The sequence below is a fragment of the Budorcas taxicolor genome, chromosome 20 (genome assembly GCF_023091745.1).
Source record: "Budorcas taxicolor isolate Tak-1 chromosome 20, Takin1.1, whole genome shotgun sequence".
Taxonomy (NCBI): Eukaryota; Metazoa; Chordata; class Mammalia; order Artiodactyla; family Bovidae; genus Budorcas; species Budorcas taxicolor.
In genome coordinates this window covers 74,406,217-74,475,847 of record NC_068929.1, presented here as the reverse complement: position 1 = coordinate 74,475,847, position 69,631 = coordinate 74,406,217, and the positions used below count along the sequence as shown (strand labels likewise).

At 54.2% G+C, this 69,631-nt stretch overlaps 2 protein-coding genes across 2 annotated transcripts in view; one reads left to right on the top strand and one right to left on the bottom strand.

Annotated features, from left to right (window-relative positions):
- The first annotated feature begins 20,050 nt into the window (after nt 1–20,050).
- On the top strand, nt 20,051–58,121 carry CEP72 (centrosomal protein 72). The gene is made up of 12 exons (XM_052659292.1): nt 20,051–20,129; nt 26,435–26,562; nt 27,405–27,597; nt 30,026–30,134; nt 38,844–39,022; nt 40,339–40,503; nt 46,028–46,368; nt 48,158–48,296; nt 48,756–48,952; nt 55,756–55,882; nt 56,566–56,677; nt 57,947–58,121. The coding sequence occupies exons 1-12, from the start codon at nt 20,051–20,053 to the stop codon at nt 58,119–58,121; spliced, it is 1,944 nt and encodes a 647-aa protein (XP_052515252.1).
- A 3,824-nt stretch (nt 58,122–61,945) lies between these two features.
- TPPP (tubulin polymerization promoting protein) overlaps nt 61,946–69,631 on the bottom strand; it is a 19,965-nt gene continuing 12,279 nt past the window's right edge. Inside the window, exons 3-4 of the mRNA XM_052659147.1 lie at nt 65,423–65,576; nt 61,946–65,312 (exon numbers count right to left, since the gene is read on the bottom strand). Coding sequence (XP_052515107.1) covers nt 65,118–65,312; nt 65,423–65,576 — 349 coding nt within the window. The 3' untranslated portion in view covers nt 61,946–65,117. The remainder of the gene's footprint in view (nt 65,313–65,422; nt 65,577–69,631) is intronic.

Here is a 69,631-nt window from a genome sequence, read left to right as displayed (position 1 = left end):
TCCTAAAGTCACTGAGACTTGTTTCGTGGCCTAGCATGTGGCCTACACTGGAGAGTGCTCCCTGCGCAGCTGAAGAGGAAGTGTCTTCTGCTGCTTCTGGGTGGGATGCGCAGTAAAGAATCACGTGAGTCCACCTCATCTAACGCGCCGTTTGATGCCAGTGGCTCCTTACTGGCTTTCTGGGAGATCTGTCCATTGGTGTGAGTGGGGTGCTGGAGTTCCCCACTATTACTGTGTTACTGCTGATGCCCCTTTGACAGCTGTTAGCACTTGCCTCGAGTATTGAGGTGCTCCTGTGTGGGGTGTGCATACATTTACAACGTTATGTCGTCTCTTGGATTGATCCCTTGATCATACGTAGAGTCCTTTGTCTCTGGTGACAGTCTTTGTCCTCAAGTCTATTTAGCCTGACATGAGTATTGCAACTCCAGCTTTCTATTGATTTCTTTTTTTTTCTATTGATTTCTATTTGCATGGAATGTATTTTTCCATCCCCTCAATTTTAGTTTGTGTGTCTTTAGCTCTGAAGTGAGTCTCTTGTAGATAGTATACATATGAGTCTTGTCTTTATATCCATTCAGCTAGTCTAAATGGAGCGTTTAGTCTATTTACATTTAAAGTAAGTATTGATAGGTATGTACTTATTGCCATTTAAAAAAAAATTTTTTATGTGGACCATTTTAAAAATCTTGATTGAATTTGTTACCATATTGCTTCTGTTTTATGCTTTGGTTTTTTGGCCACAAGGTATATGGGATCTTTAGCTCCCCGGCCAGGGGTCAAACGCACACCCCCTCATTGGGAGGCAAAGTCCTAAACACTGGCGCACCAGAGAAGTCCCCTTACTGCCGTTTGCTAGTTGTTTGGGGACAGTTTTGAAGGTCGTTCTCATTCCTTTCATTCTCTTTTTCGCTCTTCCCTTGTGATTTGATGACTAGCTTTAGTGTTACGTTTGGAGTCCTTTCTCTTTTTTGTGCACCGATTATAAATTTTTGGTTGGCAGCTATTATGAAGTTTTTACATAGCAATCTGTATTTACACGTGATTATTTTAAGTTGCTTTTAACTTAATCTCTTAAGCTCAATGCATTTTAACAACTCTACAATTTCTTCCCTCCTTCATGATTACTCTTTTGACATTATATTTTGTATCTTTTTGTTTTGTGGTAGCTCTTACTTACTTATTTTAGATGATTTGACTACTTTTGTCTTTTAACCTTCCTGGTAACTAGTAGGAATGTTTAGTATATGTGGTTGGTTTCCTGTCTTTCCTGTATATTTGCCTTTTTCCAGTGAGATTTTCCCTGAGCACTGGGGCTCAGCTCTCAGCAATACCCACAGGAGTGGCCACAGACCCAGAGCTCTTCCAAGATGGAAGGTGGAGGTCTGTGTTGTTCTGGGCACCCCCTCAGGACCTCAGTTACTGTACCAGAGCCTGGGGGCCCACCTCACTGTTCATGGCTCAGAGGTTCCCACCTTCAGAAGAGAGATATTGTTCCATGCCACCTGGGCCTGCAGGAAGCATCTCCAGAAGCTCAGGCTGAGCCTGCTGGCCCAGGCCCTTTGACAGCTAATCCTTAGGACACTGTGATCGATATCCTTGTTTTGCAGTCATGCCACTGCTTTGCTTAGTCATAAATGATGCAACTGGGAACATGTTGTTTTTTTTTCTCCAAAGAAAGACAACTGCCAAGTCATGGTTCCTTCTTGAAGGGAGCAGCATCCAGGGCTCAAACCTCTGAGCTCCACGTCTCCACCCAAAGTGTCTGCAGGGAAGTTAGCTGCTGTCCCGCGACTAGCTGCCCCAAGGCTTCAGCAGCGGGGAAGAACCAGCACTCTGCTGCTCTGGCTCCCGGGAGAAGGTCTGGGGTCGGCCGGCTGCTCCGAATCAGGGGGTCTCAGGGGAGCTGCACTCCCACCCGGGGGCTCATTGTGGGGTGGCGGATGCCCACCCAAGCTCACGCACATGGGTTGGCAGGAGGCATCGGTTTCGCCCCAGAGGCTGCCGGGGCAACACCCAGAGCCAGAGCCCCATGAGACAGCTCCCAGGTAGGAACACGGCCCAGCCCACAGTGACAGCCCTTCACACCTGCCGTTTCCCCTGGCCTCCCTGGTGTGTGAGGGAGGCGACACACAAGGGGGGAAGCAGGGAGGATCGTGAAGCTGGGAGGATCGCGGGCTCCACGGAGTGGCCACAGCACGGGAGCACAGTGAGGCGGATTTCCTTTATTTTAAATGAACATTTGTCGGCTGCCTGGCACGTCTCTAATGTTGTGCCGTGTTTTGTAGCAAAAGATCATACATCTGACAAGAACTGAACAGTCACACTGTTTAATTTTCATGTTTTTCTGCAGAATGAATTGGCCTTGCAGAGAGATGCAGAAACTGCCCCAGATACAAAGGCATAATTAGCTGGTGATAGAGATGATTTCCATTTCTATTCTACTCCACACAATTTCTAAGAGAAAAGCACAACTTGTGCATTGAGGAAGAATCTGAAAAGAAAATTCTTGGAAGATAAATGCTTTCTAATGAATGAATAATCACAGACACAATATTTTCCATAAACTATAGCTGAAGTTACTGGTCCACAGTGAAAGTAAGAGAAAAGTAGGGGATCTCAGCATGTGAAGGCACAGTTTGGAATAATCAAGAAAGAAAGCTGATTCAGGGGCACAAGAGATGACCAAACAGAAATACAGCAGCCAGGGTAGAAGAGAGACGGCATCAGGGTCTCTTGCAACCAGAGAGAAGGCCTTAGGTATAATTAGAGGGTTTCCCTTGACATCTGAAAGGTACAATTTTCTTATTAAGAATATTCACTGTCAATGATGTATTCTAATGAAATTTCAGTATCTATTTGAAAATATAATTACCTTTTTAGTCAATGATAATGAGTCATATACCTTGTATATCAGTGAATGAGGGCACAGGCAGGAAGCAGAACCTCAATTATTTGAAGATATTCAGTTCAGTAGCTCAGTCATGTCCAACTCTTTGTGACCCCATGGACTATAGCGCGCCAGGCCTCCCTGTCCATCACCAACTCCTGGAGTCCACCCAAACCCATGTCCACTGAGTCGGTGATGCCATCCAATCATCTCATCCTCTGTCGTCCCCTTCTCCCGCCTTTAATCTTTCCCAGCATCAGGGTCTTTTCCAATGAATCAGGTGGCCAAAATATTGGAGTTTCAACTTCAGCATCAATCTTTCCAATGAATATTCAGGACTGATTTCCTTTAGGATGGACTGGTTGGATCTCCTTGCAGTCCAAGGGACTCTCAAGTCTTCTCCAACACCACCTTTCAAAAGCACCAATTCTTCAGGCTTCAGTTTTCTTTATAGTCCAGCTCTCACACTAGAGGTGCAGATTTTCTTCCAAAATTCCCCACTGTCACATTTACACAGGGAGTTGAATGGAAAGTGTTGTTAACTGGATATGATGTTTATCAGGTAGCTGAAGGGTATCTTTTATCTTTTAAAGTTTGTTTGGCTGCACTGGGTCTTAGCTGTGGCGTGTGGGATCTAATTCCCCAACCAGGGATCAAACCCCAGCCCCTGCATGGGGAGCTCAAGGTCTTAGCCCCTGGACCACTAGGGAATTCCCTGAAGGGTATCTTGTATCAACAGGTAGAAACTTCCAAAAGCAGCTACCATGTTTGTGGGGGAGGGGGAGGGGGAAGATCGGAATTATTAAAATTTTAAATTATTACAATTATTAAAATTTTTAAGCTCAGACTTCTAAGAGGGGCACCTGGTGTCAGGACTGGCCTCTCAGGGCTCAAGGGAGACACCCTGTGTCAGGCACGTCTCAGCGTTTCCCACGAAGACATGAAACTGATCCCACGCTCTTCATTGACAAGACCGCGTTTTCCAGACTGCTTTGCAGCACCTTTGCTGTTCTCCCACACTCTTGCTTTCTTTTATCTTTAGTATGAAAACAGTTGTATTTTAACTCCATTCTTGAATAACATCTTTACTGGATACAATATTCTAGGTTGGGAGTTATTTTTTCTTTCTTAGAGCACTAAAGACGTGATTCCCTTGCCCTTGGCTTTCATTATTTTTAAAATCAATTAATTTTTATTTCTGACTGTGCTGAGTCCTCATTGCTTTGCGTGGGCTTCCGTAGCTCCAGGGGTCAGTGACTCACCTTCCTTGCGGTGTGAGAGCCCCTCGTTGTGGTGGCTTCTCCTGGTGCGGAACACGGGTTCCAGGCCTGCAGGTCTCAGGAGCTGCGGCACGCAGGCTCTGTGGTTGCAGCTCATGGGCTCAGCTGCTCCACAGCGTGTGGGATCCTCCTGGGTCAGGGCTCAAGCCCATGTCCCCTGCACTGGCTGGCAGACCCTTGTCCGCTGGGCCGCCAGGGAGGTCCCTGGCTTTCATTACTTCGGTCGAGAAGTTAGACGTCTATCCAAGTGTCACTCCTTTTTTTTGTCTGTATCTTTTAATCAATTGTTAATTACTGCATTTGTCGTCGGCTGCACTGGTCTTTATTGCTGCACGTGGGCTTTCTCTGGCTGCAGGGAGTGGGGCTACTCTCTCTTGCCGCAGGCGTCTCATTGCAGTGGCGTCTCTTGCTACAGGGTGCAGGCTCCAGAGCATGCACGCCTCAGTAACTGAGGCTTGCAGGCGCTAGAGAAGGTGCTCAGTACTTGCGGCTCACGGGCTTGGTTGCCCCGCAGCATGTGGGATCCTCCCGGACCAGGAATCTAACCCAGGTCCCCTGCGTGGCTGGTGGATTCCTAACCACTGAACCACTAAAGTGAACTTACTTTGCCCTCCAGCTGCTTTTATGATTTTCCTTTTTATTTTCTGCAGTTTTACTACAACGTGCCTAAGCTGTGGCTTCTTAAAATATTTATAAATTTTTGGGGGGAGCTGTGTTACGCAGCTTGCAAGGTCTTAGAGCCCTGACCAGGAATTGAACCCAGGATCCTGCTAGTGGAAGCACAGAGTCCTAACCAGTGGGAACCATGAAGGAACTCCTGGTTTCATTTCTAATTCATTTTGTTTGGAGTTCTTTGGAATTTCTGAACACGTAGATTGGTGTCTTTGCCCACTTTTGGAAACATCTCAAATGCCATCTCCTTCCATGTGGATTCTCCCTCTTTTCTTGCGCAGCTCTAACCACGCACAGGTCAGACACCTCACTGGGACGGGCCCCCTCCTCTCTGCCCTCCTCTCTTTTCCTGACTTCACTCTGGACCATTTCTTCTGAACCGTCTTTCACGTCACTGAATTGCCCTTTCGTTCTTGCTGATCTTCTGTTAAACTTATTTTCTGTGGGTTCTTAATTTTTGGTTATTGTAGTAAAGTTCTAGAATTTCTATTTGGCTCTTGCTCAGATCTGCTGTGTCATCTTTCGATAGTTTCCAATCTTCTGTTGACATTTCATTCTTACATCTGTCTTCCTGAGTACAGTGAGTGCCACTATCTAAAGACTGCTTTTTTGGCTCCAAAATCACTGAGGATGCTGACTGCAGCCATGAGATTAAAAGACGCTTGCTCCTTGGAAGAAAAGCTACGACAAACCCAGACTAAAAAGCAGAGACATCACTTTGCTGACAAAGGCCCGTCTAGTCAAGGCTATGGTTTTTCCAGTGGTCATGTATGGATGTGAGAGTTGGACCATAAAGAAGGCTAAGTGCTGAAGAGATGATGCTTTCAAACTGTGTTGTTGGAGAAGACTCATGAGAGTCCCTTGGACTGCAAGGAGATCCAACCAGTCAATCCTAAAGGAAATCAGTCCTGAATATTCATTGGAAGGACTGATGCTGAAGCTGAAACTCCAATACATGGGCCACATGATGCGAGGAGAACAGGGAATTGGTGCCATTACCTTGTAATCACATTTAAATAAACTGTAAAAATATTGACTCACTATGCTGCACACCTGAGGCTAATATAATATTGGCATCAGCTATGCTTCAATAAATCATTACAAAATAAAGGGGGAAGAAAGAAAACAAACCTATGGTTACCGAAGAGGAAAGGAGGAGGGATAAATCAGGAGTCTGGGATTGATGTTTTCACACTCAGTTCAGTTCAGTTAGTTCAGTTGCATCTAACTCTTTGAGACCCCATGGACTGCAGCACGCCAGCTTCCCTTGTCCTTTACCATCTCCTGGAACTTGCTCAAACTCACGTACATTGAGTTGGTGACACCATCCAACCATCTCGTCCTCTGTTGTCCCCTTCTCCTCCTGCTTTCAATCTTTCCCAGCGTCAGGTCTTTCCCAGTGAACTGGCTCTTCTCATCGGATGGCTGACGCTGTAAAGAACAACATTGCATAGGAACCTGGAACGTTAGGTCCATGAATCAAGATAAATTGGAAGTGGTCCAACAAGAGATGGCAAGAGTGAACATTTTAGGAAAGAGCGAACTAAATGGATGGGAATGGGAGAATTTAACTCAGATGACCATTATATCTGCTACTGTGGGCAAGAATCCCTTCGAAGAAATGGAGTAGCCCTCATGGTCAACAAAAGAGTCCAAAATTCAGTAGTTGGGTGCAATCTCACCAATGGCAGAAGGATCTCAGTTCGTTTCCAAGACATGACTGTTCAACATCACAGTAATCCAAGTCTGTGCCCCAACCACTAATGCCGAAGAAGCTGAAGCTGAACGGTTCTATGAAGACTACAAGACCTTCTAGAACTAACACCAAAAAAGATGTCCTTTTCATCACAGGGGACTGGAATGCAAAAGCAGGAAGTCAAGAGATGTGCACACGACCGTATATAAAATAGATGAACAGCGAGGTCCTACTGTGTAGCACGGGGGACTACACTAAATATTGTATAATAACCTAGATGGGAAAGAGTCTGAAAAAGAATATAGATGTGTATGTACATAAAACTAAGTCACTGGGCCACACACCTGGAACCACCACCACATTGTAAATCAATTCTACTTCAAAAAAAAAACCTACGGCAAACCCAAAGGGCCATCTAGTCAGAGTTGTGTGTTCATCATCAAAATGAGGGAAGGAAGGTGGCGGAGGGGGGCAGGCTCAGCACATGGCTCTTCCTCATCACTCCTGCACATGTTCCTGGTCCTAGAGTCCATTTGCGGGCAGCGACAGGGCCATTGGAGGATTTTTATTTAACTGGTGTTTGTCTGATAGAACCTCTTCCCTTATAACCCGCCTACACCATTCTATCTTAAGTTGCGGGTGGCTTGTAGACGTGTCTCTAAGACACGACTGTTATGAGCGGCAACTCTAATGTGACAGTGGAGTTCAGTGGGTGCCGATGCAACACGCGTGACAAGCACAGCACGCAGGGTGAGGGAGGGATGGACGAGCTTCCTACGTCCCCCTGGAATGGTGAGACTCCAACTCTGCTAGACGGATAAGTCGAGTGTGTATATAGTAATCCCTGTGCAAACTGGGTTTCGTGAAAAAACCAACAGGCAGATCAAAATGAAATACTGAAAAATACTCCAGTAATCCAAGAGAAGACAGGAAATGGGGGAGACGAGGTGGCGACGAATAGAGAACACGTATTAAGACAGTTGCTCTAAATTCAGTTTATCAACAATTAGAATGAGGGCAAATGACCTAAGAATCCAATGAAGACAGAAACGGTCAGCCTGGATACAGGCAACAAGAGCTCTCCGCAGCCATCTACAGACCCCGCCGCGATATGAAGACACAGACATTGCAATTAAAAAGATAGAAAAGACACTGAGCAAACACCAACTTAAAAACCTGAGGCTGCATAGTAAACCTCAGAGCCAAGAAGATCACGTGATGACAAGATAACCGTCACCAGGACGCGGCAGTCCTGAACGCTGCAGGTCCCAGGGGCCCACGAATAGACTCGAGAGGGGTGGCGGCCCCACCGCCACGCGCGGGGCTCCACCTGCCAGTCTCCCCCAGCCGCGGCCGGCACGGCTGCGTGGGGCCGGAGCGGCCGGAGCCACGCCACCTTCCCACATCCTGGAGCTGCGGGCCCAAGATCCCGGGGCTGGCAGGGCTGGCCCCAGCCAGAGTCCTCTCCAAGGCGGACGGAGTCACCGTCCTGCTGCGTCCCCACGTGACCTTCCTCTGTGCTTGTGGGGGAGAGAGGCAGAGAGGGAGACAGAGACACAGAGACAGAGACACAGAGAGAGACAGAGACATGGAGAGACAGACAGAGACACAGAGAGACAGAGGCAGAGAGAGACAGAGACACGGGGAGACAGAGACAGACAATGACAGAGACAGAGAGACACAGAGAGAGAGACAGAGAGAGACCTGACATCTCCCCCTCTGGTCCTGTGGCTTACAGACCTATCTTCATGACCTCATGTAACCTTAATTACCACCTAGCAATCCCCTCTCCAAATACAGAAACACTGGAGGTTAGGGCTTCAAAATACATTTGGGGGAAGCACAGCTCTGTCCACAACAACTACTCTCTCAGTAATTGACAAAACAGTTGGCAGAAAATTTCGAGGTTATATAAGAACCCACCCGGGCCATGAACCAGCTGGATGTAATCGACACTTATTGAACACACCAAACAAGGCCAAGACATGCATTCTCTTTAAGCACCAATGGAACATTCACCACCATAGACATTTCTTTGGTCATAAAACACACTTTGTTGCTGTTGCGTCCAGCTCTTTGTGACCCCATGGACTGCAGCACACCAGGCCTCTCTGTCCCTCACCACCTCTTAAATTTTGCCCAAGTCGGTGTCCTTTGCATCAGTGATGCCATCCAGCCGTCTCATCCTCTGATGCCCTCTTCTCCTTCTGCCTTCAGAACACACTTAATAAGCTTAAAAACAAAATCCTCAAAGGAATTAATGAAGAAATCAATAACCGACAAACATCTTGAAAATTCCCTGAGTATGTGGAAATTAAACAACATGCCTCTACATTAATCTACATGCCAGGGAAGATATTTCAGCAAAACTGGAAATTATTTGAACCGAGTGAAAATAAAGATGCAATATATCAAAACTAAAGAGTGTTTAGAGGGACATTTATAGAAATAACTGCTTGTATTAGAAGCATTTAACCAGAAGGAATAAAAGAAGTATTAAAGACAGAAGAAAATTAGAAATTAACAATGTTAAGCTTCCACCAAGAAATTAGAAAATGAAGACCAAGTTAAACTGAAAGCAAGCAGAAGGAAAGACATAATAAAGATAAGAGGAATCAATGAAATTGAAAGCAGAAAGGTAGTTCAGAAAAAAATCATTGGAGCTAAAAGCTGGTTCTCTGAAAATATCAATAAGACTGACAAACCTTTAACCAAACGGATGAGAGAGGGAGACAGGGGACACAAAGTAAGTGGAGAGCAGGCGCCTGGTGACCCCACAGATGTTAAGGCATCGTATGGACCATTGAGAGCTGCTCCAGTGCGTACGCTTGGCAAATCAGAGGCAACAGACCAATTACTTGAAACAGATTACCAAAACTCATCCAAGAAGAAATAAACAGCTCAAATAATCCTTCTTGTAGTAAAATAGTTGAATTCGTATTGAAAAACCTAAAAACGAAAATTCCAGATACAGACGGTTCCATTAGTGACTTTTACAAATATTTAAAGAAGAAACAACCAACCCTACACAATCTCCCCCAGAAGACAGAAGACCAATTCTTCCTGTCTGACGTTCCGAGGCCAGCATTGCCCTGACAGCTAAAACTAGGCAAGTGACAGCCGAAAAAGGAAACTGCATGGAATACACGTCGTAAACCGAGATGCCAAAGTGCCCGGCAGTAGATCAGAAGGCCAGACGAAACAAGATGTAAGAGTGACGATGAGCTGCGACTAAGGGGGGTTAGGGCTGGACAAACACTCGAAACTCAGCCGGTATAATCCACCATATTTAGCAGATAAAGAAGGAAAACCATGTGATCATTTCAGATGATGCAAAAAAAAGATAAAATGTAAGATCCATCCATGACAAAAGTCTCAGCAGACCAGGAACAGAAGGGAGTTCCCTGAACCTGATGAACGCCGTCTGCTTAAAAATGTGCACCTAACACCACACTCAGTGCCTAAACACTGAACACTTTCTTCCCAAAATCTGGGTTAAGGGAAGTGCGTCTGCTCTCACCACCCCGTCCAACATCGTGCTGGAAACCCCAGCGCAAAGAAGATAAAGGCACAAAGACTGTCAGATTGGAAAAGAAGGAAGAAAGCCATATCTGTTGGTTCAGTTCAGTTCAGTTCAGTTCAGTTCAGTCGCTCAGCCGTGTCCAGCTCTTTGTGACCCCATGAACCGCAGCACGCCAGGCCTCCCTGTCCATCACCAACTCCCGGAGTCCACTCAGACTCACATCCGTCAAGTCAGTGATGCCATCCATCCATCTCATCCTCAGTCGTCCCCTTCTCCTCCTGCCCCTAATCCCTCCCAGCATCAGAGTCTTTTCCAATGAGTCAACTCTTCGCATGAGGTGGCCAAAGTACTGGAGTTTCAGCTTCAGCATCAGTCATTCCAATGAACACCCAGGACTGATTTCCTTTAGAATGGACTGGTTGGATCTCCTTGCAGTCCAAGGGACTCTCAAGAGTCTTCCCCAACACCACAGTTCAAAAGCATCAATTCTTCAGTGCTCAGAAATGGCAACCCACTCCAGTGTTCTTGCCTGAAGAACTTCATGGACAGAGGAATCTGGCGGGCTGCACTCCACGGGGTCGCAAAGAGTCGGACCCAACTGGGCGACCTAGCAGACAGCACACATGTTTAACGAAGCGCGACAGGGCTTGCAGGCTGAAAGAGACAATCAGCTGATGAAAGAAATCAAAGAAGGCACAAAGTGTGTGTGGCCTGGAAGACTCGGTAAGGTAAAGGGGCAGTTCTCCCCGAATCGATCTATGTATTTCACGCAATTCCAATAAAAATCTCAGCAAATGTTTCTAGATAAAGTGTTAGTCATTCAGTCATGTCCAGCTCTTCACGCCCCCACAGGCTGTAGACCACCAGGCTCCTCTGTCCGTGGAACTGTTCAGGCAAGGATACTGGAGTGGGTGCTGGCACCCTCCTCCAGAGGAGTTTCCTAACCCAACAAGGGGATGGCTTCTCTTGCATCTCCTGCTTTGGCAGGCAGATTATTTACCACTGTGCCACCCGGGAAGCAGGTATCCAACAGACAATCAGACAACCCTGTTGATAAAGGTGAAAGACTTTATCAGACACTTCACTAAAGAATTTTAGATGGCATGCTGCTGCTGCTGCCAAGCCGCTTCAGTCGTGTCCAACTCTGTGCGACCCCATAGACGGCCTCCCACCAGGCTCCCCCGTCCCTGGGATTCTCCAGGCAAGAACACTGGAGTGGGTTGCCATTTCCTTCTCCAATGCATGAAAGTGAAAAGTGAAAGTGAAGTCACTCAGTCATGTCCGACTCTGCGACCCCATGGACTGTAGCCTACCAGGCTCCTCCCTCCATGGGATTTTCCAAGCAAGAGTACTGGAGTGGGGTGCCATTGCCTTCTCCGTTTAGATGGCAAATAAGCACATAAAAAGATGTTCAACATTGTTAGTGAGGGTGGTAGTGGTGGTGTGAAGTCTCTCAGTCGTGTCCGACTCTTTGCGACCCCATGGACTGCAGCCTACCAGGCTCCTCCCTCCATGGGATTCTCCAGGCAAAAGTACTGGAGTCGGGTGCCATTTCCTTCTCCAGGGGATCTTCCCAACCCAGGGATCGAACCCGAGTCTCCCGCGTTCCAGGCAGACGCTTTACCCTCTGAGCCAGCAGGGAAGCCCTGTGATTCATGAGGGAAGTGCGAATGGAAGCCACGGCGTTTGTCTGTGCGCTTCTGCGCGCATCATAAAAAATATAAAATAAAATCACAACGTGACGCTGCTCTGCATTAATTAGAACAGCACAAGAGGAAACAGGAAAGGACGGACCACCGCAGCACCCCCAGGATGCACTGCCGACGAGGACGCAGAGCGACGGGGCCGACCGCGCTGCTGGCGCGGGCGCGCACAGCACAGCCGCCCTGGCAGAGGGCGCTTGCAACGCTGTCTTTTAAAGTTCAACATTCTTTTGCCATATGATTCGGCTATGTCATCCCTAGACATTCACCCTGGAGAAACGAAAACCTGGACTTAGAGTTCACAGTGGACTCTAACCCTGACTCTTTTTAGTAATTTTACCCACAATCAGAACCTGGAAACGGCTTCAGGTCTCTCAACAGGGGAGCGGATGTCTGTGGATGAAGTGCCAGGGAGCAGTTAGAAGGAGCAGACTGAACCCATGACAGCGCGGGCGACTCCAAACACATGCTGCTGAGTGAAGACGGCGGTCTCGGAAGGTAGACTCACATGGCCTTCCGGGAAAGACCAAACAGAAGGGGAAACAGATGACTGGTTTCCAGGGGTTTGGGCTGGAGGAAGGGTTTGACTACAAAAGGGAAGCTCAAAGGAAGTTTTCGGGTGATGGAGCGGTCTCGTTTCCGCATCAAGGCGACCGCGACTGGCTTTTCTCTGCCCTGTGCCCCCGCGCAGGGAATCACAGCTGACCTCGCTGTCAGCTCAGACACCCACAAGGAAAGCTGGACCTGGCCCAGCGCCACGTCTCTCTCCTGCCCCTTCGAGGCCCTTTGAGTCCTCTTGGCATTTTCCCTGCAGGGAGATGTCAGCAAATCAAAGCTTACTTTTTCACTTCCTTGAAGCTGGTGAGAATTCAGGTGTGTGTCTGTGGGACGTGACCGGGCCCCACCCTGTGAGGAGCAGGTGCCTCCTGGGACTTCAAAGGTCCCAGAGGAAAGGGGCTGCAATCAGGTGAGTCAGCCCATTGTTCACTATCTCAAAAATCAATGGAGTCCAAAGGAAAACTCTTTATTTAATGAGCCAAAATATGGAGCTAATTGGTTTTTGAAGGGATATTGCTTCCTGCTCCCTGAGACTGAAAAGAGCCCTTTGAACGAACCCATTAACAGAGACTGCGTTCTGAAAACGGTTACTTGAGGTTAAGTAAGTACAGAAAGGGGCTTCCCAGGTGGAAGATCCCCCGGAGGAGGAAATGGCAACCCACTCCAGTGTCCTTGCCTGGGAAATCCCGGGGACGCCTGGCTGGCTGCAGTCCACAGGGTCACAAAGAGTCGGACATGACTGGGAGCGCACACAAGCGCAGAGGACAGGTGACACCTCAGCCTTTCCCTTCGGGTCCCGAGGAAGATGCACACCTCAGGCGATGTGGTTCCAGGGGGACGTACCCCAGGAAGCCTGTGGCTGGGCCCTCTGTGGCAGGCTGGCCATGTGGCCGCCCCTCCCTTCTGGTGCCCAGGGTCTCATGGGGGGTGGTCTCCGTCACTGCTGGAGAGTGGAGCTCAAGTGAGTGCTGAGCGATGCCCCTCACCCCGGGGGTCCTGTGGCTGTCGGTTGAGATTCCATGGCTAGCAAAGCCCCTCTCCAGACACCTGCCTGGGCCTCCGGGTCCCTCCAGGTGCCCCTGAGACGTGAGAGGGTGCAGAACCCCAGGGAGCCTCTTTGCAGAGGCTCACGTGTAGGGTCACGGTACCCGCGTGGACAGGTACCCGTGTCACAGGGCCATGCCCGCCTGCACAGGGCCTCGGGGAAGGGCCTCCCCGCCTCCCCCAGCTCCTGGGGGCTCCAGACACCCCTGGGGCCGTGGCTGCTTTGCGCCCACTCTGCATCCATCCGCATGCGGTCCTCGGCGTGTGCGTGTCTGCGTTTGCTCTCCTCTTACCAGGACACCTGCGACGGTCCCCGGGCCCTCCCAGGAAACCCAGGAGAAAATCCCCCCAAGACCCTGAGGTTACTCTCATCTTCTGACACACAGGCAACACTCAGGAGCGCCAGAGGCTTCACATGGATTCTTTGGGGGGAAAGGGGCATTTTTCAGTTTCACAAAACACACTATCCAGGAAACTGTAAGCTTCCCAGGCAAAGATTTCCCTCCACATCTGTCTGCTTCTCTGGAAGCCTCATCATGGGCTATTCATTCCAACTGTTGATCATTATGAGTGGCAAAGGGCAGCAGGCATGGCTTCAGAATTCACACTCACTCTGTAGCTGGGAAACCAGTCAGCTAAGTTTCAGGTGCTGTTTGTACTTCGCCCTGATCTGCTCCACCATCACCGAGAAGCTTGGGCTGGGCCGGGCTGGACCCACACTCAGAGCCACACCGGGCCCCTGAGAAGAGGGAGTGGCAGGTCGACCGGGTCCGCCTCCTCCTCCCTGACTGAGCCTGGGGGCCTCTCACTCCCCACTCCTCTGCTAGGAGCGCCCACCCCCAGCCCCTCCCCTTCCTCCTCGGGGACCACGTCTTGTCTCCCCCAGGTGGAAAGGGAGCCCTCCTTTGGCACAGTCGCCTCTACACGCCTGCCTTGCAGCTGCGTGTGCTCTGAACACGCTTGCCTGCGTGGTCTAGTCTGCACACTCATGTTTCATCTCCCACCTCGACAGACCCCAGGATCAGGTGGGAAAGCCTTCAGCTGCAGCACAGGTCACTCCACATTAGTCTCTTCTCACTGAGCCAGGAGGCTGGAGGGCAGTGACTGGTGTTGGTTTGGAGCACAGGCTGGGCACCTCTGTGATATCAATTTCTTTCCTCCTTCATTGCACCAAGATGGCTGCTGCAGCTCCAGGCATCACAACTGTGTCAAGGCAAAAAGAGAAGGTCCTGGCATACGTCACCTATACGTATTCCTTTTTCCAGAAAATCAAAACTTTACCCCCAAGTGCCACTGCAGCCTCCTGCTTAGTTCTTATCAGTCAGAAGTGGCCAGCCACAGCTGTAAGAGACGCAGAGAGGGTCTTCACCCCCTGCATTGTAAACAGACAAGGTTGAAGAGGGCTAGGAGACACTGCTCCCCTGGAGAACCTTGTTAATTTTTTTTCTAGAGATGACAAGACTGGGTTTGGAGAGCAGCTTGCCCAAGCTACATAGGCCAGAAAGCCAGCCCAGGGCACCCCTGCCTGGTCATAGGCTGGCTCCCCCATGCCCCACAACAGGCCCCTCCTCCAGCTGTACTGTTAAGCCTGAGTGCCTGGCTCTCAGCCCTGCAGCCCTCTCCACTGCCCACTGTGAAGGAGAGGTAACCAATGGCCCTCAAAAACATGGCAGCGCCTGGCCCCCTGCTGGGCGCTCACCAGGCTCTGCCACCCGAGGGCTCCACGCCCGGTGGGAACCAGCGCTTCCAGGGCAGGCAGGGCAATGCTGGAATCTTCAGGGTCTGCACAGGCAGGTTCTCGGGGAGGAGTGAAGGCGGCTGACCGAGGCTGGTGGTGCGGGAGCAGGCCTGTGAGGCTTGCCGACCCCAGGTCATACTCTGCCTGGTCCAGAGGGCCCTTCACTGGAGCCTCAGAGGTGGGGAGAACGCTGCAGGGCTCCAGAGAGGACAGAGGGGCCCTGGCCCTCGTGTCTCGGCTGAGGTCTGCCCTCATCCCTGTGTCTCCCCCGGTGGGATGAGCAGGAGTGTGTGGCAGGGAGGGGTGGGCAGGGCAGCTCCCACCTGGAAGAGGCTAGGTACACCCAGTCCCGCTTCTCTTGGTGAGAGGCCTGAGGGGCTGTCCAGATGGAGCCATGGTCTGCCTGTGGGGCGGCCGCTGCTCGCGCCTATGTGCCCATGCAGAAATTCACGCCCAGTTGTCCTGTCTCCATGCTTTCAGAAAGAGCTGGAAGTTTTGATTTTCCTGAGAAGTCTCAGGCTTTTGTAAGGCCTTACAAATAGCTGAGAAAAGAAGAGAAGCAAAAGGCAAAGGAGAAAAGGAAAGATATACCTATTTGAATGCAGAGTTCCAAAGAATAGCAAGGAGAGATAAGAAAGCCTTTCTCAGTGATCAAAGTGAAGAAATAGGAAAACAGCAGAATGGGAAAGACTAGAGATCTCTTCAAGAAAATCATAGATACCAACTGAACATTTCATGCAAAGATGGGCACAATAAAGGACAGAAATGGTCTGGACCTAAAGCAGAAGATATTAAGCAGAGATGGCAAGAATACACAGAAGAACTGTACAAAAAAGGTCTTCACGACCCAGATAATCATGATGGTGTGATCACTCACCTAGAGCCAGACAACCTGGAATGTGAAGTCAACTGGGCCTTAGGAACCATTACTTACAAACAAAACTAGTGGAGGTGATGGAATTCCAGCTGAGCTATTTCAAATCCTAAAAGAAGATGCTGTGAAAGTGCTGCACTCAATATGCCAGCAAATTTGGAAAACTCAGCAGTGACCACAGGACTGGAAAAGGTCAGTTTTCATTCCAATCCCAAAGAAAGGCAATGCTAAAGAATGCTCAAACTACCGCACAATTGCACTCATTTCACATGCTAGCAAAGTAATGCTCAAAATTCTCCAAGCTAGGCTTCAGCAGTATATGAACAGAAAACTTCCAGATGTACAAGCTGGATTTAGAAAAGGACGAAGAACCAGAGATCAAATTGTCAACTTCTGGTCATAGAAAAAGCAAGAGAATTCCAGAAAACCATCTACTTCTGCTTTATTGATTATGCCAAAGCCTTTGACTTTGTGGATCACAACCAACTGTGGACAATTGTTAAAGAGATGGGAATACCAGACCACTTTACCTGCCTCCTGAGAAATCTGTATGTGGGTAAAGAAGCAACAGTTAGAACTGGATATGGAACAACAGCCTGGTTACAAATTGGGAAAGGAGTATGTCAAGGCTGTATATTGTCACTCTGCTTATTTAACTTATATGCAGAGTACATCATGAGAAATGCTGGACTGGATGAAGCACAAGCTGGAATCAAGATTGCTGGGAGAAATATCAATAACCTCAGATATGCAGATAGCACCACCCTTATGGCAGAAAATGAAGAGGAACTAAAGAGCCTCTTGATGAAAGTGAAAGAGGAGAGTGAAAAAGTTGGCTTAAAATTCAACATTCAGAAAACTAAGATCATGGTATCTGGTCCCATCACTTTATGACAAATAGATGGGGAAACAATGGAAACAGGGACAGAGTTTATTTTCTTGGGCTCCAAAATCACTGCAGATGGTGACTGCAGCCATGAAACTAAAAGACACTTGCTCCTTGGAAGAAAAACTATGACCGACCTAGACAGCATATTCAAAAGCAGAGACATTACTTTGCCGACAAAGGTCTGTATAGTCAAGGCTATGGTTTTTCCAGTGGTCATACATGGACATGGTTCTTTGAACCACAAAGAAAGTTGAGCACTGAAGAGTTGATGCTTTTGAACTGTGGTGTTGGAGAAGACTCTTGAGAGTCCCTTGGGCTGCAAGGAGATCCAACCAGTCCATCCTAAAGGAAAACAGTCCTGAATATTCATTGGAAGGACTGATGCTAAAGCTGAAACTCCAATACTTGGGCCATCTGATGACTCATTGGAAAAGACCCTGATTCTGGGAAAGATTGAAGGCAGGAGGAGAAAGGGATGACAGAGGATGAGATGGTTGGATGGCATCACTGACTCAGTGGACATGAGTTTGAGTAAACTCCGGGAGCTGATGATGAACAGGGAGGTCTGGCGTGCTGCAGTCTGTGGGGTCAGAGTCGGACACGACTGAGCGGCTGAACGGAACTCAGGCTTTTAGGTGTCAGGAACTGTAGGGAGAAGCTGGCTTCAGCTACCCCCTCACCTAGCATAGGTGGGCACAGAGGCGGCTCAGGAGCCCTGGGGACGGTCCACCCAGGTCAGCAGAACAGGGGGCTCTTGGGGCTGTGACTCTGTGGGCAGGGCAGGGTCTCTTGCTGGACAAAGTCAGGAAGGAGCCCTGCCTTGTGAGCCGAGCTGCATGGCCAAGTGTCCAGGAGAGAGGTCTGGCTGCCAGCCAGCCAAGCGGAGCCCAGCCCACTTTGGGGATTCTAGCTGGCTGTCCTTACATCAGATCCCCCGATAGCTCCTGAGGCCCGTGGGTTGCTTGCATCTTCACTGGAGTCTCAGTTGGATATAAGCGTTCACACGCACGTGTGAACACAGACTCCGTTCTGTGCTCAGCTGAGGTAGTCATGACAGTAAGATGTTTACATGAGTCCCTGCCCACTCTCACTCCCGTTCACCTTCCAAACAGCTGCAGGCCTCATCACGCCCCATCGTATGCCACACTTTGGATACAGGCCAGTTGGCAAAATGATGCATTCACACATATTGGATTTGACACTGTGTATAAAAACCACTGGGAAAGGGCTCTTTCTTTCAACATTTATGAACGAATGAGCACAAGAACCAGTGGGCAGCTGTCCTTGACCAGATCCTGTCGCCTGACGGGTGAGGCCCCAGAGCCCTGGCCGCTGGGCGATGCCTCACACGTGACCGGGGGTTCCCTGCCGTCTGGCAGGGGAATGGCCGCCTGAGTTGGAGCTCGGGCTGCCTGAGGCGTTCAGTGGAGTGGAGGTGGGGTTGTGTGTCTCCGTGCCTCCCGTGTGTAGGGCCTGGTGCAGAAGCACCCCTGGGCTGAGCTCAAGTCTGATTCTTGGTCCAGGTGCCCCCAGCCGGCTGGTGTTTCCTCGGGGGTGGAGTGACCGTGCTGGCGTCCACCCCAGGGCAGAGAGACACTGATACAACAGGTCACGGTTCCCAGGGCCCACGGCCAGGCCACAGGTGCTCACCCTGCCTCCTCCCGCCCCCCACCGCCCAGCCAAGGCCAGATAAAGGGCAGGAAAAGTGCAAGGCGTCCCAGGCCGCCAACGCCCTGCAGGACCCCTCTCACTGCCCAGCGCGTGACTGCTATGGGCTCATCCTCAGGTCCCCATCTCTGTGGCCAGCTTCTCCCTGGGATGGACTGACCCTGCGGGCTGGGGCTCAAGGCTAAGGGCCCTGGAAGCCTCCCTGGAATGTTCTAGAAATCTGTAGAGGACTCAGGATTGGGCTGCCCGACCTGAAGTGACTGGCATCAGGAGGAAGCAGTGGTGTTTGGAGTGTGGGTCGTGCCCTGACTGACAAGCTGCTTTTCGGGGGGAGGCAATCAGTGACAGAAGCCTTTTGTTTGCCCATGTTTACTTCTGAAAGCCCGGATATTTGCTGTTTCTAGCGTCCTTGCTGCACCAGCTCCACTCAGGTAGCCGCAGCTGGTGACCACATGCCCTCGGCTGTGCCAGAGTCTCTCCATGGTCTTGTGGGAAGCAGGACACTGGGCAGCAACGAAGTATCACTGAGTGTTTGCTGGTCTCCATAGATGACTTGACACAGGGTGCCCAGCAGGTGTGAAGCCCCGCCCTGCTCAGGAGAGATTCTGGTACCCTGCAGGGGACCCGCACCCCAGCCTCCCGAGCGCAGCCCCTGTCTACACCCTGCCCTACACTCTGTCTACACCTCTGCTGCGCTCTGCCATACTGCCCCACACCAGTGGCTAAACCTGCCCCTACAATCTTTTCTACACTCCCGGTGCCACCACCCAGGCTGTGACAGGCCAGGAAAGGCTGCCAACAAGCCAGGCTAATCTGCGCTGAGTGGCTGCAGGGGCGCCCCAGGCACCAGGAGACCTGGGCAAGGGAAGCCCCAGGACGCAGGCTGCCTGGGGCAGAGTCAGACAGACGGGAATGCAGGCCTTCCCTGGAGGCGGTCCACAAAAGGCCCAAGGAGCCCGACACACCGTGACCCCCGGGGTTCAGACTCCAGGCTTGTCACCTGGAAACGGCGGACGTGGGCAGAGCCGGACCCGCCGTGGCGGGCGGGAGAGCCCCGAGACCCCACGTAAGCCGCCGCAACCCCGGGCAGAACCCGCGGGCCTGCAGCCCAGGATGCAGACCAATCTGGGGGTGGGTAGGTGCGCCAGCTGGGGCAGGTGCCCTGGTGAGGCGAGGTCCCCAAGTGGGGCGGGAACTCAGGTATGCCCTGGGGTGGGCCCCAACCCTAACCCCGCCTCGAGGCTGCCTCGGCCAGACCCACATCCACGCGCCCTACGGGCCTTGGCTCCGCCCACCCGCCCTCTGCCCCGCCCCTTCATTCAGCCCCCCGCCCTACAAGCCTTGGTCACGCCCACTTCGCCCTCGACCCCGCCCGTTCCCTCCAGCCCCGCCCCTGTCCCGCCCCTGTCCCGCCCCTGTCCCGCCCCTTGGCACCGCCCCCGGCACCGCCCCGCCCCGCGGCCCGTCGCGGCCCCGGCGCGCAGGCGCGGGCGCAGGTGCGCGCCGTTTGAAAGTATGGCGCCGGGCGGGCGGCTGGTGCTGTGTGAGGAGAAGGTCCGGGAGAAGAGCGGCCTGGCGCCTCGCTGCGACCTGGGTGCGCGCCGGGCGGCGGGCGGCGGGGGGCGCTGGTGGAGGGCGCGGGCTTCCCGCTGCGGTGGCGGAGGACCGGTCAGGCCAGAGGTCGAAAGAGACCGCTCGGCTCCGAGCCGCCCCGGGCCCGAGGGGCGGGGGAGAGGGCTGGGCTGGGGGGCGCGGGCCGGGGGCGCGGGGAGCGCGAAGAGGGGCCCCCGAGGAGCGGCCGGGCGGAGGCCTTGAGGGGCGGCCGGGCGGAGGCCTTGAGGGGCGGCCGGGCGGAGGCCTTGAGGAGCGGCCCGGGCGGAGGCCTTGAGGGGCGGCCGGGCGGAGGCCTTGAGGGGCGGCCGGGCGGAGGCCTTGAGGGGCGGCCGGGCGGGCTGGGGCCCGGGCGGGCTGCGGTCCCGGGCGGAGGCCCCCGAGCAGCGGTCCCGGGCGGGCTGCGGGCCCGGGCGGAGGCCCCCGAGCAGCGGGGGCCGCCCGGCCCTCGCGCCGTCCTAGGGGAGCTCCTCCGGGGCGCGTCTGCGGAGCCTTTGCGGCGGTGTTTTTTGCGTTAACTGGTAAGATGGCTCGGGTTTTCTTTCACCCGTTGGTCAGCTGGATTAGGTTGGTTTTCTGCGAAAGCTTGAAGCACCTTCGTTTCTCCTGCGGTAAGCCTCGTTCGCCCCTCCCAGGCCGAGGATCTCTGGACTCGTGTTGAAGACGGATGTTGGGCGCTAGTTTTTTATTTATTTTGTCTGGTTTTGATATCAAGGTAATACCGAGCTCATGACATCGTGGGTAAAGTGCCTTGTCGGTTTTCTAGAAGAGATTCTGTAAAATTGGTGCCAGTTCTGTTTTGCTTGATAGAACTTTCCAACGAAACCTTATGCGCCTGAAAATTTCTGTATTTGAAGCTTTTAAATTACAGATACGATGTCTGCAGTTGTTATAGAACTGTTCATATTATCGACTTCATCTTAAGTGAATTGTGGTTGTGTGGGGTTTTGCAAAACTGATTTCATCCAACATGTTAAATTTATGTGTATAGAGTTTGTGGTATTTCCTTATTAGCTTGTTCATGTCTGTGTGGTCTGTAGTGATACCCTTATTCCATTCCTGATATTGGTCATTTCTGTCTTCTCTTTTTTGGTCTTTCTTGAGGTTTATGGATTTTGTTACACTTGTCAGTCAGCCAGCTTTTGGGCTTTCTCACAGGTTTTTTGGTTTTGCATTCATTGACTCTGTATTATTTTCTTCTTCCTGCTGCTTTGCATTTGTTTTGCTTTTTGTTGATTCTTGAGATGAAAATTTAGATTTCTGATTTGAGACTTTCATTTCAGTGCTGTGAGTTTCCCTGTGGGCGCAACTTTAGCTGCATCCAAAAGTTTCGTTGCATTTTCATTTAGTTCACTGCGTTTTTTGCATTTCCCTTGACTTTCTCTTAGACTTATGGATTGTTCAGAAATGTGTTTTTTCATTTTTGTGTGACTGGAGGTTTTCCTAGTTTGTTTGGTATTTTTTCTTTCTGTTATTGATTCTGATGTGATTCCATTATGGTGAGAAAACATACTCTGTATGATCTTGTTTTAAATTTGTGGAGGTTAGTTTTATGGCCCAGGATCTGGCCTATATGTACCAAGTGCAGCTGGAAGGAATGTGTACTCTGTCACTGGCTGGAGTGTTGTATAAACATCAGTTTGGTTCTGTTGACTTACGTTGCTCGGTTCTTTTTCATCCTTGCTGATTTTCAGTCCAGTGAGGCTCTTAATTACCAGGAGATAGGTATTGAGACCCCTAACTGTAATTGTGGATTTGTCCGTTTCTCTTTCCACTTGATGTGTCTTGAAACTGCTATTTGGTGCATACATATTTAGGATTTTTATGTCTTCATATTGGAGTGACCTTTGTAGCATATGTGATGTTCTTCCGTGTTCCTGACAATTTTCTACAGTGAGACATCTACTTTATCTAATATTCAATTCAGTTCAGTCGCTCAGTCGTGTCCAACTCTTTGCGACCCCTTGAATCACAGCACGCCAGGCCTCCCTGTCCATCACCAACTCCCGGAATTCACTCAAACTCATGTCCGTTGAGTCGGTGATGCCATCCAGCCATCTCGTCCTCTGTCGTCCCCTTCTCCTCCTGCCCCCAATCCCTCCCAGCATCAGAGTCTTTTCCAGTGAGTCAGCTCTTCCCATGAGGTGGCCACAGTGCTGCATAGCAGGGAGATTCTTCACTGACTGAACTAACAGGGGAGCCGGGATGTAAATCAGTGTATGATAGAAACTATAGACAGTCTCTAACCTACTCTGCTAACCTCTGTCTTTTACTGTGAAAATGTTAGTTGCTCAGTTGTATCCGACTCTTTGTGACCCCATGGACTGTAGTCTGCTAGTCTCCTCTGTCCATGGAATTCTCCAGGCACGAATGCTGGAGTGGGCAGCCATTCCCTTCTCCAGGGGGTCTTCCCGACCCAGGGATCGGACCCTGCATTGGTTCCTCATCTCCTGCATTGCAGGCAGGTTCTTCACCACGTGAGTCATCAGGGAAGCTCCCCTTTGATGGTATGTCTAGACCATTTCTTAATGTTCATATGGCTTATGTGTGCCGCTCATTATTCCTCTGTTTATTCCCTTTTTTTTTTTCTTTCGTTTCCTGGTTCCTTCCTTTCTGTGTTTCCTCTTCCTTCCTTTTCCTCAGTCGTGTCCGACTCTCTGCGACCCCATGGACTCTACGGTCCATGGAATTTACAGGCCAGAATGCTGGAGTGGCAGCCTTCTCCTTCTCCAGGGGACCTTCCCAACCCAGGGATCGAACCCGAGTCTGTGCATTGCCGGCAGACTCTTCACCAGGTGGGCCACAAGGGGAGCCCCTCCCTCCCTCCCTTGAGCACTCTTTTATCGTTTCGTTTTATTTACCTGTTATATTTCTGAGCGTGTCTCTCCAGATACCTTTTTAGTCATTGCTCTAGCACGTATATTGCAGTAAGCGTGGCTGTGTGATCTAACACAGCTTCCTGTGTGGACGGTTCGCCGTGTCAGGGAAGATAGAAGCGTCGCCGCTAGTCCCCGCTGCTGCGCCGCCGTCTACTTGCTCGCTTGTGTGCGGCCCTGAGGCCCAGTGGGCGGCAGCACGCCAGGCTCCCCTGTCTTTCATTGTCTCCTGGAGTTTGCTAGAAGTCAGGCCCATGGAGCCCACGATGCCATCCAACCCTCTCATCCTCTCCTGTCCTCTCCTCCTCCTGCCTTCAGTCTTTCCCAGCACTGGGGTCTTTTCCAGTGAGGCAGCTGTTCGCATCAGGTGGCCAAAGTATTGGGCGCTTTAGCATCGGTCTTTCCGATGAATATCTGGAGTTGATTTCCTTTAGGATGGACTGGTTGGATCTCCTTGCGTCCGCGGGACTCTCAGGAGTCTCCTCCCGCACCACTGTGTAAAAGCGTCAGTTCTTTGGTGCTCAGCCTTCTTTATGGTTCAACTCTCACACCTCTACGTGACTACTAGAAAAAACCATAGCTGACTATATGAACCTTTGTCAGCAAAGTGATGTCTTTGCTTTTTAATACGCTGTCTTAAGTTTGTCATAGCTTTTCCTCCAAGGAGCAAGTGTCTTTTAATTTCATGGCTACAGTCACCGTCCTCAGTGATTTTGGAGCCCAAGAAAATAAAGTCTCTTCACTGTTTGCATTTTTTCCCCATCTACTTACTGTGAAGTGATGGGACTGGATGCCATGATCTTCGTTTTTTGAATGTTGAGTTTTAAACCAGCTGTTTCACTCTCCTCTTTCACGTTCATCAAGAGGCTCTTTAGTTCCTCTTCACTTTGTTCCATTAGGGCGGTGTCATCTGCGTGAAAGTGAAGTCGCTCAGTCATGTCCTACTCTTTGCAACCCCATGGACTGTAGCCCACCAGGCTTCCTCTGTCCATGGGATTCTCCAGGCAAGAATACTGGAGTGGGTGGCCATTTTCTTCTCCAGGGGATCTTCCCAACCTAGCGATCAAACCCGGGTCTCCTGCCTCACAGGCAGATGCTTTTCCCTCTGAGCCACCAGGGAATGCAGCCACCCTATATGATATATGCAGATATCATCTGCATATCTAAGGTTATGGGTATTTCTTCTGGCAATCTTGATTCCAGCTTGTGCTTCATCCAGCCCAGCATTTCACATGATGTACTCGGCAAGTGTACCACCATTTCGGTTTCATTATCCTCCCACTGTATGATTTGTCTAGATATTTCATCTGCATACCTGAGAACCACAGTAATGATGAGTTTGTTTTCTTTTTACAGTCATCTGACGGTTTAAATAGCTTAGGAGGAAGCAGTACCCACATGTTTACCTGTTTCATTTTTCTTTCTTCATGCCTGATGTCCCAGGTTTCCTTCTTTTATCTTTCCTTAATGTTTAAAGATCTTTCTTAAGTAGTTATCTTCCGGCAGGTGTGCTGGTGAAAAGTTCTTTTAATGTTTCTTCATTTAAGAATATCTGTATTTCACCTTCAGTCATAAAGACTGTTATTGGAGAATATAGATTTCTAGGATGAAAGTTCTTTTTTTCAGCAATTGGAAACTGTGAGAGCATTTCCTTTAGGCCACCATGGTTTCTGAAGAGTAACTCCCGACCATGACAGTTGTTTCTCCCTCTGGGTGATGCCTTTCTCTCTGGTTGCTCTCGGGATTCTTTCATTGCCGTTAGTGTTTTTGATTCTGATATGTTAGCTTTTGCCTTTATTCTGCTTGGTATTTTTTCAACTTCTTGAATGTGTAGGTTTTTGTTTTTTTGCCAAATTTGGAAAGTTTTCAGCTGTTAAACTTTTTTTTTTTTAAGCCATGCTGTTTTTCTCTTCTTGAAACTCTTAATTGGAACTCCATGGGTTCCCAAGGACATGAATGTTAGATTGCTTTCTCTTTCTCTATAGGACCTGGAAGCTCTGTTCATTTTTCAGTCTGTTTTCTCTCTTGGTCAGATAGGACAGTTTTGTTTATCTTTGCATTTACTCTCTTTGAGTTTTTTCCTGTCGTCTCCATTCTGTTACTAAGCTGCTCCCCTGGTGTTTGTTTCTCTCAGTTATTGTATTTTTCAATTCTCAAATTTCTGTTTCTTTATATCTTCTGTTTTTTTGCCAAGAATCCCTACTTTCTCATTTTTTAAAGCATGTTCATAATTGCTTATTGAACTATTTTTGTATCAGTTGCTTTAAAATCCTTGTTAGAAAATTCTGGTTTCTCTCATCTCATCTCATTATTGGTGTCTATTGTTTTCTCTCATTCAGGTTGAGATTTTCCTAGTTCTTCATCATTTTTGATTGATCATTTTGATTGGGATTCTGCTTCCTGTTTAAATCTTGTTACTCGCTTCTGTCACTGCCTGGGTGCTGCCTTGTTGCTGAGGCAGTGGCCAGGCCCCTGCCATACACATCTACAGCTGGCTCATTACAGACAGCCCAGGACAGCAGTCAGGTCCACTCTCACGGCCCCAGTGCTGGCCACTGTGCAAGGCCAGGGGTACGAGGTCCATGATTTTCCCTTGGCATTGGGTGGGAGTGGGGCTGGGGTTGTCAGGAGTCTGTCCTGCAAGGCCATCACTGTCCGTCTTTGACAGTGGACAGCAGGCTTACCCATCTCTCCTGGTAGATGACCGTGGGCGTTTCTGGGTGGCCGGCTTCTCTTGCATTCAGATTGGGATGTATAGGAGACAACAAAACCAACCCTCGGTGCTTGACCGTTTTTTTTAGGTCCCTAGACGGTTGGCCTTCTGCCCCCACCCTTCAGTTGCCAGGCACTTGCTTCCCATGTTGTTGTCCAGGGTTTTTTTAATGGGAGGAATAGGGTGAAATGTGTCTGCTCTGTCTTGTCTGAAACTGGAAGCCCAAAAACCAGTTTTGTGTTTAATCAAAATGTGTTTTAAAACAAAAGTTCCCAGGAAAATATTTGGTGTATCCAAACACAGTGTCTGTTTCATTCAGTTCAGTTCAGTCGCTCAGTTGCGTCCGACTCTTTGAGACCCCGTGAATCGCAGCCCGCCAGGCCTCCCTGTCCACCACCAGCTCCAAATGCCACTGCTTTTGTCGTGACATTTGTCTTATGAGTGCTTGCTAGGTGTGTCCCAGAGAAGTGTGTGGTGCCCCCCAAGTGCCGCTGGCCCTCACCCGAAATGGCGTGCCCTCAGGTCAGCCCCTGAGAGGGTTTCAGATGTGATCCCTGCTTGGAGGCTTAGAGGCAGTGGGCTGGCAGCCCCCTTAGGAGGGCTTCCTGGTGAGTGGGTTTTGGAGGGAAAATACATTACTGTAATAATTTATTTTCAGTAAGATAATAAAGTTAAAATCTCTTAATTTTCTATTCTTAGCTGAACTTCGGTCATTATCTATTCCGGGAACTTACCAAGAAAAGATTACTCACCTGGGAAATTCTTTGATGAATTTAACAGGTCTAAAATCTCTCGATCTCTCACGAAACTCCTTGGTTAGTCTAGAGGTAAGTTTTAGGTTTGTTTCTTACAAGAAAATTTATTACTATAATAGCAGTGGCAAGTACATTTATGGTAAGAAAAAAAAGCAATCTGCTTTATGACTGCTTCTAAAGTTGTAAACGGTACACGTAAAGGGACTGTACGTGCAGTGCCCCTTCTCCTGTGTTTGCTGTGAGCTGGGTTTCTCATGCATCACATTGTATTCCGACTAAAACATGAAATCACCGCGCTCTGATGAAGATGGCTATGTCTGTAAAGGAAAAAGGGCCCGAAAGATGAGCGTGTGTGTGCCCGTCTTCATCCTGCATCAGCTGTCCTCTGCATCTACGCTGCACTTCTCATCCGTGTGTGTCTGACTGTTAGCGACCTTGGGCCCTTGAATGGCTCGCGTGCCTGACGCGGCAGGCGATGGTGATGGAGAGGACGCAAGAAGTCACCAGGCGATGGCGAGTGGGAACTGCCGGGGCCTGCGGTGGCGAAAAAGGGAGGCAGGACGTCCTTGCCTGGAGTACGAGTCTGTCAGCGCCCCTGACCGGGTTGGGAGCCCTGCCCCTCGCATTAGCGTCTGGTGCAAGGTCTGGTCCAGGCTGCACTCAGTCCTCACCTGTGAAGCGGCGGCAGCGGCGGTTCTGCTGATGCGGCTGGGTGTGAAAGCGTGGCGTTTGATGCGTCGCTCAGCTGGCGCGCGAGGCCCCGCAGGGATTGACCCGCTCTGCCGCCTCACGGCCCGGGTGCAGCGCTCGCGATGGGGCTCACCTTGGCCCTGCTGCCTGTTGATGGGGAGGGGGGCGTGTGTGCGGGGTGCATGCGTGTCAGCGCCCGTCTCACCGCACGTCTGTCCCGGCAGGGCATCGAGTGCCTGACGGCGCTGGAGAGCCTCAACCTCTACTACAACCGCATCTCCTCGCTGGCGGAGGTCTTCCGGCTCCGCTCCCTGGCGGGGCTCTCGGAGGTGGACCTGCGGCTGAACCCCGTGGCGAAGAGCGAGTCTGACTTCCGCCTCTTCGTGGTGCGCATGCTCCCGGGTCTCCAGCAGCTGGGTAGGCCGGCCGCGCTCCAGCTTCGCTCGGCGCTCCGCTCGTGCTCTTGGGGCGATCGCGCTGCTGGCCTTTCTGGAGAGGGGAGCTGGTTTCCTCCTCTCACAGGAAAGCCGCCTGGGAAGGTGGCACGGAGCCACTTCCTGAGGCCACGAGTGCCTGCCGGGCTGGCCAGGGTGCAGGTGTGGGCTGGCTTGGCTCTCCAGCTGCTCTCAAGCTCTGCTGTCTATTTCCTCACACGGCCTCCTGGGCGTTGTCCCAGGCTCAGCCGGACGGCTGGATTCAGCCTGGCTTTGCCTGCGCCTGGGGCATAGGAACAAGAGGTTACTGTGCTGCACAGGCCCTGGGCGACAGCGTGAGAGAGTGGGAGGGCCTCGTGGGAGGGCCTCTTGGCAGGTGCAGCTGCCACTGTGGCCCGGGAAGAACCGAATCTCTCAGGCTTGCAGAACGAGCTACCAGGGTGCCAACCAGCCATGCCTGGTCAGAGCGCTGTGCTCAGGGAGGCCGGAGCCCTCACCCGCTATCCCGGCGCTCGGGAGCTGCTGTGCTGTGAGCACTGTGGCCCAGGCACCGCTGGCCGACCCCGGCCCGCCCCACGTCCCGCTTCAGAGGAGGGCGCTGCAGCGGGAGCCGAGGGTGTGCCAGCCGGAGGCCCTGGGGAAGGAGGGCCTCGGGTCTCGGACCTGGTCCTCCTGTGGAAGTGCCGCTTGAGGGCAGTTAGGACTGTCTGATTGGAGGGTGGTGGTCCTTCTGTGCCCCCAGTGATCAGCGCGTGTTCTCCACTCAGAGGGCCTTTGACTGCTTGGGGAGGCTGGAGGGATTCCAGGGTGTCTCCACCTCCCAGGTGCTGAGATAATGAAATGAGACCCAGATGGCAGCGCTTGTCAGGTAGACGCTGGGCAGTGGGCAGACCGTGGCTTCTGCCCGTCCAGTGTCCGCAGGACCTGCAGACACTCCGGCTCTGCCCCCTCAGCTGCACGGAGCGAATCTCACAGGCACCCTGGCTCTGCTGCCCTGGCTCACCTCCTTGTCCCCAGGCTGGTGGCGCTGGCTCTAGGGAGCCTGGCTGCGTGGTTAGGCCACTTTGGCCTGGGCCTGGGCCACTGACCCCCAGAGGCGCACTGTTTGTTCAGACCTACTTAGGGTTTAAACGTTATGTTGGTTTTTAGATATTTGGGAGGATTAAACGCTTGTGTCCTTAGCTGATTGTGTAAGCATTATGTAAACTATTGAAGCATTACAATCCTTCTTGAAGGTTGTGCAGCCTTCAGTCTTAAATGATGAGTTTCTACTTGTGATGAAAGTTCTAGATCCGGCTTACAGAGCTGTTCCAGTCTGAACGGCACTCAGATGAGAAAGGAGAGTCGCTGGAGCCCGTGCTCCGGGAACCCTGGAGCTCTTGGAAGGCCCGCTCTCCCACCAGGCGCCGTGGGAGCTCCGCGGGAGTAACCCAAGCGCTCTGGCCGGGAGCAGAGGAGGCCCTCGCCGGGCCTGGGGGCCACTGCTGTGCAGAGAGGGTGTGTTCTGGGTGAGAGGGGTTTGCACTGGTCTTAGCCACATGGAGCTTGAGTTCAGCGAGGGGCATGGTGCTGACTCAGTGAAGTTCAGGCTGAGCAAGTAGAGTTGTGAGTTGTTGGCATGAAGGCCACGTCCAGGCCGTGAGAGCGCAGAGCTCAGGAGGCCTCAGACTGGCCTGTGCCGGACGGAGTCCCCAAGGGGATGGAGGGGGCTCCCGGGGGCACCCCGCATGGGGCCGGGGCTGCCATGCAGAGTCCACACCTTGGTCCTTGTTTCTCACTGGGACGTGCGCCTCTGGGCGCTGTGGGCTCAGCTTCCTGAGCAATTCTGGGGCGGTCCCGACAAGTTCCTGAGGGCCGGCCTCCAGCGTTTGGGAGGGCAGCCTCCCTCGGGTACTCGCGAGGAGGTGTGGCTGTGGACGCGGGAGGTCTTCTTGGGTCCAGGGCGCATGCGGAAACGGTTAAGCTTGGCTCTGTCTCCTGTTCCAGTCCCCGGGATCCGAGGAGGTGAGCCCTGGGTGCCAGCACGTGGCCTGGGCCTGTTCTCTCCAGTGTGTTGGGCTCCTCGCCCGTGGACACTTGCTAGGGGTGCTCACTTGCTAGGGGTGGTTTGGGGCCCTTGCCCAGCATCCAGGATATGTGTCAAGAGGAGGCGAGAAGGGCGTGCCTGCGTGGGAACTTGGTGTGTGTTTCCCTTCCCGTCTGAGGCTCAACCCGGGCGTGAGCTGCCGCCCCCGGGGTCGCGCTCAGCATCTGCAGGCTCCTGTCGTGGGTCGGCCCTCGGGGGAGGGGAGGGCCGCAGAGCAGGGCAGCGGCCCTGGTCAAGTGCGTGTGAGGCCGGGTGGGCGGCGGGCGCGCCCTGGAGGGGCCTGGCGCCTGCCTCCTGCTCCTTGCCCCTGCTGTCTTCTCTGCAGATGACCGGCCCGTGAGGGAGACTGAGCGGAGAGCGTCCCAGCTGCTCTTTGGTTCGGAGGGCTCACTGGACTCAAAGCAGAGCTTCCCATCTGTTTTCCGAGAAGAGAGGTATGAACGGGAAAGTGAGAGTGAAAGTCGCTCAGTCTCGCCCAGCTCTGTGACCCCGTGCGCTGTGCAGTGCCGTTCTGCAGGCGAGAGAGCAGGAGCGGGTGGCCTTGCCCTTTTCCAGGGCATCTTCCTGACCCGGGTCTCCCGCATTGCCGGGGAATTCCTTACCAGCTGAGCTATCAGGGAAGCCCATGAACAGAAGTGGTGTTTGAGCATCTTGAGGAGTGTTCATTGTTGATAGAAGAATGCCAACCTCTGTATTAGCCGGAGATGCAAACTCTGCCTGCGGATTGCCCCTGAGAGGCCGGGCCTGCGGGGGCGTGGTGGGGCTGGGAGAGACGCCCCCACCAGCTGGCGATCGCGGACACTTGGGACAGACTCTCTTCCTGTCGATCACAGTGTCTGTAGGTTACTTTTCAGTGTTAGGTTGGCCAAAATGTTTGTTTGAGTTTTCCTGTAAGATGGTAAGAACTTTCTGGCCAACCCAATACTGGAAACGTTGTTAAGGTAATTGACGTCGGATCGGTAGCAGGAAAGGCCTGTGGCGAGAAGCCGCGGTCCGCCTCCCAGCTCCCGCCCACTCCTCAGGCAGCCGCTGGCCCTTCTCCAGCGGTTGCCGCTTCCAGATTCTGTTTGTTCCTTCCTGGCCTCGGCCGGTGCAGACACTGCTGTTTGTGGATGGGAGCGCTCTGACAGGCCTGGCAGCTCTGGGGCCGCCTCTCGCACCCCGGCGGTGCCAGCTCTCGGGCCCCGCGCCCTCTGGTGCCCCCCTTCCTTTCTCTGCTCTGCGGGCAGGGCTCACACTCACTGTGCCAGGCTGTGGGAGCCTGTGCCGCCTGTGCCTGGCTTCTCAGCGCCTCCCAGCGCCTGCCGTCTGCACTTTTATGTCTGACTTGAGGTTGTCGGGGTGGTAGCACGTGTGTTCTGAAAGCAGAGTCTTCATGTGTTTGGTTGATTCTAAAGGTGTAAGTCAGTCAGTGGTGTTCACCCAGCTTGTAATGTGTGAGGTTCTATACTCCTTCTTAGACGGCGTTTTGTTCTGTCGGAAGCTTTCAGTAGTTCTCTCTCTCTTGCATCACACACCTTCATCTGTAAGTCTCTCTAACATAGAGGTCAGCTGGCTCTTTTTGTAAAGGGCTGGAGAGAATGTTTTCAGCTCCGTGGGCTGTATGATCTGTGCTTTAACTTCTGAACCCTGACTTTGCAGATGAAAGCAACTATAGACAACGCGTAAACTAATGGCTGTGCTCCAGTAAAACTTTGTTTACAGCACAGGCAGTGGGTTGGATTTGACCTGTGGGCCATACTTTGCCAACTTGTGTTCTAACATCTTAAGATCAGTTCCAAATTCCGGGAATCTCTTCTTCCCTCAGCTGCCTCGCTTGGAGTTCCCCTCCCCTCACATCCCTATTTCAAACCCGGCTAACTGACCCTGCAGGATGGTCTGAGTATTGTGTGCCCCGGATTTTCATGTTGGGGTCCCAACCCCAACTCAGTGGCTCCAGGGGACAGGGCCTATTGGAGGCGGTGAGGTTCTGCGGGTGGAGCCCTCGCGATGAAGTCGGTGCCTCCTGCAAAAGAGACCCCGCGGAGCTCTCGAGCCCCGACCACACCCACGGGCGTTTGCCGGTCGCCCAGTGTCGGTCCTGCGACTTTGCCCCCCTTTACGTTGCGTTGCCAGTTACTCTCCATACGACTCTCAGAATTACTCTGTCGGGATCCACGAAAGACCTTGCTGGAATTTTGATTGAGATTGTGTTGAATTACAGATGAGAAGGAACTGACATCTTAATACTATTGAGTCTTCGTATCCATGGACGTGGAATGTCCATGTATTTAGGTCTCTGACTTCATTTATCAGAGGTTTGCAGTTTTCCTGCTTTGATGCTGTCCATATTTTGTTAGACTGATGCTTTAGTATGTTGGTCTTTTGAGGCTAATTTGGGCTTTTTAATTTAAATTCCAGTTGTTCATTGCTGAGAATATATAAAAGCATTTGATTTGTATGCAGCTGATAGTGACAAAGTACCACAAACAGGGTGGCTTAAAATAACAGAAATTTACTGCCTTACAGTTCTTAGGCTGGAAGTCTGAAGTCAAGGTGCTGTCAGCCCTGCTTCCTCCTGGAGGCTCTGAGAGGGAGTCCATTCCGTGGCTCCAGCTTCCACGGCTTGCTGCCCGTCTCCAGCGTTCCCTCCAGCCCTTCTCTCCGCGGCTGCCTTCTCCCTGCGTCTTCTCACAGAGCTCCCCATTGTGCCGTCTGTCCTGTGTCCAGCTTTCCCCGTTCTTAAGGATATCAGTCACATTGGTGAGGGCCCCCCATAATTTCCTCATTTTAACTCTATTACCCCTGTAAAGACTCTTACTTCCAAATAAGGTTGTGCTCTGAGGTGTGGGGTGTTGGGACTTCAGCATCCCTTTTTAGGGGATGTATGCCGTTAATTTCCTTTTCTCGTCTTACTGCCTTGGGTGGGACATCCAGTATGGTGTGAAGGCCGTGGGCAGCGGGGCTGTGCCTGAGGTGCTCCTGGTCTTGGCGGGATGGCAGCGGGTCTCTTGCACCAGGGCTGCTGCCACCTGCGGGCTTCCGTTGGTGTTCTTTATCAAGCGGAGCAGGTTCCCATCGATGCCCAGGTTACTGACCGTTTTATCATGGATGGGTATTAGACTTTGTCAAATACTTTTTCTGTATTTACTGATATTGTCATGTGACTCTTCTTCTTGAGCCTGTTGAGGTGAGGGGTCACGCTGACTTTTTTCCAAGTTTGAACCAGCTATGCATACCTGGGATAAACCCCACTCGGCTGTGGTGTTGACTTGTCGTCACACCTTGCTGGCCTCAAGTTGCTGGTGTTTGTTGGGGGTCTTCTGCATCCGTGTTCGTGGGAGGTGAAGGGCCTGTCGTTTCCTTGCATTGTCTTTGCCGGTTCTGGCATCACGGTAATGCTGGCCTCATAGAACAGGTTAGGGTGCATTCCCTCTGTTTCCTCTCTGTCTTACAGAAAATCGGTATAATTTCTTCCTTGAATGTTGGTAGGATTTACCAGTGAACCTGTCTGGACCTGGTATTTTAGAAGGCTGTCAATCATTGATTCAAGCTCTGTCATCTGTACAAGTCTGTTCTTGGCGCCCACTTGTCCTGGTGTGGGTTTTGGAAGATGGTGCGTTTCCAGGAGCGGTCCGTTTCATCCGGGCTACCCCGTCTGCGGGCAGAGTGTCCTGGCGCCCTCTGCTAGCCTCTTGCTCTCCGTGGGCTCTCTAGTGCTGCTGCTGCTCTTAACTCCTGTGTTAGGCACGTGTCTTTTTGTTCCTAGTTAACCTGTTATAGAGGTTTTCCCATTTTATTTATCTTTTTAAATTTAGAACTAGCTTTTGGATTTGCTGATTTTCTTTTTTCCCTGTTTCCAACTTCACTGATTTTTGCTCTAAATTTTACTATTACTTTTGTCTCTCCTGCTTTGGCCCTAACTTACTTTCTTAGTTCCCTAAGGTGGAAGCTTCGGTTATTGGTTCTGGGTTGTACTGCGTCTACTGTGCATTCAATATTATGTATCTCCTTGCACACATTGCTTTCACTGCGTCCCACACATTTCGGTGAGGTGTATATTCTTTTTAATTTAGTTGAAAATATTTTTATTTTGAAGTACTTTAGTTCAGAATACTTTTGAGGTTTCTTTGACTCATGTTATTTGGGAATATGTTGTTTAATCTTCCTTTTTTTGAGATTTTCCAGTTATCTTTCTGTTACTTATTTTATTACAAGTTTAATTCCATTGTGCCCTGAGAACGAGCCTCGTGTGACCTGTTTCCTCTCTAGCGTGTAGAGGCGTGTTTTGTGGCCCAGGACGGATCTGTGCTGGGGAGTGTTCCCTGTGACTGTGGGATGAGCATCCTGCTGTCTGGACAAGGTGAACGCCGGCTCCTCCAGGTGGTGGTGTTGAGCCCCACTGTGTCCTTGGTGACTGCCTGCGGGATCTGCCCCTTTCCGACGCGGGGGAGGTGGATCCGTCCTCCTGAGCTCCTCAGCGTCTGTGCTGGGGAACCTGGTGCTGTCTCACTGGCGCAAGCCCGTCCAGTGCTGCTGCCGCTTCCTGCAGAGCTGCGCTGAGTCCTTACCCCTCTCTATCCCAGGCTGCTCTCACTGCCCAAAGTCAGCTCTGTCTGAAAGTGATGTAGCTACTTCCACTTTGTTCTGACTGGTGTTAGCAGTCTGTTTTCCTTTCTCTGTCCATTTACTTTTAAACCTGTGCATCTTTATATTTGAAGGGGGTTTCTGTAGGTAACATGTAGTCCGCCTTGTGTTTTGATCCGCGCTGACCGTCTCTGCCCTGCACGTGGTGTGTTTAGACCCTGCTGTCTGAAGTGATTCTTGATGCAGCTGGGTTGACAGCTGCTGTGTTCGCTGTTTCTGTCTGATGCCCTTGTTCTTACTTTGTCTTCTGACCTTCCCTTCCTTTTGTGGTTTTACGTGATCATCCAGTGATTCCATTTTCCCCCTCAGCACATCAGTTATGGGCAGGTTTTCACTTCGCTGGTCGCCCTGAGCACACAGGACAGGCAGACCTCGTTTTCTGTGCTTTGCTTTATTGTGCTTTGCAGATTCTGTGTTTTCATAGATTGAAGGTTTGCGTTAACCTCGAATCAGGCAAGTCTGTCGTGCCATTTTCCCAGTGACGTTTGTTCTCCGTTCACTTCATGTCTCTGTGTCACATTTTGGTAATTCTTGCAGTATTTCAAACTTTTTCAGCTTTTTATATTATGGTGATCTGTGATCCCGTTGCTGCCATGACTTGCAAAAGCCTCAGATGATGGTTAGCACTTTTTAGCACACTTAGCACTTTTCACTCTGGCCTGGAAACTCCCATGGACGAAGGAGCCTGGTGGGCTGCAGTCCATGGGGCCGCTAAGAGTCGGACACGACTGAGCAACTTCACTTTCACTTTTCACTTTCATGCATTGGAGAAGGAAATGGCAACCCACACCAGTGTTCTTGCCTGGAGAATCCCAGGGACGGAGGAGCCTGGTGGACTGCCATCTATGGGGTCGCACAGAATTGGACACAACTGAAGCGACTTAGCAGCAGCAGCAGCACATTTTAAAATTGCAGTGTATACATTGTTTTTTAACATAATATTGTTGCTCACTCAATAGACTGAGTGCAGTGTAAACAGTAAGAAAGCTAAGGTCATGGCATCTGGTCCCGTCACTTCATGGCAGATAGAAGGGGGAAAAGTGGGAGCAGTGACAGATTGTTCTTACCTTGGACTCCATGGAATTAAAAGACGCTCGCTCCTTGGAAGAAAAGCTATGACGAGACACCACTTTGCTGACAGAGGTCCACGTAATCAGAGCTGTGGTTTTTCCAGGAGTCACGTATGGATGTGAGAGTTGGACCGTAAAGAAGGCTGAATGCCGAAGAACTGATGCTGTTGAATGGCGGTGCAGAAGACTCTTGTGAATCCCTTGGACTACAGGGAAATCAAATCAGTCATTCCTAAAGGAAATCAATCCTGAATATTGATTGGAAGGACTGATGCTGAAGCTGAAGCTCCAATAAATACTTTGGCCACCTGATGCGAAGAACCGACTCACTGGAAAAGATCCTGATGCTGGGAAAGACTGAAGGCAGGAGGAGAAGGGGGCGGCAGAGGATGAGATGGTTGGATGGCATCATGGACTCAATGAAGGTGATTTTGAGCAAACACCAGGAGATGATGAAGGACAGAGGAGCCTGGCATGCTGAGGTCCATGGGGTCACATAGAGCCAGACGCAACTTAGCAGCTGAACAACAATAATGTACATAAAGAGTTTCTCCGTCTGACTTGTTTCAAAATTTTCTTCTTTGTCTTTTCTCCAGTTGAACATGTTCCTTGCTTTAATTTTCCCAGCATTTATTCTGCCACTGTTCTCAGAGCTTCCTGTCTCTGTGATTTGGTGTCTGACATTTACTTGAGGATTCTTGGTCATCTTCAAATACACCTTCAGTCCCCCTCTCTCCTGCCGTTAGTCTCATGTGTGAATGTTATGCCTTTTGGTGTTGGCCCACGATTCTAGGTATTCTGTTCTGGTTTTTCTTTTTTTTCCAGTCTTTTTTAAGCTTCGCTTTTCAGTTTTAGAGTTTCTATTGCTCTGTTATCAAGTCCAGAGAGTCTTTCCTCAGCCACATCCAGTTTACTGTTGAGCGCATTAGAGGCACTTTTCATCTGTTGCAGTGTCTCCAGCTAGCATTTCTGTTAGGGTCTTCCTTGGAATTTCCCCATCTCTGCTTGCATTTCCCGTCCATTCTTGCACGTTGTCTCTTTTTTCCATTAGATCCTGTAGCATTATTACTCACAGTTGTCTAAAATCAGAGCCTGATTTCATCCAGCGTTTCTGAACCTGGTTCTAGTGCTTTCTCTTCTCAATGTTGTTATGGCTATTTGGAGCTCCATGGGATTCCAGAGGCATTTTAGGGTGGTTTTTCTATTTCTGGGGAAAATATCACTGGGATTTTGATAGGATTGCACTGATTTTGTAGATTTCTTTGGGCAATGAATGTTCTAACAGTGTTGAATCTTCCAGCCCATGCGCATGTGGTGTGTTTCCACTTACTGTGGAAAATTCTGAGAGAGATGGGAATACCAGACCACCTGACCTGCCTCTTGAGAAATCTGTATGCAGGCCAGGAAGCAACAGTTAGAACTGGACATGGAACAACAGACTGGTTCCAAATAGGAAAAGGTGTACGTCAAGGCTGTATATTGTCACCCTCCTTATTTAACTTCTATGCAGAGTACATCATGAGAAACGCTGGGCTGGAAGAAGCACAAGCTGGAGTCAAGATTGCCGGGAGAAATATCAATCACCTCAGATATGCAGATGACACCACCCTTATGGCAGAAAGTGAAGAGGAACTAAAAAGCCTCTTGATGAAAGTGAAAGTGGAGAGTGAAAAAGTTGGCTTAAAGCTCAACATTCAGAAAACGAAGATCATGGCATCTGGTCCCATCACTTCATGGGAAATAGATGGGGAAACAGTGGAAACAGTGTCAGACTTTATTTTTTGGGCTCCAAAATCACTGCAGATGGTGACTGCAGCCATGAAATTAAAAGACACTTACTCCTTGGAAGAAAAGTTATGAGCAACCTAGATAGTATATTCAAAAGCAGAGACATTACTTTGCCGACTAAGGTCCATCTAGTCAAGGCTATGGTTTTTCCAGTGGTCATGTATGGATGTGAGAGTTGGACTGTGAAGAAGGCTGAGCGCCGAAGAATTGATGGTTTTGAACTGTGGTGTTAGAGAAGACTCTTGAGAGTCCCTTGGACTGCAAAGAGATCCAACCAGTCCATTCTAAAGGAGATCAACCCTGGGATTTCTTTGGAAGGAATGATGCTGAAGCTGAAACTCCAGTACTATGGCCACCTCATGCGAAGAGCTGACTCATTGGAAAAGACTCTGATGCTGGGAGGGATTGGGGGCAGGAGGAGAAGGGGACGACAAAGGATGAGATGGCTGGATGACATCACTGACTCGATGGACATGAGTCTGAGTGAACTCCGGGAGATGGTGATGGACAGGGAGGCCTGGCGTGCTGCGATTCATGGGGTCGCAAAGAGTCGGACACGACTGAGCGACTGGACTGAGCTGATGTTGTCTTTACTTTGTTTCAGCAATGTTCCGCAGTCTGTGTGTGTGCTCAGTCATGTCCATCGCTTTGCGACCCCGTGGACTGTAGCCCACCAGGCCCCTCTGTCGACAGGATTCTCCAGGCAAGAATCCTGGGGTGGGTTGCCATTTCCTCCCCCAGGGGATCTTTCCAGCCCAGGCATCAAACCCGTGTCTTCTGCATCAGCAAATGGATTCTCTACCACTGAGCCAGCTGGGGAGCGTGTTTTCAGTTGGCCAGCCTTGGTTATCTCGAGACTAAGTTATCACAGAGTTTAGATGATCTGACACGATGGCCTTATTATCCAGATGTGCCAGTGGAGGCCCGAACAGGCTGCATGCGCCCACCAGCAGGTGTCTGTGGCAGCCCTTGAAGGAGGACCCAGTCCCCTTCTTTCTGCAGGGGCCTGGAAGACTCTCAGCTCCAGAAAATAGAGTGTCAGTTACTTCTCTAGGTGTGATCAGGGACATAAAGCCAGTACTCGTAGTGTGTGACTGAGTTCTGTTTTGAAGAGTGATTCTTAAGCTGCCTTTGTTAGAAATTAGGTCCCTGTGAATGTTTGCCTTTGTGTGGAGGGACCTCCTATTCTACAGCTTCACATTTCAGTTGCTAGAGAGAGACAGATATTCACTTAATGTGAGAGTCGACATTGGAACACTGTGTTCTTGAACTCTCTTGTGGTTTGGTTGTTTGGTTGGTCCATATGGATCTTAGCTTCCTTGACCAGGGATAGAATTCGTGCCCCCTGAATTGGAAGCATGGGGTCTTAACCACTGGACTGCCAGGCAAGTCCCTCCTTGAATTTTGCTGGTCATGTATACCACAGTGCTAGGAGATCCTCACACGGGGGGCTTCCTGGAACTGCCACCCTTTTATGAAGCCAGGTGTGGTGACCAGTCATCCTGGCCGAGTTCGCTCCGCTTTCCCTGTGGCAGAAGGCCCCGCTGCTCCTCCTCAGAGACCTTGAGACAGGGTCAGCGGTGTGGCGGCTGTGTCCCGGGGTCTGCACGCGCTGGCTGCGAGTGGGGGCACCAGAGCCAGGTTTGCTTGTCTTTGTAGACCTCATCACTCCAGAGTCAAGGGCACTGACCCCTCCGCCAAGAAGTGCTTGGTCATGGACGCGGATGACGAGGCGGTCCTGAGCCTCATTGCCGAGTGCGAGTGGGACCTGAGCAACCCTCCTGGGGGCATGAGTTCCAGCCAGAAGGAGTCAGAGGCCAGCCTCCAGAGCTCCCAAGGTAGGCTGCTCCTCGCCGAGAGGATGGGCGCACAGCCCGGCTGGGAGGCTGACGTCTGCTGCCTCAGGATTCACGCTGCCTTTTTAAGAGAACTTGCCTTTAAATGTAGACTCTTCAGGAAGTCCTGTGCCTGTAATATCCGTAATTTGATCGTGGAGTTCCAGGAGGAGTCGGTATATTTAGGTGGAGGTAGTCACACTGCGAGTCTCTAACCTCAGGTCCCTCTCAGGTCAGCTGCAGGGGTAGTGAAGACGTGAGGTGTCCTGTGCTGGAGGGGCTGAGTCCCCGCCGCCGGCCTCGAGGGGGCTCCCCTCTGGCTCCGGCTGCATGTGAGTGAGGGGGTGACACCTGATGAGCGCGGGCATGTGAGCTCCTTCACGCCCATGCTGGCTTTTCCGCCAGGACGTGTGTGTGAGCTTCAGCTGCTTTGCTGCGGCTTCTCTCGTGGGTCCCAGGAGCTTTTCGTGAAGTCACAGCGTCTGGGTCTTCCTGCTGCAACAGTGCCCTGCCTCCGCCTCCCCGCCACCTCCTGAGCCCGTCGGGCCCTCCAGGGTGGCGCCCGTCCTGAGCGTGTGGCGGTGTCTACCGAGGGCTTTAGTTCGCGTATCCTGGAGATGAGTCCCAGCAGCCTGCTCGTGCGCTCATGTCATCTTCTGAGCCGTTTCTGCTCCCGCTGCCCACCTCCATTCCTTTCTTGGTGTTGACGCCCCGGACTCCATTATGCTGGTGGAACACAGCCTGTCTCCAATTTCTGCCCTCCCTGTGGCTTGCCTTTCATTTTCTCAGCCGCGCTTCCAGGAGCGGGTCTGTCTGAGTGAGGCCGCTCCTCCCTGTTCCCCTTCCTGGTTGTGCTTTCCAGTGTGCTGGCCGTGCTTGCGGGCGCTTCTCCCATGGACCTGTCCACCTCCTGGGGACCTGCACTTGGGTCTGAGAGCTGCTCTCTTGAGTGAATTTCTGGCTGTGGTGTGAGGTGGTGGCTCAGGTTGTCCGTCTGTCCCAACGTGTATCCAGCTGTACCAGTGCCATTTATTGCAAAGACAACCTTGCAAGGTTGTCCATTCAGTGGCTGGAGTCTCTGGATCCGCTGACCGTTGTGTCTGTCCCGACTCATTGGCTGGATGTGGGGCGGGGTCCCCTCGCCTGGGCTGCTGTGGGCAGTGGCGCCCGCATGTTCCTTACAGGGTGGCCAGTGCTGTGGTACCAGCTTTTTTTTCCTGTTTACCCCACATAGGAGTGTGCTTGACAGGTATGCTACACTGTCAGAACCGGAAGTGTAAGTTTTAGTGGAATAAACTTTTTAAATGTTTTTAACACAGCAGAGTCGCGGCACCGACTGAGCTCTCAGGCAGCCCAGCACCAGTGCGGAGACTCGCTGTGGAAGGGCCCTGAGCGGCGCAGGAGCGGCTCCAGGGCGGGCTGCGTGGAGCCGAGGCTGCAGGACCAGCGCTGCGGCGAGCTCCCCCCACAGCTCTTCACCCCAGGTGACCCCTGGTGTGCTGTGCTCGTCTTCTCCCAACTGTGTGTGTGTGTGACCCTGAGGTGTGTTCAGGGAAGACGCTCCTTTACAAAGGGAAGCTGACAAAAAGACATGACCCCAGAAGATGAGCCCTGCAGGTTGGAAGGTGTCTAGCATGCTACGAGGAAGGGTGGGGGGCAATTCCTAGTAGCCCCACAAAGAATGAAGCAGCTGGGCAAAATGGGAAGCAGCACTCAGGTGTGGATGTGTCTGGTCGTGAAAGTAAAGTCCGATGCTGTAAAGAACAGTATTGCATTGCAACCTTGAATGTTCGGTCCATGAATCAAGGTAGATTGGATGCGGTCAGCAGGAAATGGCAAGATTGAACGGTAGCACCTTAGGAATCAGTGAGCTAAAATGGGTGGGAATGGGAAATTCAATTCAGATGGCCAGCTTACCTATTACTGCGGGCAAGCATCCCTTAGAAGAAATGGAGGAGCCCTCAGTCAACAAAAGAATTAAAAATGCAGCACTTAGGTGTGGTCTCAAAAATGACGGAATGATCTCTGTTCATTTCCAAGGCCAACCATTCAGTATCATAGTAATCCAAGTCTATGCCCCAACCACTAATGTCAGAGAAGCTGCAGTTGAAAGGTTCTGTGGTGACCTACAAGACCTTCTAGAACTAACACTGAAAAAAGACATCCTTTTCCTCACGAGGGATTGGAATGCAAAGTAGGAAGTCAAGAGATACCTGGAGTAACAAGCAAGTTTGGCCTTGGAGTACAAAATGAAGCAGGGGAAGGGCGAACAGTTATGTCAAGAGAACATGCTGGTCATAGTGAACACCCTTTTCCAGTAATCCAGGAGGTTAACTCTACCCAAAGGAGAAGCCCCAGCAAGATGGTAGAAGGGATGAAGTCACGTTTAGAATCAAACCCCATCCCCAGCAGGGATGCTCGGAGGGCTCACACCTTGTGCACACCAGGACCCAGAGCCCCCCACAGAGGCTGAGACAGAACTGTGTCTGAGTGTCTCCTGAGGAGGCGCGGGTCAGCAGTGGGCTGCTGCAGGGCCAGGGCCTGGGTGCAGCAGGCCTGGGTGTGGCACAAGCCCTCTTGGAGGCGGTCACCATGAACCCCACCACAGAGCTGCCAGGACTCACACAGGACGGGGAAAACAGTCTTGGAGGGCACAAACAACCTTGTGCACCAGGACCCAGGAGAAAGGAGCAGTGACCCCACAGGAGACTGACCCAGACTTGCCCGTGAGTGTCTGGGAGTCTCCAGCAGAGGCGTGGGTCGGCAGTGCCCTGCTGCAGGGTTGGAGGCACTGAGTGTGGCAGTGTGTGCGTGGGAGGAGATTGCCATTATCTCCACTACTGCCACTGTAGGTTCAGCTCGGTGCAGGCGCTCAGCTGTGTCCGACTCTGCGACCCCACGAGTCGCAGCACGCCAGGCCTCCCTGTCCCGGAGTTCACCCAAACTCACGTCCATCAAGTCGGTGATGCCATCCAGCCATCTCATCCTCTGTCGTCCCTTTCTCCTCCTGCCTCCAATCCCTCCCAGCATCAGGGTCTTTTCCAATGAGTCAACTCTTCGCATGAGGTGGCCAAAGTACTGGAGTTTCAGCTTCAACCTCAGTCCTTCCAATGAACACCCAGGACTGGTCTCCTTTAGGATGGACTGGTTGGATCTCCTTGCAGTCCAAGGGACTCGCAAGAGTCTTCTCCAACACCACAGTTCAAAAGCACCAATTCTTCAGCACTCAGCTTTCTTCACAGTCCAACTCTCACATCCATACATGACGACAGGAAAAACAATAGCCTTGACTAGACGGACCTTTGTTGGCAAAGTAATATCTCTGCTTTTGAATATGCTATCTAGGTTGGTCATAACTTTCCTTCCAAGGAGTAAGTGTCTTTTAATTTCATGGCTGCAATCACCCTCTGCAGTGATTATGGAGCCCAAAAAAATAAAGTCTGACACTGTTTGCACTGTTTCCCATGAAGTGATGGGACCAGATACCATGATCTTAGGTTTCTGAATGTTGAGCTTTAAGCCAACTTTTTCACTCTCCACTTTCACTTTCATCAAGAGGCTTTTTAGTTCCTCTTCACTTTCTGCCATAAGGGTGGTGTCATCTGCATATCTGAGGTTATTGATATTTCTCCTGGCAATCTTGATTCCAGCTTGTGCTTCTTCCAGTCCAGCGTTTCTCATGATGTACTCTGCATAGAAGTTAAATAAGGAGGGTGACAATATACAGCCTTGATGCACTCCTTTTCCTATTTGGAACCAGTCTGTTGTTCCATGTCCAGTTCTAACTGTTGCTTCCTGACCTGCATATAGATTTCTCAAGAGGCAGGTTAGGTGGTCTGGTATTCCCATCTCTTTCAGAATTTTCCACAGTTTATTGTGATCCACACAGTCAAAGGTTTTGGCATAGTCAATGAAGCAGAAATGATGATTTTCTGGAATTCTCTTGCTTTTTCCAAGATCCAGCAGATGTTGGCAACTTGATCTCTGGTTCCTCTGCCTTTTCTAAAGCCAGCTTAACATCTGGAAGTTCACACACGGTTCACGTATTGCTGAAGTCTGGCTTGGAGAATTTTGAGCATTACTTTACTAGCGTGTGAGATGAGTGCAATTGTGCGGTAGTTTGAGCATTCTTTGGCGTTGCTTTTCTTTGGGATTGGAATGAAAACTGACCTTTTCCAGTCCTGTGGCCACTGCTGAGTTTTCCAAATTTGCTGGCATATTGAGTGCAGCACTTTCACAGCATCATCTTTCAGGATTTGAAATAGCTCAACTGGAATTCCATCACGTCCGCTAGCTTTGTTCGTAATGATGCTTTCTAAGGCCCACTTGACTTCACATTCCAGGATGTCTGGCTCTAGGTGAGTGATCACACCATCATGATTATCTGTGTCGTGAAGATCTTTTTTCTACAGTTCTTCTGTGTATTCTCAGTTCTTAGTTTGGCCCCAGGTAAATAACAGGGAGGGAACACAACTCCACCCATCAACAGGAAAATGGATTAAAGATTTAACTTTGGCCATGCTTATCAGAACAAGACCCAATTTCCCCCTCAGTCAGTCTCTCCCATCAGGAAGCTTGCATACGCCTCTTATCCTTTTCTGTCAGAGGGCAGACAGACTGAAAACCACAGTCACAGAAAACTAGTCAATCTGATCACGTGGACCACAGCCTGGTCTAACTCAATGAAACTGTAAGCCATGCTGTGTAGGGCCACCCAAGACAGACGGGTCATGGTGGAGAGTTCTGACAAAATGTGGTCCACTGGAGAAGGGAATGGCAAGCCACTTAAGTGTTCTTGCCTTGAGAACCCCATGAACAGTATGAAAAGGCAAAAAGATAGGTAAACTCCCCAGGTTGGTAGGTGTCCAATATGCTACTAGAGATCAGTGGAGAAATAACTCCAGAAAGAAGGAAGGGATGGAGCCAAAGCAACACCACGACCCAGCTGTGGACGTGACTGGTGACAGAAGCAAGGTCCGATGCTGTAAAGAGCAGTATTGCATAGGAACCTGGAATGTCAGGTCCATGAATCAAGGCACATTGGAAGTGGTCAAACAGGAGAGTGAACGTCGACATTTTAGGAATCAGCGAACTAAAATGGACTGGAATGGGTGAATTTAACTCAGATGACCGTTATATCTACTGCTGTGGGCAGGAATCCCTCAGAAGAAATGGAGTAGCCATCATGGTCAACAAAAGAGTCCGAAATGCAGTACTTGGATGCAATCTCAAAAACGACAGAATGATCTCTGTTCGTCTCCAAGGCAAACCATTCAATATCCCGGTAATCCAAGTCTATGCCCTGACCAGTAACACTGAAGAAGCTGAAGTTGAACAGTTCTGTAAAGACCTACAAGACCTCCTAGAACTAACACCCCAAAAGATGCGCAATCTATAACCCCTTTTTGTTATAGGGGACTGGAATGCAAAAGTAGGAAGTCAAGAAATATCTGGAGTAACAGGTAAATTTGGCCTTGGAATGCGGAATGAAGCAGGGCAAAGGCTAATAGAGTTTTGCCAAGAGAACACATAGCAAACACCCTCTTCCAACAACAGAAGTCTCTACATATGGATATCACCAGATGGTCAACACCGAAATCAGATTGCAGCCAAAGATGGAGTTCTATACAGTCAGCAAAAACAAGACTGGGAGCTGACTGTGGCTCAGATCATGAACTCCTTATTGCCAAAATCAGACTTAAATTGAATAAAGTAGGGAAAACCACTAGACCATTCAGGTATGACCCATAAAGAAGGCTGAGTGCCAAAGAATTGATGCCTTTGAATGATGTTGCTGGAGAAGACCCTGGAGAGTCCCTTGGACTGCATGGAGATCAAACCAGTCCATCCTAAAGGAAATCAACCCTAAATATTAATTGGAAGAACTGATGCTGAAGCTGAAGCTCCAGTACTTTGGCCACATGATGATGTGAAGAACTGACTCATTGGAGACGACCCTGATGCTGGGAATATTGAAGACGCAAGGAGAAGGGGGCAGCAGAGGATGAGGTGGTTAGATAGCCTCACTGACGCAGTGGGCATGAATTTGAGCAACGTCTGGGAGATTGCTCTGGGACAGAAGAACCTGGCATGCTGCGATCCTTTGGGTCACAAAGAGTCAGACACAACTTTGCAACTGAACAACACAAAGACGAGGGAAACTAAACAAGTTAATTGAGAGTGGTGTTTGCATGAACGTGGAAAAGGCATCAGAAACCTCCCGAGTGAGAGCAAACCTGGTCCCTTCCTGAGTTTCATCCAGGTGAGCTTGTGGGGACCTTGGAGGCAGCGCAGGTCGTGGCGGTGCCTGCCTAGCGCCCGTGGCCCGCAGTCACGGCCTCTCGCTTCATGTGCTTTGTGTCGTGAGATCTCACGCGTGTCCCTTCACACGGATTCACGTGGGGGTGCATGTGTGCGTGTTCTGGTCCAGGTCCATCCAGTGCACGTGGAGTATCTTAATGTCACGCCTCAGATGCTTGTGAGCAGGAGCACGCTCTCAGTTTCCATAGTCTGTCCTGGAGCTTTGAAGTGCTCAGACTGGACTTCTGTGGGGTCACCCTCAGTCCCAGGCGGCTTGCTCTGCCGGCTCCTGGTGGCCAGACACGCTGGGGTGTAGTGGGGTGTAGTGGGGCGTGGGCTCGTGCAGAAGCCCCAGGCTGCTGCAGGTCAGGGGGAAGTGGGGCCGTGTCACATAGTGGGCCGAGCAGCATGGAGAGTGACTGGTGTGCCTTTGGGTTGTGGAAGGCGGGGGCTGGGTCCCTCTGAGTGTGAGTCAGACCAGTCCCAGCAAGGGGGTGGTGGTGGCCCGCTGACACTGGTCAGGTGGACTTGGTGACGGACATGGACTTGATGTCCAGGTGGTCTCTGACCCAGGCAGCCAGAGAGCAGTGGCCCATCCGCTCACAGAGCCAGTTGGCCCAGTCTGTTATACAGAGCTTTGGCAGGAAGACACAGTGATTGGCCAGTTTGCCACTTGCCGGTTAGTTTCCCGTATTTGTGCGCACACAGCTGCAGCGCTGGTCCCTGAGCCCCGGGAGCCTGATGGTGAGGGCTCTGCCTGCTTCTCTGTTACAGACTCCACGGAGGCCGAGGACTCAGGCGCTTCTTCTCAGAAGTCCAGTGTGTTGACACAAAAGATGTTAAACCCCTTACCTGCTCCTGAGAAGTACAGGAAGCGGAGGATGCCTGGCGGGAGGTTCCAGGTGCCTGCGGACGAGGCCTGTCTCAGCTCTCTGGAGGGGAGCCTGAGTGTGAGCCGGAGGAGCGGTTCGGAGGGCTGGGGCCAGGCCGCCTCTTCCCTCTCGGCCACCCCAGGGCCTGAGCAGCCAAGACCACCCAGCGCCAGCGAGGTGAGCAGGGGTGAGGATGCTCGCCGAGCCCCCAGGGTGGATGCGGCCCTCACGTGCACGTCTCCGTAGTGCGGTCACCGCTGCCATTAGAAAATGCCCTTCTGGGCTGCCTTCTGGGGCGGGGTGCCTTGAGGTGTCGTCTCGGGCCTGCCGCCCACACGGCCTGGTCCCGCGGTTGGTGCTCCCCCAGGGCTGTCGTGAACGCAGTCCCAGCTGTGTGTGCTGTGCCTCCCCTGGTTCAGGAGAGGAGGTTCTCCCCAGATTGTCCCACAGCGGTCGTAGACTGTGCCTCGCTGCCATTGTTATGGCCGAGTTGGAGACTGAGACGTTCTCAAAGGTTTGGGGCTCAAGTGAAGACCAGCGTGCGGACATAGGGCAGCGGGCAGCCCTGCCACAGCGCCCCACGTGGGCAGAGGAGGGGAGAGCACCCCAGCTGAGAGGGCCTGGGGGGGCACTGAGCCCCTGTGGTTGGTCCTGAATGGAGACCAGCAGAACCAGGGACGCTGCGCTCGTAGGTGCTGGGTGGTTCGTGGCTGCCGCAGGCCACGGGCCGGGGTCTGCTCCCACAGCTGGTCTGGCTGCATCTTCCGTCTCTCACTGGACTGAGGGAAGGAGTGAAAATGGAGATTCGCTTGAGTCAGGACTGTGCTGGGGCTTTCCTGTCCCCGAATGGAGCGGCCCCCATGGACCCCACTCACTGTGGGGTTGGGACTTTGCACGAGGGGGTGCTGCCTGCAGCTCCCCTCCTTCCAGCATTGTGGCCCCAGGTGGTTGTCTTGGAGAGGGCTTGACCCTGGTTCCTCAAGTGGGAGGCAGAAGCCTGAGCCCACTGGGCTCTGTTCCTGCGCCTGAGGCCGCGTCGGTGCAGCTTCTGACGGAAGTGTTGGTGCGGTGCTCCTGGATGCTCTCACCCTCTGCTCCTTGTGGCCAGCTGTTGGCCTCAGTGTCCGCACGTCGACCAGCCCCAGGGGACGGCTGCCCCGGCCCGATGACCCCTCGTGGGCCTGTGCGTTCCCGAGCCCTGGGCTCCCGCGGGTGGGGAGTGGCGGGAGTGAGGGGCCCGGTGGCTCCTGCACCCCTTTCTGGGTCTGGCTGGCTGTCCCAAGATGCTCTTTGGGAGGAAACTTTTGCTTTGTCTAACAGTGAGGGCACCAGGCCTCATCCCAGCTCTGGCCCTGCTGGTATTGACTCGCTAAATCCCTGCTTCTCAGGAAATGTTCCCTGGACACTCAGAAAGTGAGCCGGCAGGTAGGAGCCAGCTCCCTTTCTGCAGTAATCCCTTAAAACTGATGAAATGATTTCTAAAGGGAAGAAAAGTGAGCTCTGATGGAAATGCCCGTGGCTGTGGGCCCAGCGTGGCTGGACCCGGGTGGGGCCACGAGGCTCTGCTCGGCAGCCTGTTGCTGCACCAGCCCAGCCAGCCCTCCCTCTGGTCCTGTGTGCACTGGTCTACTTCGGGCCACCGGGCTCCAGTGAGCGTTCGGGCCGAGACTGTCTCCTCCCCACCCCACAAGAGTGGCGGGGGCTGGTCAGGAGGGCCCAGCCTGACCAGCCCCTGACTGACACAGGCCACAACTCAGCCGTTCCTCCCGCTGAGGGATGGTTTCCCCGCCCCCCAGACATGGACAGGCATGCAGGGGCAGGGAGGCGAGTCCCACGCACCATGCCTGCAGGTGTGTGCAGCGTGACCCTCCTCCGTGGCGTAGGCAGCGGACGAGGCGGCAGTCTGACACTGCATCGCACCCGCTGGGTTGGGCACGGGAGCCAAGGGGGGTTTGTCTCTGGGCAGGCGTGTCCCAAATTGCACTCCGCCACGCTGCCCGGGAAGAAGGCCACCCTGGAGGCGCTGGTTCTGGAAGCGCTCCTCGACCTGGTGGATAGGCACTGGAGTGGCCGCAGGTCCTTGCACAGCAGCGAAGCCTTCCTTGGTAAGTTGGCCCAGCGTGCCGCATGCCGGCGCCTGTGCCCACTGCTGGGCCTTTGTCCCCTGGCCTCGCTGGACCTGTCCCCGGCCTCACTGCCCTCTGGGCTGTGGGGGCATCCCGAGGGCCCTGCTCACGGTGTCTGGGTGCTCGGGAGGAGCAGACGAGGAGGCGCCAGTGGCCGGTGGCTGCTGCTGCCCACCTGCTGGTGCCCAGCCCCCTGGAAGGCACCGGCAGCCAGCAATGCTGGCTCCTTCCTCTAGGTCCCTAGAGCTGTTGCTGTCTGCGGGTCGTCCCCATCCACACCTGGGGGTAAACAGGCCTGACAAGGTCATTTCAATGGCATACATATCCCTTTTCTAGTCTTCATACCTGTCAGTGTTTTTGAGGTATGCAGCCTGTATTTTTCAAAAATTTTTGAACATGTTTTGTCTACACTTATTTTCTCAACATTCTCTCTTCTAGCTCAGGCGAGACACATTTTGTCGTCTGTTCAAGAGTTTACACCCACTCAGGACACTTCGACAACTCTGAATGAAGAAATTAGCTCCCTGACTCTGGAAAATAAGTCTTTGCATAGTCGCCTTGCTGAGCTGCAGCAACAGTACGGCATGCAGATGACTGAGGTGGTGCTGGAACTCAGCGACACTCGGAAGGAGATGGTTTGTTCCATTTATTCTCAGTAGGGGCAAGAACAGTCTTGACATCTCAGAATGAGCGTAGCTTCTCAACTCTGCTTCCCCTGACAGCTGTCAGGCACAACCCTGGGGCCGCTCCTGCCTTTGCAGAGCATGAGCCCCCCTTCCACCAGGCTTCCCCGTCCAGGACGCCAGCTGCCCTGGAGGAGAGCGGCCTGGCGCTCGCTCCAGGACCCTCATGACGGTGGCTGCAGATGTCTGCGTTGCCGCCGGCCCAGCTCTGCCGGCCCCAGCAGCCTTGTTCTGCTCTGAGAGAGGCGGGAGGTGAGGCTGGGCTTGGGGGCCCTCTGCTCTCAGTGTCCCCTGGCCCAGGCTCCGAGACCACTGGGGAGGAGGTTCCAGGGACCTGGGTGACCCGGGTCCCTGCTGCTGTCCTGCCCGCCCCAGCCAGCGTGGCGCGGGGGGGCGGGGGGGGAGGGTCCTGTGGGACCTGCGACAGCTCCACCACCAGGTGGCACCATTGGGCAGCCAGAGCCAGCGTGGTACGGACCTGGCAGTGGAGCTCAGCTCCGGCCGGACAGGCCCCCCTCGTCCCCTGTGACTTCACCATGAGACCATCATTCGTGAATGCCTGCGCTGAAGAGGAGAAAAGGTCTCAAAATAGCAAATAAACAACCTCACTTCACAACTCCAGGAGCTAGAGGAAGCTAAACCCAAAGGAAACGGAAGGAAACAGTAAAGATCAGAGTAGAACTAAGGAGAAAGTAGAAAGCAACAGGGAAAATTAGCAAAGCTGACTTGGATTTGGAAAAGACACAAAAACTCCTAGGTAGACTAAGACAGAAGACTCAAAGTCAGAATTGAAAGTGGGCACATTACAATGAATGCCTCAGAAATGAGGTCAAGGAATGATTATTTACAAGCATTTTGGAGAACCTAGAAGAAATGGATAAATTCCATGAAACATACAACCTACTAAGGCTGTATCAAGACGAAATAAAGCCTAATAGGTCAATGACAGATAAGATGGAACAGTAACCAACTTCTTAAGAAGGACCAGATGGCTTCATGGCTGAATTCTACCAGATACTCAAAGAAAAATGAATACTTATCCTTCTCAAACTTTTCCAGAAAACAGAAGCAGGGAGCCTCCTTTCACACTGTTTCATGAAGCCAGCATTACCTGGACACCAAAGCAGAGACTCCACAAGACGAGAAAGTACAGACTGCTATCCAAGACTCAGCAGAAGGCTGGCACCCCGGGCTGCACCCAACACTGTCCACAGCCTGCGGGGTTGCCCGCTGGGGAGCACGGCTGGCTTACCATACGCAGACACACCGAGTTAATGGATCCGAGACTCAGCAGAAGGCTGGCATCCCCAGTGCGGCAGCACAGCAAAAAGGCTGTACACACCCTGAGGGAGCTGTGCACACAGAGACATCAGCACATGGGGAGAGAGAAAATGCTGTCAGCCCAGTTCACGCAGGTGCAGCATCTGACCAAGGTCAACATCCATTCGTGATTTTAAAAAAAGCTCAACAAAATAGGTGTGAAAGAAAATGCCTCAGCATGATAAAGGCTGTTTATGAGAAGCCCTTAGCCAGCCTCATGATCAGTGGAGAAAACTGAAAGTTTTTCCTCTAAGATCCAGTGTGAGACAAGGATGTCCACTCATATCGTCTCTTCTACTGGAAGCACAGTTGGCACTTGAGCAATGTGGGTTTGAACTACATGGATTCATTTATATGCACCTTTTTTACTAGTGAATAGTATATGTGCTGTGCTCAGTCACTCAGCTGTGTCCCGACTCTTTGTGACCCCACGGACTGTAACCTGCCAGGCTGCCCTGTCCAGGCAGGAATACTGGAGAGGGTGGCCGCTTCCTCCGGGGCCTTCCCGGCCCAGGGGTAGTGCTTGTGCCTCCTGCCTCAGCAGGCAGACTCTTCACCACCGCACTGCCTGCAAAGCCCAGTAGATACAGTAATGCTGTGCACTTGGAAGTTGGTTGCATCTTTGGATACGGAACTGCAGATTTGGGAAGTTGACTATAAATTGACTATAAATTATTTGTGGATTTTCAGCCGCAAGGAGAGTTGGCACCCCTACCCTCTCCACCCGCCGTGTTCAGGGGTCAGGTATACTAGCAAGAGCAAGTGGACAAGAAAAGGAAATACAAGGCATCCAGATTGGAAGGGGAGAAGTAAAGTTCCCTCTGCTTGTAAATGATGAAAACATTAAAGACACCACGAGAGAAAATTAGAATAAATTCAGTGGAGTTGCTGGGTACAGAGCATAACAGAGATCATTCTTGTTTCTTGACACCAGTGACCACTCCAAAGCAATCCCATTCATAGTGTCAGAAAGAATGAAGCAGTTATGGGCAAGCTTAACCAGGAAGGCCAAAGACCTTAAGCAAAAGACTGCCACAGGTGCAGTGCAATCCTGTAAAACCCCATGGCTTTTTCCACAGCAGCAGGGCAAACAGTTCTAAAGTCTGTATGCTTCTTATCACTTGTGTGCTTCCTTTTCTAGTTCTATAAAGACCCCAAATCACCAAAGCAAGCTTGAGAAAGATCACTTTTCAGGCATCACACTTGCTAGTTTGAAATTATGTTACAAAGCTGTGGTAGTCACATAGCATGGTGCTGGCATGAAAGCAGGGACAGATTGCTGGAACAGAATTGAGGGCGAAGGAAACCCTCACGTAGACGCCACTGATCTTCGGCAGAACCACCAGGGACACGCCGTGGTGAAAGAGTGATCTCTGTGGTAAATGGTGTTGGGAAAACTTGGTGTCCACTTGCAGAAGGTGAACCTGCACCCTTGTCTTAGCAGCACACACAAAATCCAACCCAGAACGGACTAAAGAGTTAAGTGTAAGACTTGAAAGTATAAAACTCCTGGAAGGGAGCTCCCTGGCAGTCCAGCGGCTAGGACTGCTTCCGCTGAGGGGTGTGGGTTCAGTCCCCAGCCGGGAACTACAATCCCACAAGCCACATGGTGTGGCCAAACAGACATGTGGAAAGGATGCTCAGCATCACTAATCACCAGGGAAGTGCAAGTCAGAACCAGAGCGAGACACCACCGCACACCTGCAGAACGGCTTTCGCCAAAAGAGATAGCATGTGGAGGGTGTGGAGACGAGGGAGCCCTTGTGCTCCGTGGGTGGGAATGTAACTCGGTACAGACACCGGAAAACGGTACAGGGATTCCTCAGAAAGTCAGCCCTGGAGCTGTGATGCTGTTCAGGCGCTCAGTCGTGCCCTGCGCTGCGACCCCATGGACTGCAGCACGCCAGGTTCCTGTCACTCACCGTCTCCCGGAGCTTGCTCAAACTCCGGTCCATCGAGTTGGTGATGCCATCCAGCCATCTCAGGCTCTGTCGTCCCCTTCTCCTCCTGCCCCCAGTCCTTCCCAGCATCAGGGTCTTTTCCAGTGAGTCAGCTCTTTGCAGCAGGTGGCCAAAGGATTGGAGTTTCAGCTTCAGCATCAGTCCTTCAGTGAATATTCAGGGTTCAGCTACCGTGTGCTCTAGCAGTCCCGCTCCTGCGTGTTCATCCAAAGGAGGTGGAATCAGGATCTTACGCAGCATATTCCGGGGAAGGCAGTGGCACCCCACTCCAGCGCTCTTGCCTCGCAAACCCCATGGACGGAGGAGCCTGGTGGGCTGCAGCCCACGGGGTCGCTGAGGTCATGAGACACAGCTGAGCGACTTCACTTTCACTTTCCACTTCCATGCATTGGAGAAGGAAATGGCAACCCACTCCAGTGTTCTTGCCTGGAGAACCCCAGGGATGGGGGAACCTGATGGGGCCGTCTATGGGGTCACACAGAGTCGGACACGACTGAAGCGACTTAGCAGCGGCAGCAGCAGCACACTCACAGTGGCCTAGATTTGAGAGCCTGAGGCCTGTGATGGATACGTAGAGCAAGGTGATGAACGTATACAGTGGGGTGCTACTCAGCTTTGTCCTGTGCGCATGCTCAGTCATGTCTGACTCTGTGCAACCCCGTGGATGGTAATGTGCCAGGCTCCTCTGTCCTCGGAATTTTCCAGCTGAGAATACCAGAGTGGGTTGCCATTTGCTACTCCAGTTATTCAGCTTTTGCTGTTCAGCCACTCAGTCGTGTCCGACTCTTCGCAGCCCCGTGGGCTGCAGCACACCAGGCTTCCCTGTCCTTCCCCATCTTCTGGAGCTTGCTCAAACTCGTGTCCGTTGAGTTGGTCATGTTGGATGGACCTTGAGGGCGTTGTCCAAGTGAAGTTAGTCAGACGTGGAAAGAAAAACCTCCATGATCTCATACCTGGGATCTGAGAGTTGAGTTTACAGAAGCAGAGGGTAGGCCGACGGTCACCCTCAGCGGGAGGTGGGGGAGCTGTGGGCCCAGGCAGAGTGGCGGTTCTGTAGCGGTCAGTCCAGGGCTCTGAGCATGGCTGGCAGTCCTGTTAGTCAGACCACGTTGACCCTGGAGCTCTCATCACCGAAACACGCTTCCTCTGTGCGGAGACGTGTGCGCTGGCTTGACTGGTCATAGCGTCACTGTGCACGTGCAGGTCACGTGACGTCATCGGGGTGCCTAGCCTGCATGCCGTAGGAAGGGAGACCCACGTGCGTTCAGTGCGAGCAGCTTTCGCCTCCGATGATCACGGTTCAGGGTAATGGTACAGGGACTGTTCAGAGGGTTCTGTCATTTCAGTTTTATTTATAGTTTATAACAGGGAAGCAGATTCGATTCGCATACTATAATTGCTGCTGCGGTCAGGCGCGGGTGTCGTCAGGGTGAGTGTGTGGGCGCTGGAGCTAGGCTGCCTGGCGGTGCGAGTCTGGTCACCCTGCGCCGTGTGGCCGGGCCCGCGGCTGTGCCCGCGTGTGTGGGCGAGCTGCCATGGGGACCCGTGTGCCCGGCAGCGAGAGTCCGCTGGGCGCTGCCGTCCCGTGTGCGCCCTCCAGGCCCCTCTCTGCCTGTCCCCGCGTGCGGCGCTGTCGCTTGACCCCCACTGCCGTGTCACTCCCGTCCGGGCCCTGGTGTGCCGCCCTTCCCCCCCCTTTCCCCTTGGTGCCCGCCCCTGCTTGCTGCCTCACTCCGCTTTGTCTGATGCCGCGTAGCCTGACGGTAGGGTTGTCTCAGTGCTCATTCTTCAGGTGGGTTCCTTCTAGGCAGCATACACTTGGGTCTTTTGTTTTTATTGAGTTAACAACCTCTGCCTTTTCTTTGCAGTAGCGTTTTTTTAAAATTCAGTTGATTTAAACTAAAAAACCAGAACAATTGACCCATTTCTCCCACCCTGTCCTCTGTCTCTGGCAATTACCAAGTTCTCTACATCTATGAGCTTCCCTTCTTTTGTTTGTCCTTGTAGATTTCATATATGAGTGAGATCATGTGGTATTTGTTTTCTTCATTGTATTTATATACCACGTCTGTATCTATTCATCTGTTAATGGACACTTAGGTTGTTCCATATCTTGGGAATTGTGAGTAATGCTTCTGTGAAGATGGAGGTGTGCATATATTTTCAAATTAGTGTTTTTGTTCTCTTCAGATGAATACCCAGAAGTGAAATTGCTTTATCTGGTAGCCCTGTTTTTAACTTTCTGAGGAATTTCCATACGATTTTACATAGTGGCTGTACCAGCTTACATCCGCCCAGCAGCAGAGGAGGGCTCGCCTCCCCCGCCCCCTCAGCAGCACTTGCTGTTACTCGTCTTTCTGATGACGGTCATCCTGACGAGGGTGGGGATACCTCACTGTGGCTTTGAGCTGCGTCTCCCTGGTGATCAGTGATGCTGAGCATCTTGTCATGTTCCTGTTGGCCACCTCTATGCTTTGGAAAGATGTCTGTTCAGATCCTCTGCCCATTTTTAAATCATGTTTTTTCACTGTTGAGTTGTGTGAGTTCTTTATGTATCTTTTATGTTAACCTCTTATTAGATAAATGGTTTGCAGATATTTTTCTTCCAGTTCCTCAGCTGGCTTTGCATTTTGTTGCTGGTTTCCTTGGCCATGCAGAAGCGTTTGGTTTCTGCCCGTGGTTGAGAGCGCGGGCTAGGGGGTGGCAGCAGGTGCCGAGCCTCTGTGTCAGCTTGTCTGTTGCAGCCCAGGAAGCTACCAGCTAGCCACACCTCAGACAACCCATGCTTCCCCGCGTGGCCTCCAGTCAGGGCCCAACGCGGCTGACTCGGGGTCTCCTGAAGTTGCCATCAGGCCGTAACTTGGGGCTGTGGTCACCTCCAAGGCTCAAGGAGTGTGGGCCCTCCATTGAGGTCATGGGGGTGGATCCTCTGTGTGGGTCCTCTGCACTTACTCCAGGCAGGCCCAGGAGCCACCCCGCGACAGCTGCCGACAAGTGTGCCCAGGCGGAAGGCCACCCTGAGGGTGCACGTTGTGGCTTCGGTGTGTCGTGTGTGCGGTGGGCTGGCCCGCTTAAAGGGGGCGCCTTCCGGGGTGAGAGCACCCTCTGCTCCGTCCCCTCGTTTGTAGAACAGGAGGGACAGCAGCCATGAGGTTGCTGGAGACAAGTGTCGGAAACGTCTGGTGCTCACTGTTTTATCAAGACAGAGAGGCCACACAGAGCCTTGCTTTAGAGGGTGCGTGAAGGCAGTGACATAGCACCGGCAGCCGCTGGGCGTCTGCACCAGCGGCTCCCGTGGCGTCCCTCTGGGCAGAGCGGCCTGGAAGCAGGACCACGAATCTGGAGGCTTGGGCGGATGAGCAGGTGGCACCCCTTCCCCTTACCCTGTGCATCCAGGCAAACGGACCTGGGTGCCGGCTTTGTACCAGTGCGGTGGGCAGAGTTTGACCTGTTTGCGTGCGTTGTTCTGTCCAGGATTACCTGAGGCAGCATCTGGACAGATCTCTGGAGGAGAGCAGTAGCTTGAAGTCGCTTTTGTTCAGCATGAAGAAAGATGTGAGGACCGCTGACGCTCCGTCTGCGCTGAACCTGCAGATCTCCGGTGAGCTTGCGGCTCTCGCCGTGTGTGCGTCCCCGTGTCACTGGGCCCAGGCTGGTGGGAGCTGTGAGTGCGTCTGGGCAGGCATGCGCAGGGCCTGCCCGCTGACCCCCGGAGGCTGCAGGACCCTCCCCGGCGCCCCTCGCTCATGGCCTCGTCCGCACCCAGGTCGATGCTGTTTTCCTCTCTCCCCTCTCTTGGGCTGTTTTGCCAGTTTTATGGGCATGCCCTTGGGACTCGGGAGTTGGGGTGCGGCCTGCCCTGGGGTCGCTGAGGCATCGCAGGGTCCCCCGGGGGCTTCAGCCAGACCACCTGCTCCCTTCTGGCCTCCCAGAGGCCCGCCGGGCAAACGCATCTCAGGTGTGAGCACGACCCCCCGCCCGACCTTCACCCCAAGCATGTTGGCTCCGGGCTCTCCCTGAAGGCTAGCCCGTCCAGCAGATCCAGCCCTCTCTGCCCTCCTCTGCTCCTGGCACACGCGCCCCTCAGGGGCGTCCAGAGGGTGGGGTCCGGGGCTTCGTCCCCAGCAGGGCTGGCCCTGGGCCTGGGTGGGACGAGGGGGCCACGCTGTCCACCCCAATGACCTCGCCCCACGTTCCCCAGGCTCACTGACACCCTAGAATCATCTAGTCTCCCAGCACAGGAGTGAGTGATTTCCCTGAGCACGCCCACCCTTGTCCCGTCAGGACTCCAGGCAAGCGTGAAGCGGCTCTCGGGCGAGCTCGTGGAGCTCAAGCAGCACCTGGAGCATTACGACAAGATCCAGGAGCTCACGCAGATGCTGCAGGAGAGCCACAGGTGCCGCGGCCCCGCCCCCGAGCAGCGAGGCCCCGCCCCCGAGCAGCGAGGCCCCGCCCCCGAGCAGCGAGGCCCCGCCCCCGAGCAGCGAGGCCCCGCCCCCGAGCAGCGAGGCCCCGCCCCCGAGCAGCGAGGCCCCGCCCCCGAGCAGCGAGGCCCCGCCCCCGAGCAGCGAGGCCCCGCCCCCGAGCAGCGAGGCCCCGCCCCCGAGCAGCGAGGCCCCGCCCCCGAGCAGCGAGGCCCCGCCCCCGAGCAGCGAGGCCCCGCCCCCGAGCAGCGAGGCCCCGCCCCCGAGCAGCGAGGCCCCGCCCCCGAGCAGCGAGGCCCCGCCCCCGAGCAGCGAGGCCCCGCCCCCGAGCAGCGAGGCCCCGCCCCCGAGCAGCGAGGCCCCGCCTGCTGCAGCCTCCAGGGCCGGGGGTGGTGCCTGGTGGCCTGCACGCGGCCCCTGGCGTGATTCTCGACTGTTCTCCGGGAAAGGGGAGATCCCACCTCACTCCCTGGCCCAGTTTTTGTGAAGAGACCTGTGGGGAGAGTGGGTGGGGTCTGTCTGCAGAGGGGATGCTGGCCGGGGGGGCGGCCAGCGGGCGGCGCTCTCCCCCATCCTCTGCTCCCCTGCCCCTGCCCACTGTCAGGCCGAGGTCTCCGCAGCTGCCCTGCGGCCAGTGGAGTCAGGCCATGACCCTGTGGGGGGTGGAGGTCTCGGGCCCACCCAGCCCCTGACCCAGGGAGGAGGGCCAGGCAGGTCCCGGCCACAGGGTGCCACGGCCCGGAGTGGACAGGCGGGGCTGCAGTGCCTCCGGGAGCCGCGGGCAGCACTGGGCATCCACCTGGCCCTCTGCTGTCCTGGCAGACAGGGTTTGTCTCTGGGGGCAGCTCTGTGGAGAACACAGCCCTGTGCCGTTGGTTCCTCGTGGTGCCACGAAGGCCCTCAGTCAGCGCCGGGCCGGGGTTGGCAGTGTCCAGCCCCACCCTCCTCCCAAGACCCCTCCAGAGTTAAAGACGGCCCCAGTGACCCAGAATCAGGACTTCCAGTTTACTGTGTCCACATCAGAATTGTGTTTGAGCAGGAATTAGAAGTGTCTCCGTCTTTAAGCCTTTTTTAGAAATGGAGCAGAGCTGTCAGTGCTAAGGGTCCTCCCTGCCCCTTGAGCTCACAGGCCAGTGGGGCACCCACCAGCCCCGGGCTGAGGAGACCGGCCGGAGGGGCGGGGGCAGCGGCAGGGGAGGCGGGGCCGCGGCTCCGGGCTGAGCGCTGCCCCCGCCCCGCAGCTCTCTGGTCAGCACCAACGAGCGCCTGCTGCAGGAGCTGGGCCAGGCGCGCGCGCAGCACCAGGCCGAGGTGGAGCAGCTGCACTGGAGCTACAAGGAGCTCAAGAAGACCCTGGCGCGGGCCCCCGGCAGCCCCCGGGGTGCGCGCCCGCCTCCCCACCGCGCGGACCTGTGAGGCCCTCTCCGGTGTGTCCTCAGGGCCCGAGACGCCCTAGAAAGACAGGTTCATCCTCGTTCTTCGCGTGTCAGATCTCTACTTTTTCATCAGCTATCTTGAGGTAAAGAAGATGTTGCATTTTCCTGCCTAACGTGCAAGAAAGCAGCTCTTTAGGACGATTGAAGAAAATAATTTACTGTGCACCAGGCAACCTTATTTAATAAACACGTTCTGGAAAGCGGCTCTCATTGTAACTGACCTTCACAGTGAACTCTGTTATGGAATAAGCTGTGCTCCACGGTTGATGAGCCGGAGCTGTCAGGACCGAGACTGTTTGCAAGGAGCCCTCAGGGCTGTGAGCCTGTCGTCTGCAGAGCTGGCGTCCGCAGGGGAATGCCTGCTCGAGCGCCAGCTCTTGTTCGCAGGCATTTCTGAGAATTACGTCCTAACAGCACAGAGCTAGATTCTGAGTTTGAAAACGTATCTCGTGGGACTCTTGCTGTCTTTGGTGAAACGACGTGGTCTGCTGAAAGGGCCTGTGGTAGATTTGGGGCCAGAGCTGCAAGTAGAGGTGGGGGCTGTGTGGGTCCCAGGCGGGGAGTATCGCCCACCTTCAGGTCGTGCTTCATATTTGTAACTTCGCGGGGAAGTTGGGGGAGGGGGTCATCATATTTTTTTTTTAATTTAAAGATTTTTGCATGAGTCCATTTTCAGCCTGTAGGAAATTATCACCACGCTGTTAGCTTGCTTCTGGTTTGGATTTTGTTGCGCTTCTTGGAAACCTGAGTTTGTATTTCTCATCAAATGTGGGAAAGTTTCAGCCACTGTTTCCTGGCGTTTCTCACCTGGCCCAGCCTCCCGCCTGCCTTCCTGGGACTCCATGCTGCCCCCTCAAACTCCGGGTCCGGCCCCCACTTCCCTGCACTCAGGCCTTCTCCTCCTCGGTTCTCAGCCTCTCCCGGTTCTCAGCCTCTCCCGTCCCGGCGCAGCTCACTGCCCATTCCGCCACCTGCCTGATGCGCTGTGGGCTTGTAGAGTGAATTTCTAATTTCAGAGATTGTATATTTCTTAGTTCTAAAATTCCATTTGGTCTTTTATAAAAAGGAAAGAAGCCTTTCTTGTAAAGGTTTCATTTCCCATATGTTCACCTTTCATGTGACTCATCAATCATATACTGAACAGCCTTACCTCAGGTCCCGGGAAACTGCGGTGCTGAGGCAGCTAACACGCCTCCCAGCGGGTCTGGGGCCCCTGCCAGCCCTGCTCCCACTGGCAGCTTCCCTAGCTCCCAGAGGCCCGCGCCCCGCCTCGCTCCCGCTCCCAGAGGCCACACCCCTGTGCCCGCCTCCCTCCCAGAGGCCACCCTGCGCCCCGCCTCCCTCCCAGAGGCCACACCCCTGCGCCCGCTTCCCTCCCAGAGGCCACACCCCTGCGCCCCGCCTCCCTCCCAGAGGCCACACCCCTGCGCCCGCCTCCCTTCCAGAGGCCACCCTGCGCCCCGCCTCCCTCCCAGAGGCCACACCCCTGCGCCCGCCTCCCTCCCAGAGGCCACACCCCTGCGCCCGCCTCCCTCCCAGAGGCCACACCCCTGCGCCCGCCTCCCTTCCAGAGGCCACACCCCTGCGCCTGCCTCCTTCCCAGAGGCCACCCTGCGCCCCGCCTCCCCCCCCAGAGGCCCTCAGCTTGGGCCCCGCCTCCCTCCCAGAGCCCGCACCCCTGCGCCCCACCTCCCTCCCAGAGGTAATCATGCGCCCCGCCTCCGCCCTGTCCCAGGCGAGCACCTGGGTTTCCAGAGGGCCTCTTCAAGCCCTCTTTTCCTATGGGAGGTTCTGTCTCTAACTTATTTGTAGGAGTTATTTATAATTCTGGATACTAGTACTTTATGGAATATGTTTGCAAATAGCTCTTTCTAGTCTTCACATTTTAATGGTGTCTTTTGAGGAAGAGAAAATTGAATAGGAGGCAATTAATCAGTCTTTTCCACGATGATTTTTGTTTGTGGTTATCACAACACACTGCGTGTGTCTTTTAAAAGCGTGCACAGCTCTGAGTTTTAGACATGCTCCCCGGAGCTGACTGCGTGCACGTGTGCGTGTCGGCCCAGCTCCAGGGTCCCCCCACGTAGGTCCAGTTGCCCAGCGTCATCACTCGCACGACCGCTTGGTCAGAGTGGTTTCTGTGTCTGCTTCCCACGCTATCCCGTCCGTCCCTGAGCAGCACCACAGCCGCAGGCCAGGGCCTCCCATCCGCTCTCAGGACGTTTGCACTGCTTGTGACCCTTTGAATTTCATGAACTTTAGAATCAGCTGGTGCAGCTGGGGTTCTGTCTGAGACCGCATTGTCACTTGGAAAGAATGGACACAGGTAAGATTGGGTCTTAGAGGCCATGACTCTAGGGTCTGTGTCCACTGACAAGACCTCCTCTGATTACAGTTCTGTACTTTTCTCCATGGGGGTCTTCTCTACCTCTTGTTTATTCCTAGGTTTTTCTTATTTTGTGATGCCATATGTAAAAGATATATTTAAAAAATGTGTTTGTTTCATTATATGGAAATATGATTGACCTTTTGGTATATTAACTTTATACTCAGCAGTCTTGTTAGACTCTGACCAGTTTTCTGTAGGTGTACTGACCTTCCTAGGACAGGCGTAGCTCCGTGAGAAATGGCTCTTCTCTGTGTTCCACGCCGTCACTCTGGGTATTACTGTATGCGCTCATTTGGGTTTTGCTCCGAGTTCTGCTTTTCCATGCCGGCAGGCTCATCTGGTGCAGTGTGGATTATGCGTGGCCAGCCATAGAGGGCGCCTGTCTTGATACAGAATCAAGCGAGGCTTTCACCATTTCTCCGACAAATTTGAAATAGGTTTTTTGACCTTGCTCCTTCTGTTGGTTTGCTAAGAACTTGCCATCGTGAATGGATGACTTTTATCAATAAGACACTCTTCTCACGCTTTGGGATGACCGTACGGCTTCTCTCCCTTGTTCTATAAACCTGTCCTTACACGCATCCTGCTGCCTGTGCCCCAGCAGGGCCGGGGGCTCCTCTGGCCCCTGACCCAGACCCTGGCGAGCCTGGCTGTGGGCAGGGGCCCCACTCCCTCCTGCGCCCTCCCGAGCCGGGCGGTGCTGCAGCCCGCTCTGGTGTGTTTCTGTAACCAGCTGATGTGACCGACAGGCTTTGGTTTGGGTCGGCCGTCTCGCCCTGCGCTGCTTGTTCTCGTGATTTTTCTTCTCCAGTGTTGCTGTGTTTGGATGGTTTTCTATCGCTCACATCTTCACCTCTGCAAGTGTGGGCGCTGTGTGCCCTGTTCCAGTGTGGGGGGCATCACAGCGTGCTCGCTTGTTTGATCAGCACGGCTGACACCACGCACGAACTCTGACCATGTGACTCCCTGTGGCGCGCCACGCCCACCACCCCACCCCCGCCCGTGACGACCCAAAACCTCCCTTACTTTATGTCACTCCTGAGGGCGCCATCAGCCGCGTCCGGGGCTGCTCCGGGCGTTTGTGCTGTCATTTGTGTCCAGACCCCACTCCCCACTGTGAGCACTGTGGGGCGGTCCGTGCCGCTGTGGCCCCATGTGACTCCCGCACACACGGCGCAGCTGTAAGACCACAGGCCATGATCCAACACCTTTATTTGCCACTTTACCAACCGGACACAATGTTAGCAACAGGGAGCACACGAGGAGGTATGCAGACAGACAGCGAGCTTTCACCACAGGTTTGCGAGCAGGCCTCGGACAGCAGCTCCGGGGGAACACCATGCCTGCCCCCGACGGCCCCGGAGCTCCTGGAGAGCAGCTCCGAGCCCCCCCAGACGCCCCCGGAGCTCCTGCAGAGTGGCTCCGAGCCCCCCAGAGACCCCTGGAGCGCAGCTCTGAGTCCGGGTTCCATGCCGCTACCCGCTGCTTGCCCCAGCACACTGACCAGGTGGCGCTCTCATCACTCCCTCACAGTAAGAAAACAGTGCAAAAATAGACCGCATCTCTATGTACATTTATTTCCCTTTCCTGAAAAGACTTGGTACAAACCAGTAGCCTATGACCCCTTTCAAGTCTGAGTCATGTGCGTTTCCTCGTTGCCTGGCTTGGTCTGGGGACAAGAGCGTTAGCCAAAAGCACCCCCGAGTGCGGGGCAGCCCCTCCCTCCCCGGGCGAGGCCACACCGCTGAGGCGAGGGGCCCCAGAACGTTCAGTAGTCAGTCTGTGGAGGGAGGCTGCCAGGGGGCAGAGCTCTGAGGACGGTCTCGCCACTTCACAGTATGGCTGTCGTCAGCCTGTGCCGTGGGGACAGCTGACAGTGGCACCAGCGCCCACTGGGTCCTGGGGGGGGGGGGTCCACACCGGCGGCCTTCCCGGTGACCGCGGGCCTCGTGGGCCGTGGGGCCTGCCTCACCTCCCTCCTCCCACATGGCCGCAGAGGCCTCCTGACCGCAGGGTGCTGGGCTTCCCACAAAGCCTCCACCCCCAGGCCACGAGGGGCCGCCTCGGCCTGCCCTGAGCTGGCGGCCCCTGGAGTGTGGACGGCCCAAGCCCCCACCTGCCTCTTCCCGACCGGTTTCCACCTGCTCGAACCTTAAGACTGAGGATACTCAAGGTGTAAAAATACTCCAGTACAAATATAGACCTCTTCCTGTAATATTTTAAACATACGTGGTTTCAGCTTCAGTTTTGGCGACCTGACTGTTGCCTGGTTGCTTCTCCTACAGCGTTAAATAGAAATAAATACGGGGGCGGCGGTGCTCAGGTGCGCGCTGTGGTCCTGGCTGGGCGCCTCCACAAGGAGTGCCCCGACCACGTCCCCGCGTCCCAGCGGCTTGTTGTAGTTTCCTTGGCACAGACAGACATGTAATTTCTAGTTGACCGCGGTTAGTAAAAGCGAGTGGGTGTTGCAGAGAACATGCAGCAAGACGCACACCTGCCTGTCTGCAGCGTCTGTGCTGAGTGTGCGATCCGTGTCCATGCTGAGTTACAGGGCTGGCAGGCCCGGGACCTCCGCTCGCCCTGCCCTGAGCTGGAGGTGCATTTCCAGAGCTGCACTTAGGGAAGGAAACCTCAGCCAGGCCAGGGACACTCGAGACCCACCCGGATGCCTCTAGACGCCTCAGGAGCCCAAGAGCGTGGGGCTGGGGCTGGGCCTGGGTGGCCACGGTGCACTGACCTTCCCTGGCCTGGGGCGGGGCCACCGTGGCCGTGGGGAGCCGGTCTCCCGCAGCGGGGGTGCTGCCCTGAGGCCAGGCCTGGGGGCTATGGGACACGTGTTTCCCTACCTGACAGCTGCCTCTGGGAGAACAGCCCAGGGCAGGGGCCGGTGTCCTGCCCGCCTGCCCCCCAGCCTTCGGCTTCCTGGCAGTGGAGTGAGAGCCTGGCCGGGTGGCCTTGCTTCCCCGAGTTGGAGACTTCCCAGATGGCAGTGATCATGTCCTCCAAGTGCTTCCGGACGCCTGAGTTCCATCCCTCACTTCCCAGGTGTTTCTGCAGCGGGGTCTCAGGGGCTTAGGACGAAGCTGCCCGCGGAAGCCACTGCCGATCCGGCGTGTCCAGTGCTGACCTGAGCCCCTCTGCAGTGGGCAGGGCCTCCAGGTCCAGCAGGGACCAGCGTGTGTGGCAGTGCTGGCCTTCTCGCAGCCACGTGTGCTTGCTGTGGGCCGGCCGTGTGTCCAGGGAGGGGTGCCCCAGGCAGCCCACTGCCCTGGACCCAGGACGGACAGTGGCAGAGCAGTGGGCTCCAGGAGGCACTCCCCAGGGGCCGCCATGGGCTTTCCCAAGACTGACCCCAGGGCCCTGGGGCCTAGCGGGTCACGTGCCAGGCCGCGGCCGTGCTCACGCCAAAGGGCACGTTGCCAAGGAGGCAGTGCGACCGGAGGCCCCGCCTCTGGCCTCTCGGAGACCCTGAACACAGATGCTGCCCGCCCAGGCCCTCCTCAGGCTGGGCTCGCCCTGCGATTTCTGCTCTCCTGGGCAGCAGTGGACGAGGGGGCCGGCTGGAGGGGGACGGAGGGGGCAGCCGGGCCACCCGCAGCCTTGAGCCCAGGAGTCTTCCTGGCCCAGGACTCGAGGCACAGGGGTTGTGAAAGAGAGGCCCAGAGACGGGCTATTCTGAGTCTTCCCTGAGCTGTTCTGAGAGCAAACTCTATTAACCATTTCTTATTTCTTCTCAGAAAAGTGAAATGAAATGAATTGCCCTTAGTTTCAGAATCCTATAACTTCACACTTCAAGTCAGTTTGGTCGACGGAGGAGGCTCCTTCCTTTGCACAGCAGCCCTCAGCTCAGCGCCCACCCTTAGCACAGCCTTGGTCCATGGGCACGCGTGTGTGTGTGTGCACGTGTGCAGCGTGTGTGTGTGTGTGTGCAGCCTGTGTGCGCACGTGCAGCCTGTGTGCGCACGTGCGTGTGTGTGTGGCCTGTGTGCGCAGCGTGTGGGTACGTGTGTGCACACGTGCAGCGTGTACGTGCGCACGCATGCAGCATGTGTACGTGTGTGCACCCGTGCAGCTTGTATATGTGTGCGCGTGTGTGCAGCGTGTGCGCACACGTGCAGCATGTGTGTACATGTGTGCACGTGTGCGGCGTGTGTGCACATGTGTATACGCGCGTGTGCCCGCCTCCCCTGCCTGCACGGTGCCCTCTGGGCCCCATGGGGCCCTGACTGTGCTCCCCCACGTCATCGGGGCTGCAGGTCGGCGCCCTCGTCAGCACAGACCTGACCCGACAGGGTCTGTCCCACCAGCTCCTTTGGACACCCCTTTGCTGCAAGCCAGTGGCCGGTGTGGTCTTGTTCTGGGAGACTTTGGAAAGGGCCAGCTGTCTAATTCCTGGCAGGGACGAAGCAGGTGTGTTAGGAAAGGTGAGTTCAGGGGCCAAAGCTGGGGTCCAGGGGGCGCGAGGGCTGGGCGGGAGGGAGGCGGTGGCTCCGCAGCCACCCAGCCCCAGGTCCGAGTTCTGCCGGTGAGTGCAGGAATGTAATGAAGTGGAGGTGGCGAGGGCCCGGACGACGGGAGGCCCGCCGGCTACTTGCCCCCCTGCACCTTCTGGTCGTAGGTGCCCGCGTGCTTGTAGCCCGGCACGTAGCCCGACTCATCCACGAGGTCCACGCGGCCCGCCCGGCCCTTGCCCCTGCCTGACGGATCGAAGCGCTCCTTGTGGGAGCCCGTGAACTTGCTGGTGTCCGTGAGCCGTGACACAGTGGGTGAGGAGATGGCTTTCTGCAAGAGAGCAGGGGTGTGGGGGAGGTCAGCCTGGGGCCCAGACCACAGACAGGGGCCGCCCGCGCGGGGACCCACACCTGTCCCGCCCACCTGCCCGGGGTGCTCACCGTCACCCCCGAGATGATGGGGGCCTTGCCCTCGATGAGCTTGTGCACCTCCCTGACAGCCTCCTCTGCGCTCTTGTCTTTGAATCTCTTCTTGGCGAGCTCCTCCAGCGCCTCCTTGAACTGCTCGAACGTGATGGTCCTGCAGGACTTGCCCCTGCAGGGAGTGGAGTCTCAGGGGGCGCCCGGGGGCCCCGTGACACCGGGGACCCCCGCCTCCCCTGCAGAGCCCGGAGCGAGCCTGCCCCTCCCCCACCTCAGCTGCAGTGTTTGCGCCCAGCAGCTGGTTGCCATTGGCGACGGCAGCAAATATGAATTGTCTTGCAGAGAAGCTTAAAGAAAGCACATCGTTTATGAAAGACTGGACATCAAAACACAGCCTCGTCTGGTTCTAAAGCAGGCGGGCGTGCGGCCTCCGTGGGAGACGGACCCGCAGAGAGAGAGGGTGGGGAGCACGTCGCCCCCCGCAGTGTGGAGGGTGTCTCAGTCCCGCCGGGGGCTCCCAGGCTCCAAGGGAGCACCATCCCCAGAGGATAGGACTGGGGGCCGCCTCCCCATGTCCCAGCCTGACCAGGGGCCTGGGAGCAGCTCTCCACGAAGACGCAGCCCCTGGCTGCCCGGACCTGGTAGGTCATCCTCCCAACTTCAAGATGCCTCTGAACTGGCTCTCCGTCTCTGAGAATCTTAGCTGGTAAACAGTTCCACGCCCTGGAGATCTCCCCCGGCTAATCCGTTCAGTGAGGGTTTCAGTGTTTTACAGCAAGAGAAGGTGGGGACGTGCCTGGGATGAGGAGAGAGGCCTCCTGCACGAGCCCGGACTCCAGGGGCAGCGTGGCTGCAGTGCCCGGGGTCCTCCCTGGGTGGAAGGTGCCACGCCCACGTTGGCGCTGGCCACAGTGGCCGCAGGACGGCGTCAGAGATGGGGAGCACGGGATTTCAACAAGGTCACAGAGGCAGTGAGTGGTCGCATACTGTCTTTTCAGCAAACAGAGCCACAGCGACTGGTGGGCCGTGTGCGGAGGAGTAGGCCTGGGCTGGCCCCACACCGCCTATAGTCTCACTGGACCACAGCCCTGCGCTTGTCCCAGCACCTGAACCGGCCACCTTGTGAGAGAGCATACAGGTGGAAATCTTTGTGACCCTGGCTTAGGCAGAGATCTTCTTAGAAGCAACCCCCCAAAAACAATCCAGGAACAAAAAATGAACTGGACTTAACCAAGACTTTTAAAACCATGCTCTTCAAAAAGATACTGTTAAGAGAGGCAAAAGGCAAGCCGCGGACTGGAGACAGTTGGCTGAAATGTTCGTATCTGAACGCAAATAACTCTCACACCTCAGCAAGCGGGAGAAAACCCAAGGCAAAAAGCTGGGCAAAATGTGCGAACCAGACACTGTCCAAGGTCTACCAGATGCAAACCAGCCCAAGAAGGACGTTCCATGCTGCCGGGCGTGGCGTGGCACACACCCACCAGCACAGCTGCCCTGAAGGCCGGATGAGCGCGCAGCGGGGTGCGGCGGGGCCCCTGGAAGGCCGGCGGCCCGCACAGCCCCGCGACCCCTCCTGGCCCACTTGCCCACCCTCCTGTTCACAGACCTGTTCAGTCACCAGAACTCAAGCAGCTCGGTGACGATGGACAGACACGCCTCAGGACGTCCCCGGCACAGAAGGGGACTCACACTTGATGCGTGAGCCTGAGGACACAGGACACGCTGACCGACTACACCGAGGTCAGGGTGACAGCGGAAGGAGGCCTCCTGAGACTGGACGTCCACGCCGTGGGTTGCGCCCGCCCCTGGAAGCCCCACCGCCCTGCACGGCCACTCTGAGGCCACGGGCCCGGCCCCACTGTGGGCAGGGAACCCGCTGTCCCAGCTGGGGGGTGACCCTTCATGGCCACGGGGTCCCGCTTGTTTGTCCCGGGCCATCAAAGGCGAGCCTGTCTCTATTCATGGGCTCCAGGCCTGACCGGCAGCCCAGTGTCCAGCCGGGGGGCACACAGCCCTCCCCGAACCACGGCGCCAGGCGCCACCAGCGTGAATCACTTGGCCAGGGTTGGGCACGACCGCCCAGGCCTCCGTCAGAGGCCACATTCAGATCACGTGGACACGGGGCCCGGGGCTGACCTGCCTGCCGCGCCGGGCGGGGCAGGCGTCCGCACCGTGACTGCCCCACAGAGTTCGGGGCCTGGTCAGGACCAGCAGGGAGCTTCCCCGGGGGCCCGTGGCCCGCTGCTGAGAGCAGTCCCTGGGGAGCTCTCCAGTGACAATGCCAGCTCTTCCCCGGAGGCGCCTTGACACAGCTGTGCAGACACAGGGCGCCTGTTCTGCAGAGCAGAGATGAGAGGGTCCCCACTGCAGACCCCCCTTCTCCCGCCTGGCACCCGGGTCAGAGGCTGTTGTCCTGTGGGGACGCTGGCCTGGCGGTAACGGGGTCACCGGGCACACACGTGGCCCCCAAGCTGAGCTCCCTGGGCGCTGCGCTCCCGGGCCTGCAGGCCCAGGGCAGGTCACCCGGGGACGCCGGGCGGCCAGGGATCCTGGCGGGGGGCCAGCCAGCCCTCCGAGGACAGAGGTCTGTGCCTCCCGGGCCAGCGTCACGAAGGGCCCTGGACTTTGGCCGACACATCCCAGGACGACGCAAGGGTCCCCCCAACCTGCCCCAGACCACAGATAACCTGCCGCCTGCGGGGCCTGGAGGAAGCCGACTCCAGGCGCCCCTAACCTGCAGGAGCCGGACACGGCGACCTGTTCAGAGAAAAGGAGGTGGGACCTGACCCCCAGCAGCCCTGGGCCAGGGGAGGCCTGGGGGGACTGGACCGCAGTGGACATACGAGCTGCCACATAAGTAGCGCCAGACACCAGTCCCTGCTTTCTGCCTGGCTCCCCTCTGCGGGCCACCTCCTGGCCTCACCCCCGGCCTGGGCCTGGGGCCCAAGGGCAATGCTGCTCACACGCAGCTCTGGGATGCCGGCTGGCCCCCACCCCAGGCCCAGGCTCTGCAGATGCACCAGGAGGGCCGCGGCAAGCCAGGCCAGGCGCTGCTGGATGCCTGCACGGCCTCAGGGGGCCGGGAGAAGGACCCCCGGACCCTGTGAGACCGCAATACCACAGCTGGAAGCAGGACCTAGGGGCGGCGTCCCTACCATCCTGGACGCAGGGGCGGCCCCCTGACGGGCCTGTGACACCGCGTCCCAGGAGCTCAGCCCACCCCACCTGCTCCTCAGGCCCCGTGGATACGCACGCTCCATGCTTCAGACAGTCCCCGCCCAGCCCGCGTCGTCCCAGTCAGCCCAGACGGGGCTCCGGAATCCCAGGGAATGTGACCACGGGCCAGAAAGCTGTGAGTGGGGGCCAGGAGGGGAAGCCCCCCCACCCACACCTGTCCCACCTGGGCACGCACACAGGGACCCCCGCCACCCATGGGCCCCTGACGGAGGTGTCGGACACCCAGTGTGCTCGTGGGAATGGCGTCCTGCGCTCACTCCTTTGGCCCTGGGGTGGCGGAGCAGGGATGGGGGTGGGGAGCCCGTCTCAGAAACAATAGTTTTCAATCAAGGCCTAGGGAAGAGGGCAAGAAGTTTGTTTAAAACTTAACACATAGTAACATCAAAACAAACAAGCGCTGCCATGGCGACAGGCCCAAACAGAGGCTGCAGATACCGGCAGGCAGCAGGGCCACTGAGCCATGGCAACTGCCCCAAACAGAAACAGCCGCCGCTGTCAGCCCCTGCGGCTCTGTGTCCGCGACCACAGCTCCCACGAGCTGGGCCACCTCTGCTGGGGCGGCCACCTGGGGACCCTCAACCAGCATGCACACGTCCACACCGCACCACGCTCCACAGACCTGGGCACCCAGGAGCCCGGCCTGTCCTGCAGGACCCTTCCCGGAGCACCGCCTACGTCTCCCCAAGGACAAGAGCGTGAGGGTGGGTCCCTCACTCCATACCCAGGAGGTCTGGGGGTCCGCCCCCAGGACAGGTCACAGGGACCCCATGGGGAGTCTAGGTTCAGGAGGGCAGCGGGAAGGAGCCACAGGCTGCTCTTAACTGTGTCTTGATCCCAACCCTCGCTGGGCCCATGCCCCCAGACGGCCAGCACCCCGCGAGCTGAGGCAGTGATGCTGGGGTCCGGGCAGCCGGGGGGCTGGGGTGGCCCGCGTGTTCGAGCAGCTGGCGTTCTGCCCTCTGGAGTGGGGCTGGGGCCAGAAGGGGC

What these genes read in the sequence shown, in the direction of transcription:
- CEP72 (XM_052659292.1), top strand. Translation starts at nt 20,051, where the DNA reads ATGGCGCCGGGCGGGCGGCTGGTGCTGTGTGAGGAGAAGGTCCGGGAG. An exon ending in TCTGTTTTCCGAGAAGAGAG is followed by an intron (nt 30,135 to 38,843) that starts GTATGAACGGGA and finishes TTGTCTTTGTAG; the next exon opens with ACCTCATCACTCCAGAGTCA. An exon ending in CAGCAGCGAAGCCTTCCTTG is followed by an intron (nt 48,297 to 48,755) that starts GTAAGTTGGCCC and finishes TCTCTCTTCTAG; the next exon opens with CTCAGGCGAGACACATTTTG.